General features: G+C 43.6%; 1 protein-coding gene across 2 annotated transcripts; it reads left to right on the plus strand.

The window, feature by feature from the left end:
* The first annotated feature begins 31336 nt into the window (after positions 1-31336).
* LOC123113961 (zinc finger BED domain-containing protein RICESLEEPER 2) lies at positions 31337-34784 on the plus strand. Of its 2 annotated transcripts, none has more exons than XM_044535304.1 (4): positions 31337-31458; positions 32282-34264; positions 34363-34435; positions 34524-34784. In XM_044535304.1, exons 1-4 carry the CDS (start codon positions 31414-31416, stop codon positions 34547-34549), a joined length of 2127 nt encoding a protein of 708 aa, XP_044391239.1. In that variant the 5' UTR covers positions 31337-31413; the 3' UTR covers positions 34550-34784. The 2 variants fall into 2 exon arrangements, with proteins under 2 accessions (XP_044391239.1, XP_044391247.1); XM_044535312.1 differs by lacking the exon at positions 31337-31458 and adding an exon at positions 31696-31883.
* The last annotated feature ends 21767 nt before the right edge of the window (positions 34785-56551 follow it).

Here is a 56551-nt window from a genome sequence, read left to right on the forward strand (position 1 = left end):
GAGGCAACGGCGGCGGCGGCGACGCAGCGCAGCGGCGGTTGGCGGCGATATCTAGGGTTTGGGCGGCGGGGTGGGCTGGGCTGGGGAGGCTCGGGGGCGCGCTATATAAAGGGGACGGCCGGGTGGAGTCCTGGCCGAGTACGGCCCGAAGTCGGTTTGACTTCTTTTTTTTAATAATTCCGCGCAGAAAAACAAATAAAATAAATACTAAATGGACTCCAAAAATCTTGAAATAAATTTTCCCTGTCCTCTAAAAATCTAAAGGACAAGGTGAACATTTATATATGCCTAAAATGCAATTTTGAAAAACACACTTTTTTCCTAATTCAAATAAAATAGCGATAAAACTCCAAAATAAAATCTTATTTGATTTTAATATTAAATCTCCAATATTTCTTTATTTTGGGAAAGTCATTTTGTTCCCTATCTTTTATTTTTATAAAAGAAATATACGAAGATAAAATAATAAAATCAAACGATCCTCTTTTCAAAATTTGAGAAAACTCAAATATGAAAATAACGAAATCCCCAACTATCTCCGTGGGTCCTTGAGTTGCGTAGAATTTCTAGGATCAAGCCAAAATGCAATAAATATAATATGTAATGATGATCTAATGTATAACATTCCAAATTGAAATTTTGGGATGTTACAAAAAGTCATCTTGTGGGGAACTAAGAACTAGAAAATCAATAGAGTATTTTATTTTCCCACACAAGACTTCAACATCTCTAACAATCCCAAGTGGTGTGATGGTGTCTCTATTAGCAAGTTTAATTGTAACATCTAGGTCTTCTATTTCAGCGGGTGATATGTCATTTATAATTTCTTGATATAAGGTAAAAGGAATAGCACTCATGCTAGCACCTAAATCACATAAACCATGATAACAATGATCTCCTATTTTAACTGAGACAACATGCATGCCAACTACAGGTCTATGTTTATCTTTTTCATCGAGTTTATCAATTCTAGCAGCTTCATCACAGAAGTAAATAACATGCCCATCTATATTTTCTACCAGGAGATCTTTAACCATAGCAACACTAGGTTCTACTTTGATTTGTTCAGCAGGTTTGGATGCTTTAATATAACTCTTATTGACCACAACTTTAGCATGTTCCTTTATCCTAACAGGGAAATGCGGTTTTTCAATATAAGCAGTAGGAACAACTGGATCAACATTATAGATAATAGTTTCATCTTTAGCTATTACCGTTTCTTTAATTTCTTCTTTAATAGGTGGGTGATATTTAAACCACTTCTCCTTAGGGAGATCAACATGAGTAGCAAATGATTCACAAAAGGAGGCTACTATCTCAGAGTCAAGTCCATATTTAGTGCTAAACTTTTGAAAAGCATTAATATTCATAACAGATTTAACACAATCATACTTAAGCTTAATACCTAACTCTTTACCTTCATCGAGTTCCCAATATTCAGAGTTGCGTTTAATTCTTTCTAAAAGATCCCACCTAAATTCAATAGTCTTCTTCATAAAGGAACCAGTACAAGAAGTATCAAGCATGGATTGATCATCACAAGAAAGCCGAGCATAAAAATTCTGAATAATAATTTCTCTCGAGAGCTCGTGATTGGGGCATGAATATAACATTGACTTAAGCCTCCCCCAATATAGAGCGATACTTTCTCCTTCTCGAGGCCAAAAATTATATATATAATTTCGATCACGATGAACTAGATGCATAGGATAATTTTTTTGGTGAAATTTCAATTTCAATAGATTCCAATTCCAAGATCCAATATCATCGCATAGCCTATACCATGCCAATGCTTTTCCCTTCAAAGATAAAGGGAAAACCTTCTTCTTAGCTTCATCTCCGGGTAAACCTGCAAGCTTAAATAATCCACAAATTTCATCCACATATATGAAGTGCATATCAGGATGTTCAGTTCCATCTCCTGCATAAGGATTAGCTAGCAGTTGTTCTATCATACCCGAAGGAATTTCATAACCAATATTTTCAGTAGGTGCTGTCGTGGATTTGTCACGACAAATGTCCTAGTGTGAGGACTTAGTTGTGAGGCGAACGCATCTATGTGGTAGCTTGAGAGGGGTTGATCGGGATGAGAGACGCAAGGTGGATCAACACACAAGACAAGGATTTAGACAACTTCGGGCCCCGGGAAACATCATCCGGTAATAGCCCTACATACTGTTTGTGGCTAGGTCTCATTATGCTCATGAGGGAGTCGCCGCATAAACCGGCTCTCCTAATTGTGTCTAGCCTTAGAGATTACTTCCCCCTCTTTTGGGGTGTCTTGCCCCTCCTTATATAAGTTGGAGGGGCGGGTTACATGTGGAGTCCTAGTAGGACTAGGACTATTCTATAACAAGCAGAATCCTAGTCTTGCCCTCTTAAGGGAAAACTCCTTATGCCTTTCCTCGTAAACCGACCCACCATAACATGAGCCGGACGTCTGGGCCTTGGGCCTTGTTGTCCGTCTGACCCGCCCGCTGAGTCTCCAATGAGTCATATACCGCCAGGTCCGGGCGGGTCGCCAGTGAGTCATAATGTTCCAGCCGGGTCATACATCCGGCGGGTTACAGGGCGGGGTATATCCCCGACATTAGCCCCCAGTTTAATTTGGATTTATTCATGTTAAACTGATCCTGCACAATAAACACAAGAAAAAATTTGATAGGTTGTGCTCCGGTTTAAAAATTCTCCTGAGCCAGTACCTGATCATCCTTAAGTCCTTGTCATTTCCTCCTGGATGCGTGTCCATGATCCATAGCAAATCTCCTTTAACAGATATGTTCAAACTTTGCCAATGCAAAAAATCCGGGCACTTCTTCTGAAAAATCCGGGTCAATAGGCCAGCTTCATAATCAATTTGCTGACATTGGCTTCATGCAGAAAAATATAAAAGATGATCCATTTGATTCAGCTCCCAATGCTTCACAAAAATATTGGTCTTGAAATATTCAACTGATATTCAGCCGGCTTAAAGATGTAGATCTTGCCAATTTATGATTGGCAAAATTGCCGGGTTATAAACAAATGATGCCAGGTCATGAAAACTTTCCTGAGCTATCCAAGTCAAAACTGAAAACATGATACCTGGTTTGTTTCAAAGAACTGAGAACTTGAAGATGTTCTTCCATTATATTCATATCACCTGTAGCCCCCAAGTCTTAAGAAGGGAGCTTAGTAACATCTTAAGACTTGCTTCAAGATAAATGTTGCAACCTTGAAGAAATCCAAGTTGCTCATATCAGTCACTAGTCAGAACTGAAAGTTCCACATATGTAGCCCCCAAGTGCCGGTTGTCATGCTTGCAACAACCCGGGACTTATAATTGCCTTATGCTCATAAAAACATCAACCTGTGTAGCCCCCAAGGGCCAGGTCATTATGCAAAAATGAGCAGGGACTTTGTAGATATGATCATGTAGACTTGAACAGCAACATGTAGCCCCCAAGGGCCGGCTCAGCAAGACAATACTGAGTTGGGACTTTATATATACTTCACTGAAAATAACATCATATGATGTCACCCCCACCATGGGGCTCAAACCCACGTCCATAAGGTTAAGAGCCTTGTGCTCTACTAACTGAGCAATATATCCTTCAATATAATGGATTAATGCTTGTGTACTTTGAATATTTGACAGGAGCAATTGGTAGCCCCCAAGGGCCGGCTCATTATGATGTGATGAGTCGGGTCTTCAATAAGGCAAGCAAAAAATGACTTTGCATTAGCCCCCAAGTGTCATGGTGCATGCTAGCAGTGACATGGGACTTGCATATTTGATGTAATCTCAACTTGAATATGTAGCCCCCAAGTGCCGGGTCATAAGCCTGCAGCGACTCGGGACTATTTCTTCCATTGCAGAACAAATCATATCCATTGATAAAGAAATAATAGCTATTGCGCTGAAGCGACTTTGAAAACCTTAATCATAATACTTGTTATTAATGACCATAATTAAAATCCATCCATGTTGGCTATTCAGTATTTGAATAATATAATTAAGTATGAAAACCTCAATCATTCAATATCATAATGAGAATCCAGCCAAGTTTGGCTATTAAAAATTTGAATACTTTATCTGTTAACAAGTAAATCCGGAGTTTAAATACCCGGCGGCTCTTGGCCGATGGCGACTTAAAACACATCCATTGTAATCCGGGATTATTGTAACCCGGCGGCTTATAGCCTTTAACAATCAACAATTGATAACATCAATTTGAAACATCAATTTTGATGATGGGCTTGAACTTAATCATTTATATAAGCCATAGCTCTGCATGTTCTGCAGAAATATTAAATAACATATGCCCTGGTGACTTAACGTCAAAAGCCAGGGCGGGTAACAACCCAAACATAATATAATCTTATGCAATTATGGAAAAGATTAGCATTAAGGCCATTCAAGCCTAAACACACTGGCGACATAAAGTCAAAAGCCAGGGCAGGTTATCAAACCTCGCATATTCATATAACCAGGAAAACATACTTGTAGGATTGATTTAACTGCCGGCTTACATCGCCATATGCAATGAAGATAACAATCCAATGATTTATAAGCGCATGATTTCAATAGCGCAATCCAAAATATCTTGGCGACTTAACCTCCAAAGCCAGGGTGCAACCCAAAGATTTTACAAATGCGCATAATTCCAATTGCACAATCAAAGTATATCGACGACTTAACGTCCATAGCCAGGGCGGTTTACCAAACCCAAAATATCCATACCATTATTGAAAGACATACCTGTAGATTAATACCATGGTGATGCCTTGATAGTTATAATCTGGGGCCAGTATCAACCCGGAGTCATGAAATATCCTCATTTTGATTGCTCAAGGCAAAATATCCTGGCGACTTAAAATCTGCCGTCATGGCGGGTTATCAAACCCAAAGATGCTCAATAATGAGTCGTATAATCAAGGCTACATGGCATGTGAAATCAGTTCATACTATCGACTTATCATAAATTATGCAGTAAAGGCAATAGCCCATAAACAGAAGCACAACACCCTGTTCAATATATTCATACTACTAGCTTATAACGCCGCATGCAGCAAGGGGTAATATCCCAAAACTTGAGAGAAAAGCTCTAATCATATGATCATTGTATCCTGGCGACTTATAGTTCAAAGCCAGGCCGGGTTAATAACACTACGGATAAAGATATACATGCACCATCAGGCAACGTGGCCCTATTTGGTTTTTTAACCATGTATTGATATGTAACAAGAAGCAAAAACTTCAACAAAATGGTCAAACGAAAGAAAAACCAGAAAACAAGGCTTTCATAGGCCGCCAAGCCTAAAACCCAAGTGCTTTCATGGGCCGCACATCCGCTGAGTTAGACTTTAATTCAAAACCTTGTAAGCCGGGCCTCACATGACCAATCACCATTTTAACGTTGACAAGTTCAATGTCTTTATAAGAATAATTGTCAAGAGTACAGTGGGTCCTTCCAGGATTACCTAGGCGAAGTGGCAGACTTACAAAGGCAAGCTAACCCGGATTTTTCGATGAATACACCTAGGCTCAAGCCTAAAGGGTCATAGCTATGCTAGTGAGCCCCCAAGGTTTACTTCAGGTCAATAAACCAGAAGCCTCCAAGTGTCCTTCCATCATGGCGTATAAGCTGGATCAAGAGGGTAGTAATGATATGTTCTCTTTGGTGAATACACCTATGTTTGAACAGGAAGCCCCCAAATGACATATAGTGAGCCTTAAGGCAGGATACCTATGTTTGAACTGTGTAGTGCAGCAAGTTCTCTTTGGCAATCGTTTAATTTGGGCAGGAAGCCCCCAAGTGATTTGTAATAAGGTGTGTAAGCCAATAGGTAGGATACCCATGTTTGAACCGCGCATCATGGCAGCAAGTTCTCTTTGGCAACCTTTGATTTTTCCGAGAACTCAAACTTGCGAGAGACAAATTACTCTTGAGCTGGGATCTTAAACCGGATATTGAGAGCTTCAAAGCATTGCGAGAGATAATTTTCCCTTGAGCCAGATTTTAAACCGGATATTAAGAGCTTCAGCGCTTTGTGGGAGACAGATTTCCCTCGAACCGGATTTTGAATCGGAATCCTTCTTTTTAAGCCAAAAACTTTCTAACGGCCTTTAAATTTTCACCAATAGGACAGTAGCCTCCAGGGCCGGGTTATTTTCCCTCCAATGATCCAAAGTTCTTGAATTCACCGAAACCAGCCTATTCCACCGAGTTATATCATTGTAGCCCCCGAGTCTTAAGGCGACTCAAGAAGTTGTCTTGAGATTCCTTCATACTTGACTGTGATATAAGCCAGCATATAGTCGAACATCAGAACGCTGGAATTTATATAAACCAGAAGCTTGAAGCAAGTTGATGATCCTCGCAATACTTGTTGTATACTCCCAGTATGAGTCATTCAGAAAACTCCATGACACGATGGTCACCTTTGCAATAGATAGTTTGTCCACGGTGAAGCTGAAGTTAATTATGGGCGAGCCGGCTGCGGGAGCGAACAGATGAGTCAAATGCGGTGTTGTAAGCCGGTGCAGACGGGCGAGTCAATCGCAGGCCCGGTAAGCCGCATGGTCGGGCGAGTCGGTCGCGTTGTGTTGATGTAAATCAAGCTGCATGGATGGCGGCTTGCACACACCCATTCAACAACAAGCGGGCGCGGATGCCGGTGCATGAAGATGCTAACGCATACTCCATAGATATAGCATGGCACCACCTTTATAATGAATCATTGTCCTACACACAAAAATACAAACCAAAGTAATTGTTCTTTGACAAAAGCAACATATGCCAATAAGATATACTTAAAGGGATATCACCTGATTCATCCAGACGACAGATGATCCTTTGCGCAGACCAAAATTTTACTCATGGTGCCTGTGAAATTATTATTTCGTCTGATTTTTATCCACTTCTTTAAACCCCACTAGCAGTCAATACCCATGAAACGCATCCAGATAGAGCCAACACAGCAAGCCAGCAGTCAGGCGTAGGCAAAGCTAGCTGCAGCATGGTTGATGGATTGGGGGTGGATCAAGGCGGCCGCGAAGTAGAGCGTATCACAGTGCGGCAGAACCGGCTGGGCGGCTCGACTTGAGCAGAGGCGGCTCAAGGCAGATGAAACCGCGGGGCAGCACGACGGGCTCCATCAGAGGCAGTCACGACAGCTCGAGAGACGTCTATAGATAACCTAGCAATGCTCAGGTACTAAACAAATATCAACTTACCCGCTTAACATTGAAGCATGCACTGTGAGAAATCCACTGCTTCTTCCCATCAGCTCCACTTATCTGATGTCATGGAATTCAAGCATGTTCCTCAATATATGTAGAATTGATAGCTGCTTACGTTGTCTCCACTACAATATCAAATCAAAATGTCTTTTTCATCAGTATCATGTTATTGATACTTTCAGTTTTCTCTTCTTGCATTTTGGCATGTATCACTTAAACGATAGCAATAGTAGCTAGTATCTCCGTCTTGGCGGGTCAAATAAAATGACCAGCAAAAACTTCCAGTCCGTCTTCATACAATCTTTAAACTTAAACTCTCGGGTTGCAGAGGCGCGACCAAGTCAGGGGCGCTAACAGCACGAGGCAAAGCCCAAGTAGGCAGTAGAGTCAAATCTGAGCATGGTTGTGGCTACATCGACATTCGGTGACTTGGCGCGATGGCAGAGGTGAGCGGCAACAGGTAATGGCAGCTTGGCCATGACTGAGCCGGGCGGCTTGCTATGTCTCCAATGTATCTATAGTTTTTTATTGTTCCATGCTATTATATTACCCGTTTAGGATGTTTATGGGCTTTACTTTACACTTTTATATCATTTTTGGGACTAACCTACTAACCGGAGGCCTAGCCCGAATTGCTGTTTTTTTTGTCTATTTCAGTGTTTTGAAGAAAAGGAATATCAAACGGAGTCCAAACGGAACGAAACCTTCGGGAGCGATCTTTTTGGAACAAACGCAATCCAGGAGACTTGGAGTAGACGTCAAGAAGCAGCCGAGGCGGCCACGAGGGTGCAAGGTGCGCCCTAGGGGGTGGGCGCGCCCCCCACCCTTGTGGGTCCCTCGTGGCTCCCCCGACCGACTTCCTTCGCCTATATATATCTACGTACCCCGAAAACATCCAGGAGCACCACGAAACCCTATTTCCACCGCCGCAACCTTCTGCACCCGTGCAATCCCATCTTGGAGCCTTTTCCTGTGCTCCACCGGAGGGGGAATCGAACACAAAGGGCTTCTACATCAACACCATAGCCTCTCTGATGAGTTGTGAGTAGTTTACCACAAACCTTCGGGGCCATAGTTATTAGCTAGATGGCTTCTTCTCTCTCTTTGAATCTCAATACAATGTTCTCCTCGATCTTCTTGGAGATCTATTCGATGTAACTCTTTTTGCGGTGTGTTTGTCGAGATCCGATGAATTGTGGGTTTATGATCAAGTTTATCTATGAGAAATATTTGAATCTCCTCTGAATTCTTTTATGTATGATTGGTTATCTTTGCAAGTCTCTTCAAATTATTAGTTTGGTTTGGCCTACCAGATTGATCTTTCTTGCAATGGGAGAAGTGCTTAGCTTTGGGTTCAATCTTGCGGTGTCCTTTCCCAGTGATAGCAGGGGCGGCAAGGCACGTATTTTATTGTTGCCATCGAGGATAAAAAGATGGGGTTTATATCATATTGCTTGAGTTTATCCCTCTACATCATGTCATCTTGCTTAATGCGTTACTCTGTTCTTATGAACTTAATACTCTAGATGCATGCTGGATAGCGGTCGATGTGTGGAGTAATAGTAGTAGATGCAGAATCGTTTCGGTCTACTTGTCGCGGACGTGATGCCTATATACATGATCATACCTAGATATTCTCATAACTATGCACTTTTCTATCAATTGCTCGACATTAATTTGTTCACCCACCGTAATACTTATGCTATCTTGAGAGAAGCCATTAGTGAAACCTATGGCCCCCGGGTCTATTTCCCATCATATAAGTTTCCAATCTACTTTATTTTTCAATCTTTACTTTCCAATCTATATCATAAAAAATACCAAAAATATTCATCTTATCTTATTATCTCTATCAGATCTCACTTTCGCAAGTGGCCGTGAAGGGATTGACAACCCCTTTATCGTGTTGGTTGCGAGGTTCTTGTTTGTTTGTGTAGGTACGAGGGACTTGCGTGTAGCCTCCTACTGGATTGATACCATGGTTCTCAAAACTGGGGGAAATACTTATGCTACTTTGTTGCATCACCCTTTCCTCTTCAAGGGAAAACCAACGCAGTGCTCAAGAGGTAGCAAGAAGGATTTCTGGCGCTGTTGCCGGGGAGGTCTTCGCTCAAGTCAAGACATAGCAAGTACCCATCACAAACTCATCTCCCTCGCATTACATTATTTTCCATTTGCCTCTCGTTTTCCTCTCCCCCACTTCACCCTTGCCATTTTATTCGCCCTCTCTTTCTCGTTCGCCTCTCCTTTTTGCTTGCCTCTTGTGTGCCTGTGTGTTGGATTGCTTGTCACAATGGCTCAAGATAATACTAAATTGTGTGACTTTTCCAATACCAACAATAATGATTTCCTTAGCACTCTGATTGCTCCTCTTAATGATGCTGAATCTTGTGACATCAATGCTGCTTTGTTGAATCTTGTTATGAAAGATCAGTTCTCTGGCCTTCCTAGTGAAGATGCCGCTACTCATCTAAACAACTTTGTTGATTTGTGTGATATGCAAAAGAAGAAATACATGGATAATGATATTGTTAAATTGAAGTTATTTTCGTTTTCACTTAGAGATCGTGCTAAATTTTGGTTTTCGTCTTTGCCTAAAAATAGTATTGGAATAAGTGCAAAGATACTTTTATCTCTAGGTATTTTCCTTCCGCTAAGATCATCTCTCTTAGAAACGATATTATGAATTTTAAGCAACTAGATCATGAGCATGTTGCACAATCTTGGGAGAGAATGAAATTAATGATTTGCAATTGCCCTACACATGGTTTGAATTTATGGATGATCATACAAAAAATTTATGCTGGATTGAATTTTGCTTCTAGAAATCTTTTAGATTCGGCCGCGGGAGGCCCTTTTATGGAAATTAATTTAGGAGAAGCTACTAAACTCCTAGATAATATTATGGTTAATTATTCTCAATGGCACACCGAAAGATATACTAGTAAAAAAGTTCATGCGATAGAAGAGATTATTGTTTTGAGTGGAAGGATGGATGAACTTATGAAATTGTTTGCTACTAAGAGTGCTCCTATTGATCCTAATGATATGCCTTTGTCTACTTTGATAGAGAATAATAATGAATCTATGGATGTGAATTTTGTTGGTAGGAATAATTTTGGTAACAATGCTTATAGAGGAAACTTTAATCCTAGACCGTTTCCTAGTAATACCTCTAATAATTATGGTAATTCCTACAACAACTCTTATGGAAATTTAAAATATGATGCCCTCTGATTTTGAGAATAATGTTAAAGAATTTATGATCGCTCAAAAGAATTTCAATGCTTTGCTTGAAGAAAAATTGCTTAAAGTTGATGAATTGGCTAGGAACGTGGATAGAATTTCTCTTGATGTTGATTCTTTGAACTTAGATCTATTTCACCTAAGCATTATATCAATGAGTCTCTCAAAGCCATGAGAATTTCCATTAATGAGTGCAAAGAAAGAACCACTAGGATGCGTGCTAAGAAAGGTTGATTTGTAAAAGCGTGTTCTTCTAGTTTCCATGATAATAATAATGAAGATCTAAAAGTGATTGACGTGTCTCCTATTAAATCTTTGTTTTGCAATATGAATCTTGATAATGATGGGACTTGAGATGAGTCAACTTTAGTTAAAAGGCGTCCCAGTGATTCGATTTTTTTTTGATCTTGATGCTAAAATTGGTAAAAGTGGGATTGAAGAGGCCAAAACTTTACATAGCAATGAACCCACTATTTTGGATTTAAAGGAATTTAATTATGATAATTGTTCTTTAGTAGATTGTATTTCCTTGTTGCAATATGTGTTGAATTCTCCTCATGCTTATAATCAAAATAAAGCTTTTACCAAACATATTGTTGATGCTTTGATGCAATCTTATGAGCAAAAACTTGAATTGGAAGTTTCTATCCCTAGAAAACTTTATGATGAGTGGGAACCTACTATTAAAATTAAAATTAAAGATCATGAATGCTATGCTTTGTGTGATTTTGGTGCTAGTGTTTCCACAATTCCAAAAACTTTATGTGATGTGCTAGGTTTCCGTGAATTTGATGATTGCTCCTTAAACTTGCACCTTGCGGATTCCACTATTAAGAAACCTATGGGAAGGATTAATGATATTATTATTGTTGAAAATAGGAATTATGTGCCCATAGATTTTATTGTTCTTGATATAGATTGCAATTTTTCATGTCCTATTATTCTTGGTAGACCTTTCCTTAGAACGATTGGTGCAATTATTGATATGAAGGAAGGAAATATTAGATTCCAATTTCCATTGAGGAAAGGCATGGAACACTTTCCTAGAAAGAAAATAAAATTACCTTATGAATCTATTATGAGAGCCACTTATGAATTGAATACCAAAGATGGCAATACTTAGATCTATTCTCGCTTTTATGCCTAGCTAGGGGCGTTAAACGATAGCGTTTGTTGGCAAGCAACCCAATTTTATTCCTTGATTTTTGCTCCTGTTTAGTAATAAATAATTCATATAGCTTCGGTTTAGATGTGGTTTTATGTTTTAATTAGTGTTTGTGCCAAGTAGAACCTATAGGATCATCTTGGGTGATAGTTAATTTGATCTTGCTAAAAAACAGAAACTTCTGCACGCACGAGAATAATTTTAATAAATCACTCAAAGTGATTTTTAGTTGATTCTTTTCGCAGTAGATCAATATATAAATTTACTATGACTTCCTATTTTGGTAGGATTTTTAGAGTTCCATAAGTATTCGAAAGTTAAAGATTGCTACAGACTGTTCTGTCTCTGACAGATTCTATTTTTTGTGTGTTGTTTGCTTATTTTGATGAATCCATGGCGAGTATCGGGGGTATGAACCATAGAGAAGTTGGAATACAGTAGGTTTAACACCAATATAAATAAAGAATGAGTTCATTACAGTACCTTAAGTGGTGGTTTTTCTTTCTTGCACTAACGGAGCTCATGAGATTTCTTGCTGAGTTTTGTGTTGTGAAGTTTTCAAGTTTTGGGTAAAGATTTGATGGATTATGGAATAAGGAGTGGCAAGAGACTAAGCTTGGGGATGACCATGGCACCACAAGATAATTCAAGGACAACCAAAAGCCTAAGCTTGGGGATGCCCTGGAAGGCATCCCCTCTTTCGTCTTCGTCTATTGGTAACTTTACTTGGAGCTATATTTGTATTCGTCATATGATATGTGTTTTGCTTGTAGCATCTTGTATGATATGAGTCTTTGATTTTTAGTCTACCACAATCATCCTTGTTGTACACACCTTTTGGGAGAGACACACGTGATTCGGAATTTATTAGAATACTCTATGTGCTTCACTTATATCTTTTGAGCTAGACAGTTTTGCTCTAGTGCTTCACTTATATCTTTTTAGAGCACGGCGGTGACTTTATTTTGTAGAAATTATTGATCTCTCATGCTTCACTTATATTATTTTGAGAGTCTTTTAGAACAGCATGGTATTTTCTATGGTTATAAAATTGGTCCTAGAATGATGGACATCCAAGTTGGGTATAATAAAAACTATCATAGAAAGTGCATTGAGCACTATGATCAATTTGATGCTTGATAATTGTTTTGAGATATAAAGGTGGTAATATTGGAGTCATTCTAGTCGGGTAATTATGAAATTGAGAAATACTTGTGTTAAAGTTGGCAAGTCCCGTAGCATGCACGTATGGTAAAAGTTGTGTAACAAATTTGTTGCATGGGGTGCTCTTTTGATTGCCTTCCTTATGTGTGGAGGTCGGGATCGCGCGATGGTTAACTCCTACCAACCCTTCCCCTAGGAGCATGCGTAGTAATACTTTGCTTCAAGGGCTAATAAACTTATTCAATAAGTATATGAGTTCTTTATGACTAATGTGAGTCCATGGATTATACGCACTCTCACCCTTCCACCATTGCTAGCCTCTCTTATGCTGCGCAACTTCCGCCGGTATCATACACCCACCATTTACCTTCCTAAAAACAGCCACCATACCTACCTATTATGGCATTTCCATAGGCATTCTGAGATATATTGCCATGCAACTTTCCACCATTCCGTTTATTATGACACGCTCCATCATTGTCATATTGCTTTTGCATGATCATGTAGTTGACATCATATTTGTGGCAAGGCCACCTTCATAATTCTTTCATACATGTCACTCTTGATTCATTGCATATCCTAGTACACCGCCGGAGGCATTCACATAGAGTCATATTTTGTTCTAAGTATTGAGTTGTAATTCTTGAGTTGTAAATCAATAAAAGTGTGATGATCTTCATTATTGGAGCATTGTCCCAAGTGAGGAAAGGATGATGGAGACTATGATTCCCCCACAAGTCGGGATGAGACTTCAGACTTTATAAAAATAAAATAGGCCAAAGAAGCCCAAATAAAAAAAGAGGCCAAAGAAGCCCACCAAAAAAATGAGAGAAAAGAGAGAAGGGACAGTGTTACTATCCTTTTTCCACACTTGTGCTTCAAAGTAGCACCATGATCTTCATGATAGAGAGTCTCCTATGTTGTCACTTTCATATACTAGTGGGAATTTTTCATTATAGAACTTGGCTTCTATATTCCAATGATGGGCTTCCTCAAAATGCCCTAGGTCTTCGTGAGCAAGCAAGTTGGATGGACACCCACTTAGTTTCTTTTGTTGAGATTTCATACATTTATAGCTCTAGTGCGTCCGTTGCATGGCAATCCCTACTCACTCACATTGATATCTATTAATGGGCATCTCCATAGCCCGTTGATATGCCTAGTTGATGTGAGACTATCTTCTCCTTTTTTGTCTTCTTCACAACCACAATCCTATTCCACATATAGTGTTATATCCATGGCTTGCGCTCATGTATTGCGTGAGAGTTGAAAAAGCTGAAGCACGTTAAAAAGTATGAACCAATTGCTTGGCTGAAACCGGGGTTGTGCATGATGGGAGTATTTTGTGTGACGAAAATGAAGCATAGCCTAACTATATGATTTTGTAGGGATAAGCTTTCTTTGGCTATGCTGTTTTGATAAGACATGATTACTTGTTAGTATGCTTGAAGTATTACTATTTTTATGTTAATATGAACTTTTATCTTGAATCGTTTGGATCTGAACATTCATGCCACAATAAAGAAAATTACATTGAGAAATATGCTAGGTAGCATTCCACATCAAAAATTCTGTTTTTATCATTTACCTACTCGAGGACGAGCAGGAATTAAGCTTGGGGATGTTTGATACATCTCCAGCGTATCTATAATTTTTTATTGTTCCATGCTATTATATTACCTGTTTTGGATGTTTATGGGATTTACTTTACACTTTTATATCATTTTTGGGACTAACCTACTAACCGGAGGCCCAACCCGAATTGCTATTTTTTTGCCTATTTAAGTGTTTCAAAGAAAAGGAATATCAAACGGAGTCCAAACAGAATGAAACCTTCGGGAGCGATCTTTTTGGAACAAACGTAATCCAGGAGACTTGGAGTGGACGTCAAGAAGCAGCTGAGGCGGGCACGAGGGTGCAAGGCGTGCCCTAGGGGGGTGGGCGCTGTTGGGGAACGTTGCATAAAATAATTTTTTTCCTACGTTCACCAAGATCAATCTAGGAGTTCGTCCAGCAACGAGAGAGAGGAGTGCATCTACATACCCTTGTAGATCGCGAACGGAAGTGTTCAAGAGAACGGGGTTGAGGGAGTCGTACTCGTCGTGATCCAAATCACCGAAGATCCTAGCGCCGAACGGATGGCACCTCCGCGTTCAACACACGTACGGTCAACATGATGTCTCATCCTTCTTGATCCAGCAAGGGGGGGAGGAGAGGTTGATGAAGATCCAGCAGCACGACGGCGTGGTGGTGGATGCAGCAGGAATCCCGCAGGGCTTCGCCTAGCGTCTGCGGGAGGGAGAGGTGTAGCAAGGGGATAGGGAGGCGCCAGATGCAAGGGTGCAGCTGCCCTCCCTCCCCCCTATTTATATAGGGTCCCCAGGGGGGCGGCCCTAGGAGATGGGATCTCCTAGGGGGGCGGCGGCCAAGGGGGGAGCCTTGCCCCCCAAGGCAAGTGGAGGCGCCCCCTCCCCTAGGGTTCCCAACCCTAGGTGCAGGGGGGGCCAAGGGGGGGGGCGCACCAGCCCACCAGGGGCTGGTCCCCTCCCCACTTCAGCCCACGGGGCCCTCCGGATAGGTGGCCCCACCCGGTGGACCCCCGGGACCCTTCTGGTGGTCCCGGTACAATACCGGTGACCCCCGAAACTTTCCCGATGGCCGAAACAACACTTCCTATATATAATTCTTCACCTCCGGACCATTCCGGAACTCCTCGTGACGTCCAGGATCTCATCCGGAACTCCGAACAACTTTCGGGTTACTGCATATTCATATCTCTACAACCCTAGCGTCACCGAACCTTAAGTGTGTAGACCCTACGGGTTCGGGAGACATGCAGACATGACCGAGACGCCTCTCCTGTCAATAACCAATAGTAGGATCTGGATACCCATGTTGGTTCCCACATGTTCCTCGATGATCTCATCGGATGAACCATGATGTCGAGGATTCAATCAATCCCGTATACAATTCCCTTTGTCAATCGATACGTTACTTGCCCGAGACTCGATCGTCGGTATCCCAATACCTCGTTCAGTCTCGTTACTGGCAAGTAACTTTACTCGTACCGTAATGCATGATCCCATGACCATACACTTGGTCACATTGAGTTCATTATGATGATGCATTACCGAGTGGGCCCAGAGATACCTCTTCGTCATACGGAGTGACAAATCCCAGTCTCGATTCGTGCCAACCCAACAGACACTTTCGGAGATACCCGTAGTGCACCTTTATAGTCACCCAGTTACGTTGTGACGTTTGGCACACCCCAAAGCACTCCTACGGTATCCGGGAGTTGCACAATCTCATGGTCTAAGGAAATGATACTTGACACTTGGAAAAGCTCTAGCTAAACGAACTACATGATCTTTGAGCTATGCTTAGGATTGGGTCTTGTCCATCACATCATTCTCCTAATGATGTGATCCTGTTATCAACGACATCCAGTGCCCATAGTCAGGAAACCATGACTATCTGTTGATCAACAAGCTAGTCAACTAGAGGCTTACTAGGGACATGTTGTGGTCTATGTATTCACACGTGTATTATGATTTCCGGATAATACAGTTATAGCATGAATAATGGACAATTATCATGAACAAAGAAATATAATAATAACCATTTATTATTGCCTCTAGGGCATATTTCCAATAGTCTCCCACTTGCACTAGAGTCAATAATCTAGTTACATTGAGATGTATCGAACACCCATTGCGTCCTGGTGTTGATCATGTTTTGCTCTAGGGAGAGGTTTAGTCAACGGATCTGCTACATTCAAGTCCGTATGTACTTTACAAATATCTATGTCTCCATCTTGAACATTTTCACGGATGGAGTTGAAGCGATGCTTGATGTGCCCGGTCTTCTTGTGAAACCTGGGCTGATTGGCAAGTGCAATAGCTCCAGTGTTGTCACAGAAGAGTGTAATCAGCCCCGACGCATTGGGTATGACTCCTAGGTCGGTGATGAACTCCTTCACCCAGATTGCTTTATGCGCTGCCTCTGAGGCTGCCATGTACTCCGCTTCACATGTAGATCCCGCCACGACGCTCTGCTTGCAACTGCACCAGCTTACTGCCCCACCATTCAAAATATACATGTATCCGGTTTGTGACTTAGAGTCATCCAGATCTGTGTCGAAGCTAGCATCGACATAACCCTTTACGACAAGCTGTTCGTCACCTCCATATACGAGAAACATGTCCTTATTCCTTTTCAGGTACTTAAGGATGTTCTTGACCGCTGTCCAGTGTTCCTTGCCAGGATTACTTTGGTACCTTCCTACCAAACTTACGGCAAGGTTTATATCAGGTCTGGTACAGATCATGGCATACATGATAGATCCTATGGCTGAGGCATAGGGGATGGCACTCATCTCTTCTTTATCTTCTGCCGTGGTCGGGCATTGAGCCGAGCTCAATTTCACACCTTGCAACACAGGCAAGAACCCCTCTTGGACTAATCCATATTGAACTTGTTCAATATCTTATCAAGGTATGTGCTTTGTGAAAGACCTATGAGGCATCTTGATCTATCTCTATAGATTTTGATGCCTAATATGTAAGCAGCTTCTCCAAGGTCCTTCATTGAAAAACACTTATTCAAGTAGGCCTTTATGCTGTCCAAAAGTTCTATATCATTTCCCATCAAAAGTATGTCATCCACATATAATATGAGAAATGCTACAGAGCTCCCACTCACTTTCTTGTAAACGCAGGCTTCTCCATAAGTCTGCATAAACCCAAACGCTTTAATCATCTCATTAAAGCGAATGTTCCAACTCCGAGATGCTTGCACCAGCCCATAGATTGAGCACTGGAGCTTGCATACCTTGTTAGCATTCTTAGGGTCGACAAAACCTTCCAGCTGCATCATATACAGTTCTTCCTTAAGGTGACCATTAAGGAATGCTGTTTTGACGTCCATTTGCCAAATCTCATAATCATAGTATGCGGCAATTGCTAACATGATTCGGACGGACTTCAGCTTCGCTATGGGAGAGAATGTCTCATCGTAGTCAATCCCTTGAACTTGTGATAACCCTTAGCGACAAATCGAGCTTTATATATGGTAACATTACCATCAGCGTCCGTCTTCTTCTTAAAGATCCATTTGTTTTCTATTGCTCGAAGATCATCGGGCAAGTCTGTCAAAGTCCACACTTTGTTTTCATACATGGATCCTATCTCGGATTGCATGGCTTCAAGCCATTTGTTGGAATCTGGGCCCACCATTGCTTCTTCATAGTTCGAAGGTTCACCGTTGTCTAACAACATGATTTCTAAGACAGGGTTGTCGTACCACTCTGGTGCGGAACGTGTCCTTCTGGACCTTCGAAGTTCAGTAAGAGCTTGATCCAAAGTATCTTGATCATCATCATTAACCTCCTCTCTTGTCGCTGCAGGCACCACAGGAACATCTTCCTGAGCTGCACTACTCACCAGTTCAAGAGGCAGTACTTCATCAAGTTCCACTTTCCTCCCACTTAATTCTTTCGAGAGAAACTCTTTCTCCAGAAAGGACCCGTTCTTAGCAACAAATATATTGCCCTCGCATCTTAAGTAGAAAGTATACCCAATGGTTTCCTTAGGGTATCATATGAAGACGCATTTTTCCGACTTGGGTTCGAGCTTCTCAGGTTGAACTTTCTTGACATAAGCATCGCATCCCCAAACTTTTAGAAACGACAGCTTAGGTTTCTTCCCAAACCATAATTCATACGGTGTCGTCTCAACGGATTTAGACGGTGCTCTATTTAAAGTGAATGTAGCTCTCTCTAGAGCGTATCCCCAAAATGATAGCGGTAAATCGGTAAGTGACATCATAGATCGCACCATATCCAATAGAGTGCGATTGCGATGTTCGGACACACCATTTCGCTGAGGTGTTCCAAGCGGCATGAGTTGTGAAACGATTCCACATTTCCTTAAGTGCGTACCAAATTCGTGACTTAAATATTCACCCCCACGATCTGATCGTAAGAATTTTATCTTTCTGTCACGTTGATTCTCTACCTCATTCTGAAATTCCTTGAACTTTTCAAAGGTCTCAGACTTGTGCTTCATCAAGTAGACATACCCATATCTACTCAAGTCATTAGTGAGAGTGAGAACATAACGATATCCTCCGCGAGCCTCAATGCTCATTGGACCGCACACATCAGTATGTATGATTTCCAATAAGTTGGTTGCTCGCTCCATTGTTCCAGAGAACGGAGTCTTGGTCATCTTGCCCATGAGGCATGGCTCGCATGTGTCAAACGATTCATAATCTAGAGACTCCAAAAGTCCATCAGCATGGAGCTTCTTCATGCGCTTGACACCAATGTGACCAAGGCGGCAGTGCCACAAGTATGTGGGACTATCGTTATCAACTTTACATCTTTTAGTATTCACACTATGAATATGTGTAACATTACGCTCGAGATTCATTAAGAATAAACCATTCACCAGCGGGGCATGACCATAAAACATACCACTCGTATAAATAGAACAACCATTATTCTCGGATTTAAATGAGTAGCCATCTCGAATTAAACGAGATCCTGATATAATGTTCATGCTCAAAGCTGGTACTAAATAACAATTATTGAGGTTCAAAACTAATCCCGTAGGTAAATGTAGAGGTAGCGTGCCGACAGCGATCACATCGACCTTGGAACCATTCCCGATGCGCATTGTCACCTCGTCCTTCGCCAGTCTCCGCTTATTCCGCAGCTCCTGCATTGAGTTACAAATGTGAGCAACCGCACCGGTATCAAATACCCAGGAGCTACTACGAGCACTGGTAAGGTACACATCAATTACATGTATATCACATATACCTTTGGTTTTGCCGGCCTTCTTGTCCGCTAAGTACTTGGGGCAGTTCTGCTTCCAGTGTCCACTTCCCTTGCAATAAAAGCACTCAGTTTCAGGCTTGGGTCCATTACTTGACTTCTTCCCGGCAACTGGTTTACCGGGTGCGGCAACTCCCTTGCCGTCCTTCTTGAAGTTCTTCTTACCCTTGCCTTTCTTGAACTTAGTGGTTTTATTCACCATCAACACTTGATGTTCCTTTTTGATCTCCACCTCCGCTGATTTCAGCATTGAATATACCTCAGGAATGGTCTTTTCCATCCCCTGCATATTGAAGTTCATCACAAAGCTCTTGTAGCTTGGTGGGAGCGACTGGCGGATTCTGTCGACCACCGCGTCATCCGGGAGATTAACTCCCAGTTGAGATAAGCGGTTGTGCAACCCAGACATTTTGAGTATGTGCTCGCTGACAGAACCATTCTCCTCCATCTTACAACTGTAGAACTTGTCGGAGACTTCATATCTCTTGACCCGGGCGTGAGATTGGAAAACCATTCTCAGCTCTTGGAACATCTCATATGCTCCGTGCTGCTCAAAACGCTTTTGGAGCCACGGTTCTAAGCTGTAAAGCATGCCCCACTGAACCAGGGAGTAATCATCACTACGCGACTGCCAGGCGTTCATAACGTCTTGAGTTGCTGGGAAAATGGGTGCTTCACCTAGCGGTGCATCTAGGACATATGTTTTCTTGGCAGCTGTGAGGATGATCCTCAAGTTCCGGACCCAGTCCGTATAGTTGCTGCCATCGTCTTTCAGCTTGGTTTTCTCTAGGAACGCGTTGAAGTTGAGGGCAACATTACCGTGGGCCATTTGATCTACAAGACATATTGCAAAGATTTTAGTCTAAGTTCATGTTAATTAAGTTCATCTAATCAAATAATGAACTCCCACTCAGATAGACATCCCTCTAGTCATCTAAGTGATCCATGATCCGAGTCAACTAGCCCGTGTCCGATCATCACGTGAGACGGACTAGTCATCATCGGTGAACATCTTCATGTTGATCGTATCTTCTATACGACTCATGTTCGACCTTTTGGTCTTCCGTGTTCCGAGGCCATGTCTGTACATGCTAGGCTCGTCAAGTTAACCTAAGTGTATTGTGTGTGTAAATCTGGCTTACACCCGTTGTATTCGAACGTTAGGATCTATCACACCCGATCATCACGTGGTGCTTCAAAACAACGAACCTTCGCAACGGTGCACAGTTAGGGGGAACACTTTCCTTGAAATTATTATGAGGGATCATCTTATTTACTACCATCGTTCTAAGTAAACAAGATGAAAAACATAATAAACATCACATGCAATCAAATAGTGACATGATATGGCCAATATCATATTGCTCCTTTGATCTCCATCTTCGGGGCGCCATGATCATCTTCGTCACCGGCATGAAACCATGATCTCCATCATCATGATCTCCATCATCGTGTCTTCATGAAGTTGTCACGCCAACGACTACTTCTACTTCTATGGCTAACGCGTTTAGCAATAAAGTAAAGTAGTTTACATGGCGTTCTTTAATGACACGCAGGTCATACAAAAATAAAGACAACTCCTATGGCTCCTGCTGGTTGTCATACTCATCGACATGCAAGTCATGATTCCTATTACAAGAACATGATCATCTCATACATCACATATATCATTCATCACATCCTTTGGCCATATCACATCACAAAACACTTGCTGCAAAAACAAGTTAGACGTTCTCTAATTGTTGTTGCAAGTTTTTACGTGGCTTCTATAGGTGATCTAGCAAGAACGTTTTCTTACCTATGTTAAAGCCACAACATGATTTGCCAACTTCTATTTACCCTTCATAAGGACCCTTTTCATCGAATCCGCTCCAACTAAAGTGGGAGAGACAGACACCCGCTAGCCACCTTATGCAACTAGTGCATGTGAGTCGGTGGAACCTGTCTCACGTAAGCGTACGTGTAAGGTCGGTCCGGGCCGCTTCATCCCACAATACCGCTAAAGCAAAATAAGACTAGTAGTGGCAAGAAAGTTGTCAACATCTACGCCCACAACAAATTGTGTTCTACTCGTGCAAAGAGAACTACGCAAAGACCTAGCTCATGATGCCACTGTTGGGGAACGTTGCATAAAATAAAAAAAATCCTACGTTCACCAAGATCAATCTAGGAGTTCGTCCAGCAACGAGAGAGAGGAGTGCATCTACATACCCTTGTAGATCGCGAACGGAAGTGTTCAAGAGAATGGGGTTGAGGGAGTCGTACTCGTCGTGATCCAAATCACCGAAGATCCTAGCGCCGAACGGATGGCACCTCCGCGTTCAACACACGTATGGTCAGCATGACGTCTCCTCCTTCTTGATCCAGCAAGGGGGAAGGAGAGGTTGATGAAGATCCAGCAGCACGACGGCGTGGTGGTGGATGCAGCAGGAATCCCGCAGGGCTTCGCCAAGCGTCTGCGTGAGGGAGAGGTGTAGCAAGGGGATAGGGAGGCACCAGATGCAAGGGTGCGGCTGCCCTCCCTCCCCCCTATTTATATAGGGTCCCCGGGGGGGGGCCCTAGGAGATGGGATCTCCTAGGGGGGCGGCGGCCAAGGGGGGAGCCTTGCCCCCCAAGGCAAGTGGAGGCGCCCCCTCCCCTAGGGTTCCCAACCCTAGGTGCAGGGGGGGCCAAGGGGGGGGGCGCACCAGCCCACCAGGGGCTGGTCCCCTCCCCACTTCAGCCCACGGGGCCCACCGGGATAGGAGGCCCCACCCGGTGGACCCCCGGGACCCTTCCGGTGGTCCCGGTATAATACTGGTGACCCCCGAAACTTTCCCGATGGCCGAAACAACACTTCCTATATATAATTCTTCACCTCCGGACCATTCCGGAACTCCTCGTGACGTCCAGGATCTCATCCGGGACTCCGAACAACTTTCGGGTTACTGCATATTCATATCTCTACAACCCTAGCATCACCGAACCTTAAGTGTGTAGACCCTATGGGTTCGGGAGACATGCAGACATGACCGAGACGCCTCTCCGGTCAATAACCAACAGCGGGATCTGGATACCCATGTTGGTTCCCACATGTTCCTCGATGATCTCATCGGATGAACCATGATGTCGAGGATTCAATCAATCCCGTATACAATTCCCTTTGTCAATCGGTACGTTACTTGCCCGAGACTCGATCGTCGGTATCCCAATACCTCGTTCAGTCTTGTTACCGGCAAGTCACTTTACTCGTACCATAATGCATGATCCCATGACCAGACACTTGGTCACATTGAGCTCATTATGATGATGCATTACCGAGTGGGCCCAGAGATACCTCTCCGTCATACGGAGTGACAAATCCCAGTCTCGATTCGTGCCAACCCAACAGACACTTTCGAAGATACCCGTAGTGCACCTTTATAGTCACCCAGTTACGTTGTGACGTTTGGCACACCCAAAGTACTCCTATGGTATCTGGGAGTTGCACAATCTCATGGTCTAAGGAAATTGTCGTGGATTTGTCACGGCAGATGTCCTAGTGTAAGGACTTAGTCGCGAGGCCAACGCATCTATGTGGTAGCTTGAGAGGGGTTGAGCGGAATTGAGAGACGCAACACAAGACAGGGATTTAGACAGCTTCGGGCCCCGGGAAACATCATCCGGTAACAACCCTACATGCTGTTTGAGGCTAGGTCTCATTATCATCACGAGGGAGTCGCCGTAAACCGGCTCTCCTCTTTGTGTCTAGCCCTAAGATTGTTTCTTCTTGCTTGTAGCCTGTCCCCCTTTGGGGAGCCCTGCCCCTCCTTATATATGCTGAAGGGGCGGGTTACATGTGGAGTCCTATTAGGATTAGGACTAGTCTATCTCTAATACAAACCGGATACAAGGCCTGGTCTCAACTCCTTGTAAGGTAAATATTCCTCCTGCCTTTCCTCTTAAACCGGCCCACCATAGTATGAACCGGCCTTCTGGGCCATGGGCCTCGTCATCCATCTGACCCGCCCGCCGGGTTACTGATGAACCGCCAAGACCGGGCGGGTAGCCGGTGAATCATCCAGTCCTGGCCGGTTTATACTCCCGGTCGGTTTACGCCACGGGGTATATCCCCGACATTAGCCCCCAGTTTAATTTGGATTTATCCATGTTAAACTGATCCTGTAAAACAAATACAAGAACAAATTTGATAGACTATGCTCCGGGTTCAGAATTCTTGTAAACTGGCATCTGACCATTCTGAAGTCCTTGTCATTTCCTTCTTCTAGAAAATCCGGATCAATAACCAGCTTCATACTCAAATTGTTGGTGTTGGCTTCTTATAAAAAATATTGTGAAGAATAATCCACTTGAGTCGGCTTCCAGAGCGCCGATTTAAGAAATTTTGGTCTTGAAATACTCATCTGATATTCGGCCGGTTTGAAGGTGTAGAACTTGCTGGTTTATGATTACCACCATTGTCTGGTTATAAAAACTGATAATTCCGGGTCATGATTGTTCCCAACGCCGGTTCATGATTGTTGCTAATGCCGGTTCATGATTATTGATGACGCCGGGTTACAGACATAGGGTCATAATGATTGATGACGCCGGGTTAATCCAGTTTGCTCAAAACAGAGAATTTGAAAATAGTTCTTCGATAATAATATAATACCTGTAGCCCCCAAGTCTTGAGCAGAACAAAGTGATGGCTTAAGACTTGCTTCAATATAAATACTGCCACTTAAGAAGAAATCCATGTTGTTCATCCCAGTGACTAGTAAAAACTGAATACTCCATACTATGTAGCCCCCAAGTGCCGCGTTATCATGCTTGCAGCAACCTGGGACTTGCAATTGTCTTATACTCATAAAAACTTCAACCAGTGTAGACCCCAAGAGCCGGGTCATTATGCAATAATGAGCAGGGACTTTAATATATACTTCAATGAAAATAACATCATATGATGTAACGCTCATCATGGGACTTGAATCCACGTCCACAAGGTTAAGAGCTTTGTGCTTTACCAACTGAGCAGTGGACTCTTCAATATAATGAATAAAAAGCTTTGTACCTTCAACTGTTGACAGGAGCAATTGGTAGCCCCCAAGGGCCGACTCATTATAATGTGATGAGTCGGGTCTTCAATAATATGAGCAGAAAATTACTTTGCATTAGCCCCCAAGTATCATGGTGCATGCTTGCAGCGACATGAGACTTGCATGTAATCTCAATTTGAATAATGTATCCCCCAAGTGCCGGGTCGTGAGCCTGCAGCGACTCGGGACTATTCCTTCCATTGTAGAATAAATCATATCCTTTGATAAAATAATAACTGTTGCGCTAAAGCGACTTTGAAAACTCAATAATACCGGTTACTAATAACCATAAAAATCCAGCCATGTTGGCTATTCAAGATAATATAATCCGGTATGAAAAATTCATCCAATATCATAATGAAAATTCAGCCAAATTTGGCTATTTGAATAATATAACCCAATCATTTATAAGCGCATGATTCCAATGGCGCAATCCAAATATATACTGGCGACATATAGTCCAAAGCCAGGCCGGTTTAATAAACTCCGGATAATTTCCCATCATATACTGGCGACTTATCGTCTTAAAGCCAGGCCGGTTTAATAAACACCGGATAATTTATCATCATGCTTTATTCAACCTGTCTCTGCATACAACAAGTTTAAAGTGTCCTGGCGGCTTACCGCCGGACGGGTCATAATGCCCAACATATAACCCAGGTTTATAACCAAGGCTGCACTTAAGAATAATCAATGAAATATATCATACATGTGATATTGAATCACATCATTGGTTTACCAATTTTTTGTAGTAAGATTGATAACCCCAATCTTGAGTAATGATAACTCCTTTCATACTGTGCCGGTTGATGATAAACCGTACCAGGTTGTGATAAACACTGGTTTAACCATATATAATACTGGCGACTCGTAGTCAAACCAGACCGGGCTAATAGTCTCCGGATTATAACTTGATCCTGTATTGACAACTTGTAATTGAAAGTCAAGCCGGGTTGATAAACACCGGTTTACTCCATAATAGGATGGTAACAAAAAATCAAAAAATCAAACCGGGCAAATAGTCTCCGGATTAAAGATTGACCGTGTTCCGTCAATTGACAGTCGAATCGGTCTGCGAATTTTGTCGGTTTAAGAACGCAACAAAGAAGGAAAAATGTATTAAAGAAAATTTCAAGCAAAGGCAATGAAAAAACCATTTGCAAAAGACATGCTATACTGAGCTGATCAGATGGTATTACCGTGGTCGGACAGGACCAAGCCCCCAATAGGTGTGACAATGGTTCAAGTCAGCCAGGTCCCAAATGATTCGTGGCATATATGCCAGATCAAGAGGCGTGGCAATGGTTCGGTTTCGACCATGCCCCCAAGTGATTTTGTGGCCTTAGGCCGACCAAGAGGCGTGACTGGTTCAGACTTGACCATGTCCCCAAATGATCTGGTGGCTGTCGCCTATCAAAGGGTGTCGCGTTAGTTCGGACACGACCAAGGCCCCCAGTGATATATAAAAAGCAAATGTCAAGGGGTAAACCGGAGGCCGCTTTAAGACAGAACCTCCGTGTAACCACGCATGATGTAAAAAGGAACAGAGACCCCGCTTTATGAAGTAGAAGCCCCCATGTGATCAATAATATGTCAGGCCAATAAAGGCATGATACCCATGTTTGAACCGCGCGTCATGGCAACAGGTCCTCTTTGGCACCCTTTAACTTTTTGCAAGAGATAACTCCTTCTTGAACCGGATGTTAAACCGGATATTGAGAGCTTCAAAGCTTTGTGGGAGAACAGACGTCCCTTAAACGGGATTGCAAACCGGAATCTTCATTTTCAGCCGGAAATTTTCTGACGGCCCTTAAATTTGCCCCCATATGGCGGTTTAAGGTCCTGCATTTAGATAACCTTGCAAGCCAGAGTGATTGCTCTTTTTAAAGAAAGCAATATATAATATAAAAATATAATGGATGGATTTCACCTGATATGTTAGGCCAGTTAATATCCACCGCGGGGTTATAAGCCAGCACAAACAAGAGTCGGCCGCGGCATTGTTGATGTAGTCTGGACTGCAGGGGCGGTGGTTTGTGTTCCGGTTCATCAGTGTGATGCACAGATGCCGGTGTAAAATAGCTAGCACGCGCCGTCCGCAGTAGGGCATCACTTTTATAGTGAGCACTTGTCCTGTATAAAAAGATATAGGCCAGAGTAATTGTTCTTAAACAAAGTACATGCGGATAAGAGGGATAGCACCTGATTTGCCCGGACAACCGATAAATCGACCGTGGCATTGTAAGCCGGTGCGGACGGGCGAATCAATCGCAGGCGCACGACACCGCACGGACGGGCGAGTCAGCCTTGTCGTGTTGGTGTAGAGTGGCCCGCGGGAGCGGCGGCTTCCGCATGCCCGTTCAACAGTAAGCGGGCGCAGACGCCGGTGCGTGATGACGCTAATGCACATTCCATGGGCACGGCATGACTCCACCTTTATAATAAATCATTATCCTGATGTCTTTGAATGACTAATGATCTGTACATAGAATTCTTTCACAGAGTACTGGTAGTGCTCCACAATGCTTTTTGCATCATCTTATGACAGCCAACACAGATTGCTGGGACTCGTGCTCTGGTTGAATTGGCAGAGTGGCCTTCATGCATGCACTTCCTTTCCACGGGAATGCTCTAATGGAAAAAGACCTGTATTTGACCAGTATTGTTTTTTGCTTGGTTCTCCAAACAGCAATGAAGCCAGAATAACAATGATAATACTGATCTCTTTTGTTGTTGCTGGCGAGGATAGAAGCACAGATTTAATGCCACAATACTCCAGGATATAGGTTCTGCTCTTGTGTTCTACCAACCGCAGCTTCTTTCTGGGATTCCAAAAAAACACCTGCGACCACAGCAAAGGCAGGGGCAGCTCGTGGCTGCAACAGGCTGGGTCAATGGCAGCACTAGGGCGGCTCCGACGGCTGCGCGTGCAGCAGAAGAAAAGGCAGCGTCAAACCACGGCCGTGGGCGGCTTGCGGTCGAATCAGTGGGGCCCGACGACCTGAGGCGAACGCGGCGACTCGGAGCAGATGCTCAACGGCGCGACGGTGAAGGTAAGGCCAGCAAAGGCGGCTTGAGGTGACGGAGGCCGGTTCAAGGGTGCGGGGCGAATGACAATCAACAACCCGCCGTGTAGCCTGGCGCGTCAACAGAGCTGCGATTCGCTCGTTTGGCGGTTTGACCACTGCGGCCATTGACTTCTTGATCGGTGACCCTGCCACAGTAAACCGGAGCAAGGTATGGATGATCCGGTGAGTCGTTTGAAGTGCGTCCACCACAACGGCAGTCTGGAGAGGCACGGCCGGACTAGGCGCGGTGGTGAGCATTCGTGACTCCATCCAAGAGGAGGGGCAGGGCCAAACCGGCGTCAAGTTGGAGATACGCGGACGAACCGGCCACGGCGGTTTGGAGGTGCTGGTTCGGAGTAGTGGCAGGTAACAGGGCGGCGATTTAATCGCCCGGCAGTGCGGCGGCTCCCTGATGAGGGCGAGACAGAGGAGACGTCCGAAGCGAGACCTGGGCGACGGTTTACAGGCTGTAGGTGGCGCGGGGAGACCGGGCAGCCGCTCAACCAGAACGGCCCAAGGCAGTCAGTGAAGCGACTTTAGCGACGGCGTGAGGCCGCGATGGGTCGTGGTGCTGCAGAATTTAGGCGGCGATTCGGCCGTGGAGTTGGTCAGCGGCACGAGGCCGGCTTAGCAGGGTGTGGAAGTCAGCTCGCAAATGGTGGATTACAACAAAGGGAAGGTCGGCCTGGCGCGTGACCATGGCGGTGAGGTCGGCTGGACTGCAGCTCACGTAGCGAGGCCGTGGAGGAATCCAAACCACCCCCGGGTCCTCCTCGAGGTCGCTGTTGGTTTTGACTTCCTCGTTTTCCATCCCAAGCGTGGCTGTAGTAATCCAAAAGGGAAATATCCAAATATGTACTGGCCTTGGTTTACACTCAGCGTGCTGCTGGTTTTTATCCTTTCGTCTGTTAATGTCTTTTCTGTTTGATCCCGTCTCTTTTGGTTTTGGTCTTTGTTCCTGGATGCAGGCCGGCAGCGCTGGGCAACTTTCTATGGCGGCGGCTCAACACGGAGACCAGCGGAGAAGTCAGTCAGCAAACACCAAACGGCGGAGCGGGGCCGGAGAATAAGCCAATACGGAGGCATTCAGGAAGAGGCCCGGCGGTTCTCAGCTGAAAATAAGGCCGATCTGATGCCGCGGGGGCGAGTAGATGCTGGCGACTCTGGTCAAACCTGCTGCCGGCGAATCCAGGTTGTTAATCATAGGTATCTCCGTTCCGTGTCATGGCCTTATTTTTTTTTAATCTAAGACGAAAACTGATCGAAGTTGACTGCGGAGATCCGGTGGTTGGCCCAGTTATACACGGGTAAATTTGGACTATCGTTGATCACCTCATCACGTCTAACTTTCTCGGGCCTTGGCAGATCTGGCCGTAACTTTGGAACAATCTGAATGCATACACGCGGCGGATCAACTCCTTGTCGACCTCGGACTGGGTATAGAAACGGTTTTGACGGATTGCTTCGTCACATCTGGCGACGCGGACGACGGAACCCTAACTCCTTGATCTCAAATTTCGCGCTGTAAACTTCAAAGTTTAGCCATGGTTCTCATCATCAAACAATCTTTCCTCATCTGACCAATCATGAACTTCTCAATCCCTGAAGAGATCCCTCCAAAAACTCATCACCACCGTGCGCAGGCCCCACGGTGGGCGCCAACTGTCCTGGATTTGTCACGGCAGATGTCCTAGTGTAAGGACTTAGTCGTGAGGCCAACGCATCTATGTGGTAGCTTGAGAGGGGTTGAGCGGAATCGAGAGACGCAACACAAGACAGGGATTTAGACAGCTTCGGGCCCCGGGAAACATCATCCGGTAACAACCCTACATGCTGTTTGAGGCTAGGTCTCATTATCATCACGAGGGAGTCGCCGTAAACCGGCTCTCCTCTTTGTGTCTAGCCCTAAGATTGTTTCTTCTTGCTTGTAGCCTGTCCCCCTTTGGGGAGCCCTGCCCCTCCTTATATATGCTGAAGGGGCGGGTTACATGTGGAGTCCTATTAGGATTAGGACTAGTCTATCTCTAATACAAACCGGATACAAGTCCTGGTCTCAACTCCTTGTAAGGTAAATATTCCTCCTGCCTTTCCTCTTAAACCGGCCCACCATAGTATGAACCGGCCTTCTGGGCCATGGGCCTCGTCATCCATCTGACCCGCCCGCCGGGTTACTGATGAACCGCCAAGACCGGGCGGGTAGCCGGTGAATCATCCAGTCCTGGTCGGTTTATACTCCCGGCCGGTTTACGCCACGGGGTATATCCCCGACAGAAATGATACTTGACACTTGGAAAAGCTCTAGCTAAACGAACTACACGATCTTTGAGCTATGCTTAGGATTGGGTCTTGTCCATCACATCATTCTCCTAATGATGTGATCCCGTTATCAACGACATCCAATGCCCATAGTCAGGAAACCATGACTATCTGTTGATCAACGAGCTAGTCAACTAGAGGCTTACTAGGGACATGTTGTGGTCTATGTATTCACACGTGTATTACGATTTCCGGATAATACAGTTATAACATGAATAATGGACAATTATCATGAACAAAGAAATAGAATAATAACCATTTATTATTGCCTCTAGGGCATATTTCCAACAGGCGCCCCCCCCTCGTGGGCCCCTCGTGGCTCCCCTGACCGACTTCCCTCGCCTCTATATATCTACGTACCCAAAAACATCCAGGAGCACCACGAAACCCTATTTCCACCACCGCAACCTTCTGTACCCGTGAGATCCCATCTTGGAGCCATTTCCGGCGCTCCGCTAGAGGGGGAATCGATCACGGAGGGCTTCTACATTAACACCATAGCCTCTCTGATGAGTTGTGAGTAGTTTACCACAGACCTTCGGGTCCATAGTTATTAGCTAGATGGCTTCTTCTCTCTCTTTGAATCTCAATACAATGTTTTCCTCGATCTTCTTGGAGATCTATTCCATGTAACTCTTTTTGCGGTGTGTTTGTCGAGATCCGATGAATTGTGGGTTTATGATCAAGTTTATCTATGAGAAATATTTGAATCTCCTCTACATCAGGGGCGGCAATGCACGTATTGTATTGTATTGTTGCCATCGAGGATAAAAAGATGGGGTTTATATCATATTGCTTGAGTTTATCCCTCTACATCATGTCATCTTGCTTAATGCGTTACTCTGTTCTTATGAACTTAATACTCTAGATGCATGCTGGATAGGGCTGCAAGAAAAGCTCGAGGCTCGTGAGCCGCTCGAGATCGACTCGTCTTTTGGCTCGACTCGAGATCGACTCGAAAAGAAACGAGCTGAGTATGAACATTTTATGCAGCTCGATCAAGAAACGAGCCGATCTTGAGCCAGTACTCGCTCGCTCGATTTTAGCTCGATAGCTCGGCATAAAATCATTATATTAAATGATCATATCATATGTTAAATGGAAATAGGATAATTTATTACCATATATGATGTCCAAGATTTTTTTCCATTTTATTTACTAGCAAACATGGAAGTTTAATTAAGTGTAGAGAAAATTCAGGCCTTATTATGGTATGTGATCGGCTGACCCTGTAATTTTTGGCAAAAAAATCCCCAACATATGACCTTCGTTTTACTGTCTTTCTTCCACGAAGAGCACGGTATGCTGCTGGTTTGTTCAACAGATCAACATGAGTTCTCCCGGGAACAACGAGATGGCTGTACCATCGATCGAAGTAAGCCTTTTTTTCACATTCACATCATCTGGTTGGTAATACTATTTATAAATAAATGAATGACATCAACAACATCTGTTGTTCCTTCTCAAGATCTGATTTATGGTTAGATTGTTCACGTGTAAAATACTGTTGGATATAGTGCATGTGATTCAGAGTACTGTAGGCCGAAGTGAACATTTCTTTTACTCGGTGTAGTCACCGCTCTAGCCTCGGCAGATCGCCAGATTCAGAACACAGCCGTGTCCGTCAGTCAACGTGTCCGCCTCCGGCCCTTCACCCTCGTTCCCCACCATGACCATGCATCCCCGTCGACCGGCGGCGCGAACTGATCACACCCAGGCGGCACTCCCACGCTGCCACGCCGGCAGCCCGGCACGCCGCGCCCTGGTCCCTAGACGGCTGGAGTCCCTGCTTTTGATTAGGTGTGTGTATGCACTGTTAGCTGCTGGTTGAATCTCTCCATTATGCCTGGATTTTTGAGCAGGTCTACTGGTTGCGATATGACTGTTCTTCTTCTACTGTTTGACGTACTGCAGATTTCCTTGTATGTCTAGTAATTTAGATGTTCTCATTTTCTGGTAAGTTAGATGTTCTTGTTTTTGAGGGCTATTTAGATGTTCTTCTCATCTTCTCGTATTTTAGATGTCCACCCAATCGCTTAATTGGTACATTACGTACTAGAAAATGCATCTTAATGTTCGTTCACATATGCTTAATTGGTACAGTACATACTAGAAAATGCATCTTCATGAACAACCTTATCACTGATACTTTGCACCTTAATGTTCGTTCGCATATGCTTAATACCTCTGAATCTTAGGTCCTTTGTGAGAATGAAGCCAAGGATGCCAAGGAAGTTGTGATGGTTGAGAATGATGAATCGCCAAAATCATCCAGGAAGAGGAAACACTCTAATGTATGGGATCACTTTGAGGAGGTTGAGGTGCTTTCAAAGAAGAAAAAAGGAGAAACAGAGAGAAAAGTTAAGTGCAAGGCTTGGAGCAAACTGTACATGTACCCGAAGACTGGAACTACAACTACAATGAAGAGGCATCTGGATGGCTGCTTTGCACATCATGGTGAGGAGAACATCAAAAAAGGTCAAGGCACTCTGAATTTTGATGCGGCTGATGCATGTGGTATTGATCTTCCAGTAGTCAGTTTCTCTGGTGGCTATGATCATGCAAAAATTCGTGAGCTTATTGCTACAATGATAATTGTCCATGAGTACCCTTTCCGCATGGTCGAGCATTTCTGGTTCAATGTGCGGATGAAGACTTTGAATCCTTCTTATCAGAAGACATCAAGAACCACCATCAAAAATGAATGTTTGCAGATTTTTAAGTCCCGAAAGGAAACACTGAAGAAGGAACTTAAGCATGTTGGCAAAATTAGCCTCACATGTGATCTCTGGACCTCTAACCAAACTCTCTGTTATATGAGCTTGGTGGCACACTATATTGATTCAGAATGGAATATGCAGTACCGTGTGATTAGTTTTCTTGAACTGGAGCCACCACACACAGGTATTGTGATATCTCAGGCTATATTTGAGTGCCTTTCTGATTGGAAGATTGAAGACAAAATTGCAACTATAACTCTTGATAATGCTTCTTCCAATGACGTGGCTGCTCGTCAACTGATGTCCAAGTTTAAGGCCAGAGGAAGTGTGTTTTTCCATGGTAAATTTTTTCATGTCAGATGCTCTGCTCATATACTCAACCTTTTAGTATCAGATGGCCTAAAGGCTATAGAACCACTCATTGAGAACATCAGGCAAACTGTTAAGTATTTGAAGAAGTCGCCATCTCGCCTCTACAAATTTACTGAGATTTTCAAGTCACTTAACATGTCAACCAAGAGGGGGTTGTGTCTTGATGTTCCAACTAGATGGGGATCCACATACAAGATGCTTGAGCATGCCTTTTCTTTCAAAAATGCATTTTTACATTATGCAGATTTGGATGCCAATTATAAGTGGGAGCCATCTAGTGAAGAGTGGAGGTTGTATGCTAAAATAAGGGATATTTTAGCAGTGTTGAACATGACGACCACTATGTTTTCTGGATCAACCTATCCTACAGCTAATGAGTTCTTTCTTCTAATTGTGAATGTTAAGAAGGTCCTCGATGATGCATCTGCCTCTACAGATAAATTCTTGCAGGATATGGGAAATGCTATGCTTCAGAAATTTGAGAAGTATTGGAAAGAGTGCAGTACTTTGCTGTCAATAGCGTCAATTCTGGATCCAAGGTACAAGATGGATCTAATTAATTTCTGTTTTCCCAAGATATATGTTGCTAGTGACATTGAACACAACATTGACTCAGTAAGTTCAACACTGAAGGAGTTGTATGAACATTATGAGAGTGACCACACAGCCAACTTGGTTGCAGCAGAAAAGAAAGTGGATAATCAGGCCGTCGCTTCAGAAAATGGGACATCAAGCAATAGTCTCATGGCAATTTCAACTCAGTTTCGTACCTTCATGAAGACTACTGCTAAAAAGGTTTCCAAGTCAGATCTATTTGCATACTTAGATGAGGCTGCACTTAATCATTCAGAAGACTTTGATGTGCTACTTTGGTGGAAGCAAAATTCATCAAGGTATCCAATACTATCCAAGGTTGCGAAAGATATTCTTACTGTGCCAGTCAGTACTGTTTCTTCGGAATCATCATTTAGTACTGGAGGCAGAGTGCTTGATAATTATAGAAGCTCTTTACTCCCAAATACTGTTGAGGCTTTGGTGTGTTCAGCTAGTTGGATTAGAGGCTCCCAAAAGAAAAAGAAAGCTAACAAGGTGAGTTCCTGAATACTCTGTTTATGCCATATATTTCAAATCATCTAACATGTATATACGTACATCTTACGATTTTGTTGTGCACAAATATTCTCAAGATAAAGAAGACCAGGATGACCTACTTGAAGTTCCTTTTCTGGATAAAGATCCTTCGATCATTTCTACAGATTAGTAAGAAACAAATAGACTATGGTGAACATTCACCTGAATTGTTGCATTGTTTGTATTATCTTGCAAACTAATAAATTCTAATATGCAGGCCAGTTGCACTTCTTGGTACGGTGATGGGGAGAATTACTTCAAGTCCTATTACAGCTCCAAGACCATCTCCGGCCTACCCTCTGCAGCAACTTTTTATGATCTTCGGCGAATAATTTGTTTTCCCAATTATATATCAGACGTGAATTGTTAGCTTATGTTGATGCCAGACTTTTGGTTATGAGAGAATAAGTCAAACTACTTTGATTAAACTACATTATTATCGTCTTGATTGGAATAATATATTTTTAGTGGTTTCTTATGCCGTGTTGTGCCTTATCTAGTTGGAATAATCCCCAGATATTTTATAGTTTTTACTATTCCGTTTAGCTCGAAACTAACTCGAGATCTACTCGAGATCGTTACGAGCTGAGCATGAGTCATGTTTTACAGCTCGACCTCGAGCTTCACTCAGTTTGAGCTCGCACGAATTTTAATATGAGTTGAGCTGAGCCAACTACAACTCGCTCGAACTCGACTCGTTTGCAGCCCTAATGCTGGATAGCGGTTGATGTGTGGAGTAATAGTAGTAGATGCAGAATCATTTCAGTCTACTTGTCGCAAACGTGATGCCTATATACATGATCATGCCTAGATATTCTCATAACTATGCACTTTTCTATCAATTGCTCGACAGTAATTTGTTCACCCACCGTAATACTTATGATATCTTGAGAGAAGCCATTAGTGAAACCTATGGCCCCCGGGTCTATTTTCCATCATATAAGTTTCCAATCTACTTTATTTTGCAATCTTTACTTTCCAATCTATATCATAAAAAATACCAAAAATATTTATCTTATCTTATTATCTCTATCAGATCTCACTTTCGCAAGTGGCCGTGAAGGGATTGACAACCCCTTTATCGCGTTGATTGTGAGGTTCTTGTTTGTTTGTGTAGGTACGAGGGACTTGCGTGTAGCCTCCTACTGGATTGATACCATGGTTCTCAAAAACTGAGGGAAATACTTACGCTACTTTGCTGCATCACCCTTTTCTCTTCAAGGGAAAACCAACGCAGTGCTCAAGAGGTAGCACGGCTCAACAAAGCTGACTGACGATTTGAAACGGCAGCAGCGACTCAAGGAAGTGCACGAAGTAGAGCGTGGCCGCTCGAAACCCAGCAGTAACGGGGCCATGGCGACAGTGAAGACAACAGGGAGAAGCACGACTACGCGCGAACAGAAGGGCAGGCGTCCGTGGCTCAGGCGCGACGGCTCAAAGGCGGCTGGTAGAGGCCAGCAAGGGCGACGGTTGCGGAGAGCGGCTTACAAACGTCGGCCGGCGGCTTGGAGGTAGGGGAGCTCGCGGTCGGCCATAGCGGAGGCGGTTTGGCGCGTCGGCGCGGCTCGCATGCAGAGGCAGGCAGCTCAATCATCAGCGACATGAGGCGGCTGGGTGGTTTAGAGGCGACAAAGGGGCGCCGGCGCATGGATGGACTTGGCGATTTAGAGCGAGCCCATGGCGACTCGTTTGCAGTGGAGACCGACCCATGGGTGGGGGCTCACGCTGTGAAATTGGCAACCCAGAGGTGGCATTTTGAGGCAGAGACTGCGCGATGAGACTTGGGCAATGACGACTTGACACACAAGCGGCGGAGGCAGAAATCGCAACCGCGACTCGGCCAAAGCACAGACCCGTCGACGGCCCGGTGACTGGCAGGAGCGGAGACAACGACTTACGGCACCAGCGGTTCAGAAGAAGGAGCGCGACTCGGAGTAGACGGCCACTCGACGCAGAGGTGGCTCGAGGCCAGCTCAACGGAGACCGGCGGAGGAAGCAACTCAAGGCTAGACCGCGCAAGCGGCAGAAAAAGAGTCCGAGTTGGGCTGCTTTGAAAATGGACACGACTGCAGCTCCGATGGCGGGTCATACGACCGGCGGCTCAGGGACTACAGCCGGAGGAGGCGACGCGCGACCCGTGGTTGCGGTGGCGAATCAATGTAGCACTCGAACAAGGTCGAGGACAGCAGCTCGGGGACGCAGGCGCGGCATGGCTCATCCGCGGAGGCTCGCGCGGTTGCCAGGCGTAACAAAAACGGGACCAGGCAGATGATAGCGACAGCAGCATAGAGTCCGTGGCCGAAGCAGAGTCTTTGGGCCACTCGGAGTGGGTACAACGACTCACGTACCAAAGCGGATTCGAGGGTGAAGGCGAGGTTAGCCATGGAGGCATCACTCGAGTCCTTGGCCGAGGTGGCAAAAAACGTGGTGCGGGATCCATGGAGTCGATCCGGCGAGGTGGAGGCAGGCCTGCTTGAGGCGCGGCAGCTTAAAATCAAACGCGAGGAGTGACCCCGCGGGAAAGTTATCAGCGGCGGCGGGCCCTCTCCTGGAGACCCGACGAGGTGCCGGCGGTTCACGGTCAACCGACCGGATAAACTCCATTAATAAACAATTTCTGATCTTGACCAAAGCTGATGTAGATCCTTTCAAAACTAACTTTCCTTCATCTGGAAATTTGCAAAACTTCTCGAAACCCTAATTAATATCCCTCCAAGAACTCAACACTGCCGTGCGTGAGCCCCACGGTGGGCGCCAACTGCCGTGGATTTGTCACAGCAGATGTCCTAGTGTGAGGACTTAGTCGTGAGGCCAACGCACCTATGTGGTAGCTTGAGAGGGGTTGATCGAGATGAGAGATGCGAGGTGGATCAACACACAAGACAAGGATTTAGATTGCTTCAGGCCCCGGGAAACATCATCTGGTAATAGCCCTACATGCTGTTTGTGGCTAAGTCTCATTATGCTCATGAGGGAGTCGCCGCATAAACCAGCTCTCCTAATTGTGTCTAGCCTTAGAGATTACTTCCCCCCTCTTTTGGGGTGCCTTGCCCCTCCTTATATAAGTTGGAGGGGCGGGTTACATGTGGAGTCCTAGTAGGACTAGGACTATTCTATAACAAGCGGAATCCTAGTCTTGCCCCCTTAAGGGAAAACTCCTTATGCCTTTCCTCATAAACTGGCCCACCATAACATGAACCGGCCGTCTGGGCCTTGGGCCTTGTTGTCCATCTGACCCGCCTGCTGGGTCTCCAATGAGTCATAAACCGCCAGGTCCAGGCGGGTCGCCAGTGAGTCATAATGTTCCAGCCGGGTCATACATCCGTCGGGTTACACCGCGGGGTATATCCCCGGACAAGTACAGTAGGTTAAGTGGTAACTAATTGTGGTTCCGGTCGAGGTGAAGATACCCCGAATAAACCCCTCAAAGGATTGTTCTCCATAGTAACAAGTGACAATAAATTTCAACACGTAGAAATAGTTTTTCCTTACCGATTTCCACTTACCAAGAGCGCTTCACTCCCCGGCAACGGCTCCATAAAAGAGCCTTGATAACCCACAATTATAGGGGATCAATAGTAGTCCTTTCTATAAGTAAGAGTGTCAAACCCACGAGGAGCAGAAGGAAATGACAAGTAGTTTTCAGCAAGGTATTCTCTGCAAACACTGAAATTATAAGTAACGAGTAGTTTGATAGCAAGATAATTTGTAACGAGCAAGTAACGGTAATGGTAAAAAAGTGCATCAAGGTAGCCCAATCCTTTTGAGTCAAAGGAGAGGCCAAAACGGTCTCTTATGATAAGCAAAGCGCTCTTGAGGACACATGGGAATTTCATCTAGTCACTTTCATCATGTTGGTTTGATTTGTGTTCGCTACTTTGATAATTTGATATGTGGGTGGACCGGTGCTTAGGTGTTGTTCTTACTTGAACAAACCACCTACTTATGATTAACCCCCCTCGCAAGCATCCGCAACTATGAGAAAATTATTAAGAATAAATCTAACCATAACATTAAACTTTTGAATCCAAATCATTCCCTTACGAAGTAGTGCATAAAATAGGGTTTAAGCTTTTGTCACTCTTGCAACCCATCATCCAATAACTAGTCCATAATGCATTCCCTTAGGCCCAAATATGGTGAGGTGTGATGTAGTCGACCTTCACATGACACCACTAAGGGAATCACAACATACATACCATCAAAATATCGAACACATATCAAGTTCACATGATTACTTGCAACAAGATTTCTCCCGTGACCTCAAGAACAAAAGTAACTACTCAAAAATGATAATCATGCTCAAGATCATAGGAGTATTAAATAGCATAATGGATCTGAACATATAATCTTCCACTGAATAAACCATATAGTAAACAACTACAAGATGTAATCAACACTACTAGTCACCCACAAACACCAATCTAAGGTTCCGGTACAAAGATTGAACACAAGAGATGGACTAGGGTTTGAGAGGAGATGGTGATGTTGAAGATGATGATGGATATTGCCCTCCCCAAGACGAGAGAGTTGTTGGTGATGATGATGACAATGAAGATTGCCCTCCCCAAGACGGGAGAGTTGTTGGTGATGATGATGACAATGATTTCCCCCTCCGGGAGGGAAGTTCCCCCGGCGGGATCGCTCCACCGGAGGGCAAAAGTGCTCCTGCCCAAGTTCCGCCTCGAGACGGCGACGCTTCATCCCAAAAGTCCTCCCCTCATTTTTTCAAGGTCAAAATGACTTATATACAAGAAGAGGGGCACCGAAGGTGGGCCGAGGAGGGCTTGTTACGTCTCCAACATATCTAATTTTCCAAACACTTTTGCCCTTGTTTTGGACTCTAACTTGCATGATTTGAATGAAACTAACCCGGACTGACGTTGTTTTCAGCAGAACTGCCATGGTGTTGTTTATTGTGCAGAAAACAGAAGTTCTCGGAATGACCTGAAAATCCACGGAGATAACTTTTGGAAAATATAAAAATACTGGCGAAAGAATCAAGGCTAGGGGGCCCACACCCTGTCCACGAGGGTGGGGGTGCGCCCTCCCCCCTGGGCGCGCCCCCTGTCTCGTGGGCCCCCTGATGCTCCACCGACCTCAACTCCAACTCCATATATTCCGTTTCATGGAGAAAAAAAATCAGAGAGAAAGTTTCATCACGTTTTACGATACGGAGCCGCCGCCAAGCCCTAATCTCTCTCGGGAGGGCTGATCTGGAGTCCGTTCTGGGCTCCGGAGAGGGGGATTCGTCGTTGTCGTCATCATCAACCATCCTCCATCACCAATTTCATGATGCTCACCGCCGTGCGTGAGTAATTCCATCGTAGGCTTGCTGGACGGTGATGGGGTGGATGAGATTTACCATGTAATCAAGTTTGTTTTGTTAGGGTTTGATCCCTAGTATCCACTATGTTCTGAGATTGATGTTCCTATGACTTTGCTATGCTTAATGCTTGTCACTATGGCCCGAGTGCCATGATTTTAGATCTGAACCTATTATGTTTTCATGAATATATGTGAGTTCTTGATCCTATCTTGCAAGTCTATAGTCACCTATTATGTGTTATGATCCGACAACCCCGAAGTGACAATAATCGGGATACTTATCGGTTATGACCGTAGTTTGAGGAGTTCATGTATTCACAATGTGCTAATGCTTTGTTCTGGTTCTCTATTAAAAGGAGGCCTTAATATCCCTTAGTTTCCACTAGGACCCTACTGCCATGGGAGGGTAGGACAAAAGATGTCATGCATGTTCTTTTCCATAAGCACGTATGACTATATTCGGAATACATGCCTACATTACATTGATGAACTGGAGCTAGTTCTGTGTCACCCTATGTTATAGCTATTACATGAGGAATCGCATCCAACATAATTATCCATCACTGATCCAATGCCTACGAGCTTTTCACATATTGTGCTTCGCTTATTTACTTTTCCGTTGCTACTGTTACAATTACTACAAAACTGCTACCTTTACTTTTTGCCACTGTTACCATTACTATCATACTACTTTGCTACTAAACACTTTGCTGCAGATACTAAGTTATCCAGGTGTGGTTGAATTGACAACTCAACTGCTAATACTTGAGAATATTCTTTGGCTCCCCTTGTGTCAAATCAATAAATTTGGGTTGAATACTCTACCCTCGAAAGCTGTTGCGACCCCCTACACTTGTGGGTTATCAAGACTAATTTCTGGCACCGTTGCCAGGGAACATAGCTCTATTCTTTGAGTCACTTGGGATTTATATTTGTTGATCACTATGAGGAACTTGAAAGACGAAAGAACTAAGATTTTTCCCTCGACTACGAGGGGAGGTAAGGAATTGCCATCTAGCTCTGCACTAGATTCTCCTTCTATTTTGAGTAAGCTTGCGACACCTAAACCTGCTACTGCTTTGAATTCTGATATGTCGCATGTTATTGATGATGCCACTTCTGCTATGCATGATACTTATGATGAAACTACTTTTGTGCGTGATACTACTGTGCCATTAGGTGAATTTCTTGATGAACAACTTGCTAGGGTTATAGAGAATGAAATTATTAATGATGAAATTGTTGATGATAGTGATGATGAAAGTTCTCCCCCTGATTATGAATTGCCCGCTGTTCCCGAGGGTTATGTTATGGATGAAGAAGCTGCTAGAGCTATTTTTGCTTGCAAAGATAGATATGATCTTAAGAAGTTATTAGCTAAATGGAAGCAGCAACCCCTTGATGCTAGAATGAAACCTGACCCTGCTTTTGCTACTTCACCTATCTGTGTTACTGATAAGGATTATGAATTCTCTGTTGATCCTGAAATAATTACTTTGGTTGAATCTGATCCTTTTTATGGCTATGAATCTGAAACTGTTGTGGCACATCTTACCAAGTTAAATGATATAGCCACCCTGTTTACTAATGATGAGAAGTCTCGCTATTATTATATCCTTAAGATATTTCCGTTCTCATTAAAGGGTGATGCTAAGACTTGGTTTAATTCTCTTGATCCTGGTTGTGTGCGTAGTCCCCAGGATATGATTTATTACTTCTCTGCTAAATATTTTCCTACTCATAAGAAACAAGCTGCCTTGCGAGAAATATATAATTTTGTGCAAATCAAAGAAGAGAGTCTCCCACAAGCTTGGGGGAGGCTTCTCCGATTACTTAATGCCTTTCCTGATCATCCTCTTAAGAAAAATGAAATACTTGATATCTTTTATAATGGACTAAACGATGCCTCCAAGGACTACTTGGATAGTTGTGCTGGTTGTGTTTTCAGGGAAAGAACAGTCGACCAAGCTGAATTACTATTGAATAATATGTTGACTAATGAAAATAATTGAACTCTTCCTGAGCCAATTCCTGAGGCAATTCCTGAGCCAATTGAGCCAACTCCTGAGCCTATTCCTAAACCAACTCCGAAAAAGAGGGGTGTTCTATGTATCAGTCCTGAAGATATGCAAGAGGCAAAGAAATCAATGAAAGAAAAGGGTATTAAAGCTGAAGATGTTAAGAATTTACCTCCTATTGAAGAAATACATGGTCTTAATCTACCTATTGAAGAAACACATTGTCTTGATAACCCGACCCAGGTAGTAAAGGTAAATTCTCTCTATAGATATGATAAAGTTGAAACCCCGTCTACTAAATTTCATAGCCCATGCTTAGATGAATTTGATGACTTTATGGCTAGACAAGAAAGTTTTAATGCTTATGTTGGTAGAGAATTAAAGAATAATGCTTTCGAGATAGGACGCTTGAGTTATTATATGGCTAGAGTTAAAGGTGAACTAAAACTCATTAGCAAATATGCTTCTATGGTTACCACTCAAGCGGAGCAAGTACTTAAAGCTCAAAGTGATTTGCTTGATGAATTAAATAATAAACATGACTTTGCTGTTAGAGTGGCTACTAGAACTGGTAGAATGACTCAGGAACCTTTGTATCCTAAAGGTCACCCTAAGAGAATCGAGCAAGATTCTCAGAGAAATAATTTAGAGGAACCTAGTTCTTCAAAGAAGAAAAAGAAAAAAGATAGGACTTTGCATGCTTCTAGTGAACTTGTTGTAGCCACACCTAAGAATCCCAATGATATTTCTATTTCTGATGCTGAAACACAATCAGGTGATGAACATGAACCTAGTGATAATGTTAAAGATGATGTTCATGTTGATGCTCAACCTAGCAATAATAATGAAGTAGAGGTTGAACCTGCTGTTGATCTTGATAACCCACAATCAAAGAATCAACGTTATGATAAGAGAGACTTTGTTGTTAGGAAGCACGGTAAAGAAAGAGAACCATGGGTTCAGAAACCCATGCCCTTTCCTCCTAAACCATCCAAGACAAAGTATGATGAGGATTTTGAGCACTTTGCTAAAATTATTAGACCTATCTTCTTATGTATGCGCTTAACTAATATGCTTAAAGTAAATCCTTATGCTAAGTACATGAACGATATCATTACAAATAAAAGAAAGATACCGGAAGCTGAAATTTCCACCATGCTTGCTAATTATACTTTTAAGGGTGGAATACCAAAGAAACTTGGAGACCCAGGGGTACCAACTATACCATGCTCCATTAAAAGAAATTATGTTAAAACTGCTTTATGTGACCTTGGAGCCGGTGTTAGTGTTATGACTCTCTCTTTATATCGTAGACTTGAATTGAATAAGTTGACACCTACTGAAATATCTTTGCAAATGGCTGATAAATCAACTGCTATACCTGTCGGTATTTGTGAGGATGTGCCTGTTGTGGTTGCAAATGTCACTATCTTAACGGACTTTGTTATTCTTGATATTCCCGAGGACGATAGTATGTCAATTATCCTTGGTAGACCCTTTTTGAATACTACAGGGGTTGTTATTGATTGTAACAAAGGCAATGTCACTTTTCATGTTAATGGTAATGAGCATATGGTACACTTTCCGAGGAAACAATCTCAAGTTCATAGCATCAATTCTATTGGAAAAATTCCAACTATCGTTATTGGAGGTTTTGAATTTCCTCTTTCTACTGCGAAGAAAAAGTATGATATTCTTATTGTTGGGGATGTTCATATCCCCGTTGAGGTAACTTAGTGTTATTCGAAATTTCTTCAGTTTCGTGTTATTCGGAATGAGTTTGTTAACAAGACATGATCAACCTTGTTAGTGGATTCATTTTGATGATCATGAGATGGATGAAACTAGAAGGCACAACCTTCTGTACCCTCTTTTTTTACTTTCTCTTATTTAGAATAAATAAAGCAAAAATAGTATTATCTGTCTGTTTTCTGAATTATCCGTGCAATAAAAAATATCCCGAAAATAAAAGTGCTCCAAATGCCCTGCAAATTTAGTATGATTTTTTATGGAATATTTGAGGATTTTAGGCACTGAAAACACTGCAGGGGGGCAAGCACCTGGCCACGAGGGTGGATGGCGTGCCCACACCCCTGGGCGCGCCCCCCTGTCTCGTGGGCCCATGGTGGGCCCCCTCCACTTATTCCTGCACCCACACACTCCATCTTCTTCCCCAAAAAATCCCCATCCAGCTCAAGCACAAGTTCTAGCTCATTTTGCTGTGATTTTTGATCTCCTTGCTCAAAGCTCCTTTCACAAAACTGCTTTGGGAGATTGTTGCTTGGTATGTGACTCCTCCATTGATCCAATTAGTTTATGTTCTAGTGCTTTATTCATTGCAAATTTTTGCTGCATAGGTGACCCTGTTCTTCAGCTTGAATGTCAAATTTATGAGGTCCCAAGTAATTCTAATGCATGATATAGGCTCTAGGCACTTTTAGGAGTAGTTGCTACCAATCTAGTTTAGTTTTATTCACTTTTATTTTGAAGTTACTAAAAATTTCAGAAATTTTCAGAAAATGATAAGGAGATTTTTGAGCGGCTCTTCTAGCCAGAGCTCCCGGGGTAAACAAGCTAAAGAGAAGGAAAAGGCCAAGTATAATCTTCCTCGCGTAGCGGAAGTACGGCCGTGTGAATGGCCCTATGATAATTTCTTGAGAGAAGCCGGGATTTACGAAGACTTTTATTCTTTGATTGAAAATGAAGGCCTCACCGACTTCCTCCACGACCGGATCGATTAGTATCTCTTACTCACCAATACTTTCGTGCAAAACTTTTATTATTATCCTAAGAATTCACCTCTATCAGTATCATTTCATTTATATGATGAATTCAAGGAAATGTCTTTACGTAACTTTTGCGCGGTATGTAGAATACCCTTTGAGGGCAGATTAGATGAACCACATCGTAAAGATGTGGATGGCTTTGTTAACACCATTACAGTAGGGGATCCAAAGAAGGGTTCCGATGCGAGAATCACTAGCATACACTTTCCTGTTTTACGCTACTTTGCCTTATTTGCTAGTCGATGCTTAATTGATCGTGGAAATAGTGGAAACTTCAGTGTTCCCAATATTATTATTCTATTCCATGCCTTGTTTGGTGATAATAGTTTTAGTATGGGTGCCGTTATTGCTAAATGGCTAAGCGTGAACCGTACAAAAGGCCCCATCTTTGGAGGTATCTATGTTGCACGTCTTGCTAAACATTTTGAGATACCTATTAGGCACCTTGAGAAAGAGGAGACAATATTGCCTCCTTACCTTTTAGATTACAGGAGCATGGTAGCACATGAGTTTATTGTTCACAATGATGATAAGATGCTCCTGTATAACTTGAGATTTAATAAGAAACACAATGAGATTATTATCCTGCCTGCGGCTCTATTGTTTGACTTGACTGCAGTTAGTTATCTTGTCTCGCCAGAAGCGGTGTATGCTCATCGAGGATAGGCATCTGCTCCAGGGCCTGAACCGGAACCTCCACTGGACCCTTATCGTCCATCATCTTATCAGTGGGATCCGGAGGAGATCGCTAGTCAGTGGTATCCTGATTACACTCCTCAGTACACCGGGGAGAGTAGCCATGGTCCTTGGAATAGACCAACTTAGGCCAAAAGCCTAAGCATGGGGGGGTACGTATTTCTCACCGACTTTACATTCATGTTCACACACTATTCTAGTTGTCGGTGCTCATACTCTTTCATTGTATTATCCATGCTAGTTTAATTTTCTTTTTCTAGCTTTCTTCTTGTGTGTTTGATAAATCTTAAGAAAAATCAAAAAAAAAAATAGTTAGTTTACTTTCCATGCTTGTAGTAGTAATTAAAAAGAAAACCCAAAAAGATTTCTCGTTCTTCTTTTACTTGTTGGGAGCTTTCCCGTGTAAATAGTTTTATTTCTTTTCTTTTCTTTGCGGGTCGAGAGTAGAAGACCATATTGAAAATATTTAGTGGCTCTCATATGCATGATTGTTTATTTAACTTAGAGCCCATATTACTTTGTCTTCTCTCTTGAGTTGAATGCTTGCAGATTCCAGCTTAGTCCAATGCATGTGCACTATTATTATTATACACACCGTTCGGTCGTGTAAGTGAAAGGCAATAATGATGATATATGATGGACTGATTGAGATGAGAGAAGCTGGTATGAACTCGACCTCTCTTGTTTTTGTAAATATGATGAGTTCATCGTTCCAGATTCAGCTTATTATGAAGTAAACATATTTGCAATGACATTTAGAGATTATAGTTGCTTGTGCCATGCTTAATTAGCTATGAGTTACAATGGTTTACCTTGCGTGCCAATGTGCTATTAAAATGATTATGATGTGGTATGATGGGATGGTATCCTCCTTTGAATGAATTGAGTGACTCGACTTGGCACATGTTCACGCATGTAGTTGAAACAAATCAACATAGCCTTCACGATATTTATGTTCATGGTGGATTATATCCTACTCATGCTTGTACTCGGTGTAAATTAATTTTAGTGCATGTTCATGACTGTTGTCGCTCTCTTAGTTGGTCGCTTCCCAGTCTTTTGCTAGCCTTCACCTGTACTAAGCGGGAATACTGCTTGTGCATCCAAACTCCATAAACCCCAAAGGTTTTCCATATGAGTCCACCATACCTTCCTATATGCGGTATCTACCTGCCGTTCCAAGTAAATTTGTATGTGCCAAACTCCAAATCTTCAAATGAAATTCTGTTTTGTATGCTCGAGCTGCTCATGTTTCAACTAGGGATCTCTATACCTTCCATGCTAGGTGGGTTATTCTCAAGAGGAGTGGACTCCGCTCCTCATTCACGAGAAAATGGCTGGTAACTGGGATGCCCAGTCCCATGATCAAAAAGATCAAAGCAAATCAGAATAATTAAACAACACTCCCCCAGGGCTGTTGTTAGTTGGAGGCACTCGTTGTTTCGAGCAAGCCATGGATTGATGCTTGTTCGTGGTGGGGGAGTATAAACTTTTACCATTCTGTTTGGGAACCGCCTATAATGTATGTAGTATGGAAGATATCGCCATCCCATATATGTTACGTTGACAGTGAAAGTATGCCGCTCAAAATGTTATTCAGCTCTATTTTAAAATCGAGCTCTGGCACCTCTACAAATCCCTGCTTCCCTCTGCGAAGGGCCTATCTATTTACTTTTATGTTGAATCATCACCTTCTTATTAAAAAGCACCCGCTGGAGAGCACATTGTTATTTGCATTCATTACTATTAGTTTATATTGGGTATGACTTGACTGGATCTCTTTTACCATGAATTACAATGTCTAGTCAGTCCTTGATCTTTAAAGGCGCTCTGCATTTATGTTTTGCGGTCTCAGAAAGGGCTAGCGAGATACCATTTTGTTATATCATATTATGATTGTTTTGAGAAAGTGTTGTCATCCGAGTTTTATTATTATTGCTCGCTAGTTGATTATGCCATTGATATGAGTAAATGTGAGACCTAAGTGTTATTTTGAATATGGTTAGTTCATAATCTTTGCTGAAAACTTGCATGCTGGCTTTACATATTTACAACAACAAGAGCAAATAGAGTTTGTAAAAGTTTTTCTTCATCACTTTCAGTTTATCAACTGAATTGCTTGAGGACAAGCAAAGGTTTAAGCTTGGGGAAGTTGATACGTCTCCAACGTATCTACTTTTCCAAACACTTTTGCCCTTGTTTTGGACTCTAACTTGCATGATTTGAATGAAACTAACCCGGACCGACGCTGTTTTCAGTAGAACTGCCATGGTGTTGTTTATTGTGCAGAAAACAAAAGTTCTCGGAATGACCTAAAAATCCACGGAGATAACTTTTGGAAAATATCAAAAATACTGGCGAAAGAATCAAGACCAGGGGGCCCACACCCTGTCCACGAGGGTGGGGGCGCGCCCTCCCCCCTGGGCGCGCCCCCTGTCTCGTGGGCCCCCTGATGCTCCACCGACCTCAACTCCAACTCCATATATTCCGTTTCATGGAGAAAAAAAATCAGAGAGAAAGTTTCATCACGTTTTACGATACGGAGCCGCCGCCAAGCCCTAATCTCTCTCGGGAGGGCTGATCTGGAGTCCGTTCTGGGCTCCGGAGAGGGGGATTCGTCGTTGTCGTCATCATCAACCATCCTCCATCACCAATTTCATGATGCTCACCGCCGTGCGTGAGTAATTCCATCGTAGGCTTGCTGGACGGTGATGGGGTGGATGAGATTTACCATGTAATCAAGTTTGTTTTGTTAGGGTTTGATCCCTAGTATCCACTATGTTCTGAGATTGATGTTCCTATGACTTTGCTATGCTTAATGCTTGTCACTAGGGCCCGAGTGCCATGATTTTAGATCTGAACCTATTATGTTTTCATGAATATATGTGAGTTCTTGATCCTATCTTGCAAGTCTATAGTCACCTATTATGTGTTATGATCCGACAACCCCGAAGTGACAATAATCGGGATACTTCTCGGTTATGACCGTAGTTTGAGGAGTTCATGTATTCACAATGTGCTAATGCTTTGTTCTGGTTCTCTATTAAAAGGAGGCCTTAATATCCCTTAGTTTCCACTAGGACCCTACTGCCATGGGAGGGTAGGACAAAAGATGTCATGCATGTTCTTTTCCATAAGCACGTATGACTATATTCGGAATACATGCCTACATTACATTGATGAACTGGAGCTAGTTCTGTGTCACCCTATGTTATAGCTATTACATGAGGAATCGCATCCAACATAATTATCCATCACTGATCCAATGCCTACGAGCTTTTCACATATTGTGCTTCGCTTATTTACTTTTCCGTTGCTACTGTTACAATTACTACAAAACTGCTACCTTTACTTTTTGCCACTGTTACCATTACTATCATACTACTTTGCTACTAAACACTTTGCTGCAGATACTAAGTTATCCAGGTGTGGTTGAATTGACAACTCAACTGCTAATACTTGAGAATATTCTTTGGCTCCCCTTGTGTCGAATCAATAAATTTGGGTTGAATACTCTACCCTCGAAAGCTGTTGCGATCCCCTACACTTGTGGGTTATCAGGGCTCAACCCACCAGGGCACGCTTGGGCTCCCTGGCGCGCCCAGGTGGGTTGTGCTCACCTGGTGGGCCCCTCTGGTAGTTATTTGCTCCAATAATGCTTATATATTCCATAAAAATTCCCTGTGAAGTTTCAGCTCATTTGGAGATGTGCAAAATAGGTGGCCTGACGTAGCTTTTTCAGGTCCAGAATTCCAGCTGCCGGCATTCTCCCTCTTTGTGTGTACCTTGCATATTATGAGATAAAAGGCATTACGATTACTCCAAAAAGCATTATCATACATAAAAAAAATATAAATAACAGTAGGAAAACATGATGAAAAATAAACGTATCAGTAGCTCCCCCTTTATAGGTTGTTGACAAGCCAGGGGTTCCTCTTTCCATGCCATTGGCTCCTCCACTTCCCGATACGCCCGCAATGTTATGTGGAGGGAGGGGTATCAACCATTGATCATATCCCCTGAAAGCCGGGACACGATCTCCACCTTGAGGAGACGTGCCAAACATGGCGTCAGCCTTGAGCCGCGCTTTGAAAAATAGTAACTGCTCGGCATTATAGCCGAGCGTGACTCTTCGAAAGAGAAAAAGTTGTCAGGCGAAGACATTGTTTACACTTGAAAGGTTTTTTGTTTTTGCCTTCATAGCTAAGAAAAGCTGCCATTTCAGTCTCCGGACATCCCTTGGCTCCAAACATGAATGAAGCAAATCAGAGAACTTGCCATGCAAGCCGAACACTGTTAGGTGAGCAGATGCCGGACTCAAGCCTTGGCGTTGGAGGCAAGTTCAGGGGCTACTGAGGGAGTTATGGACTATGGGGTTCTCGGGATGCTGGCCCATCGAGTATGGGCCGGACTGGTGAAGCCGTATAGTGACGGAAGATCCACGAAGCCGTGGTGTGTCCTCCAAGACAAGGATAGGCATGATCTCTTTATTCCTTATTATAATCTATCTCCGGTAACCCTAACCCTACCGGTGTCTATATAAACCGAGGGTTGTAGTCTTTAGCATGAGAGCTATATTCATCACCTCATCGCCTTAGGGTTTAGCTCATGTTGATCTCGATGTAGATCTACTATGTAAACCAAATTATACATCCAATATAATCAAACATGACATAGGGTATTACCTCTTCGAGAGGGCCTGAACCTGGGTAAACAATGTGTTCGTCGTCCCTTGTTCCCCATCGATCCTAGATCCACAGCTCGGGACCCCTACCCCGAGGTCTGCCAGTTTTGACACCGACACCATCACCGTCCAGCGAGCCTACGAAGGAATTACTCACTCCCAGCGGTGAGCATCATGAAACTGGTGATGGAGGATAGTTGATGATGACGAAGACGAAAGACCCTGCCCTCTACGGACCCCGAACAGACTCCAGATCTGGCCTCCCGATGACGAACAGAAGGTGGCGGCGGCTTTGTATTGTAAACACGATGAAACTTCCTCCTTGATTTTTTTCTCGGCAAATATGAATTCATAGGATCAAGATTAGGGTCAGCGAATTCAAAAGTTCAAAGGCACGGGTGTAGATCAATTGAGATATTCTCAAGTGGTTGGTTCATTGATGTACCTAGCTTGCGCTACTCGCCGTGACATCTCATTTGTTGTATGCCAACTGAGTTGGTTTGTCTCCAATATGGAAGATGTGCATTGGCATGTGATACGTCCATTTTTGCATCATGCTTTTATATCAATATTTATTGCATTATGGGTTGTTATTACACATTATATCTCAATACTTATGGCTATTCTCTCTTATTTTACAAGGTTTACCATGAAGAGGGGGAATGCCGGCAGCTGGAATTCTGGCTGGAAAAGGAGCAAACATTGGAAACCTATTCTGCACTGCTCCAAAAGTCCTGAAACTCCACGAAACAACTTTTTGGATTTAATAAGATTTTTTGAGCGAAAGAAATACACCAGGGGCCCCACACCCTGTCCAGGAGACAGGAGGGCGCCCCCCCTATAGGGCGCGCCCCTATCTCCTGGGCCCCCTAGTGGGCCTCCGGTGTCCATCTTCTGCTATATCATCGCTTTTACCCTGGAAAAAATCATGGGCAAGCTTACAGGATGAAACTCCGCCGCCATGAGGCGGGACCTTGGCGGAATCAATCTAGGGCTCCGGCGGAGCTGTTCTGCCCGGGACACTTCCCTCCAGGAGGGGGAAATCATCACCAACGTCATCACCAACGATCCTCTTATCGGGAGAGGGTCAATCTCCATCAACATCTTCACCAACACCATCTCCTCTCAAAACCCTAGTTCATCTCTTGTATCCAATCTTGTATCAAAACCACAAATTGGTACCTGTGGGTTGCTAGTAGTGTTGATTACTCCTTGTAGTTGATGCTAATTGGTTTACTTGGTGGAAGATCATATGTTCAAATCCTTTATGCATATTATTACTCCTCTGATTATGAACATGAATATGCTTTGTGAGTAGTTACGTTTGTTCCTGAGGACATGGGTGAAGTCTTGCTATTAGTAGTCATGTGAATTTGGTATTCGTTTGATATTTTGATGAGATGTATGTTGTCTTTCCTCTAGTGGTGTTATGTGAACGTCGACTACATGACACTTCACCATTATTTGGGCCTAGAGGAAGGCATGGGTAAGTAATAAGTAGATGATGGGTTGCTAGAGTGACAGAAGCTTAAACCCTAGTTTATGCGTTGCTTCGTTAGGGGCTGATATGGATCCATATGTTTAATGTTGTGGTTAGGTTTACCTTAATATTTCTTTTGTAGTTGCGGATGCTTGCAATAGGGGTTAATCATAAGTGGTGTGCTTGTCCAAGTAAGGGCAGTACCCAAGTACCGGTCCACCCACATATCAAATTATCAAAGTACCGAACGCGAATCATATGGACGTGATGAAAACTAGCTTGACGATAATTCCCATGTGTCCTCGGGAGCTCTTTTCTCATTATTAGAAATTGTCCAGGCTTATCCTTTGCTACATAAAGGATTGGGCCACCTTGCTGCACTTTATTTACTTTATTTACTTGTTACTCATTACCATTTATCTTATCACAAAACTATCTATCACCTACAATTTCAGTGCTTGCAGAGAAAACCTTACTGAAAACCGCTTATCATTTCCTTCTACTCCTCGTTGGGTTCGACACTCTTACTTATCGAAAGGACAATGATTGATCCCCTACACTTGTGGGTCATTAGCATGCCATTGAGTGAGTGATGAATTTTTTGCAAGGTACTATGAACTATGGAATTCACTATTCTGGGTACCCGACGGTACATGAGGCCTATAGTGATTCTAATCAGATATCTGATGCTGATGAGATGAAAGCCACAAGTGGATATGTCTTCACTTAGTGGTGGTGTTGTTTCCTGGAAGTCTTGCAAGCAGATGATCTTAACAAGATCGCCTATGGAAGCAGAACTCACATCATTAGACACATCATGCGTCGAAGCAGAATGGCTTCGAGAGCTTTTGATGGATTTGCCAGTGATTCTGGAGTGATAGCGCATAAGGAGAAGATTAAAATCTGTCAGTAAATCAAGAAATTCTGGAGTGATAGCGTTGGATTACATCCAGACGGCTAGGAATCTGGCAGACCCTTTTACGAAAGGGCTATCACGAATTGTGATAGACAATGCACCAAGGGAGATGGGTATGAGACCCATGTAAGTTGCCATGGGGGTAATCCAACCAATGTGATTGGAGATCCCGTGAATTAGGACCTGGGAAAACAATCCAGCAGTCAACTGAGGAGAGTATCCTTAATTAACCCACTCCGTTGGAGATGCAATAATACTCTCATATTCTGTAAGGCACACTTACTTTTGTCTTAATGTATTCCAAAGCTTGTGTAAGCAAGATGCTAACCTACATAGCATTCTTTCGAGGAACACACCTATGTGAGCCCGACTGCTGGTCACAGTCTATGAGATTGGGTAATGTCTAGGAAGCTTATGAGAACGTAAGGAGTATGGCTAATAAGCTCCACACGTGGGGTTTAGCCTTCAACAACCATGTTTCAGCTGACAATAGGCGAAACTTCTGCACACCAAACTGACAATTCAAGGCATAGTCCATTGTTCAGTTGTGAAGAAGTCTAATCCTGTTGCTCTAGGTGGAAGTTCAACTTAACAGTTCCACTGAAATTTCTGATACATCAAACATTGTTTGGAATAGTTGACAAACTTATGTGCCTCGAGATCTAGTGGGGGATTTTTGAATCATAGATGGGCTTTAGGCCCATATGCACAATGATTCCTGGTTAATCTTGAGGACCATGTAGGATATGGAAGGTGGTGGGAAGTTTAGTACCACCTTACTAGTTGAGCAGAGTTGAGACCCCTTTATAAGGGTTGCTCTACCACTTGCCATTGGAAGCTTGGGAAGAGGAGTGGTACACGCGCGCTCCTCCTCCTCCGTCGCTCGCCTCGTCACACGCGCGCGTGCCGCGGGTTGCGGGTATGAGCCGAGCCGAAACTTATTTTTGCTGGTCAGGAACGAATTAATTAATGAGTCCGCGCCACTGTCCAAGACGTTGGACCATCGGCTGGTTGCGTTCCTGGGATAAGTCAATGATAACTCCCTTCCCGAGAGTGCCGCGACTCGGTCGTGGGCCTCTGCCCAGGCCCATGACTTCTTACCCGACGACCTGTATAAGAAGGCTTTGGCCAGTGGAGTGGCCTAGTTTAGTTCACTCACCCCCTCTCGCATAACCTAGCCGTCATCTACTGTTCATCACTCTAAGCTGCCTCCGGCGGTTCCATCCCGACGACTGCGTGCACGGTTGGTCGGGAGAGCAGGTGCCTCCGGAACCATGCTGCTCGAGATCCTGCTTGGGAGAACGACAATAAGGTTTTTGGGGAGCGTCTCGACGCGACTGCTCCTGATCCGTCCCCGTATTCGTCTTCCTCTGCTTCCACTATTCCCCTGCATCGGCACCATGGTCGAAGATGCCGCTGCAAATAAGAAGGCCACGAACGACGCCGAGGCTGCTGCTGCCGCCGCGTTGGCCTGGCCAATCGGAGGGTATGATATGTTCATCCCTCGTATACTCGTACATGTGCTAGTTGTATATGTTCTGGTCATAGATGGTTCTTTCTATGTACTATATGTGCTGGGATGCTTAGGTATCTGTATGAGATGCATACCGTATTTGCCATGTTTACTATTTACTCATGGATTAGTCTAATCAAAAAAGTGCTAATATTTCCAACACTACTTATGTATGTTTGATTCATGAATTCTTTTGCCAATATCATCTATTTGTAATATGGTGTTCAGCTACTTATGTAAGTTTGGTTCATGAGTGCTAGGACCAAGGAGGAGCAGATGATATGCTTTATAAATAAGATGGGAGTTAACAATGATTACCTATGCTTAAATTTTGTAAAGATGTGAAGGTAAGTGTTGGTATTATTTGCAGGAAGAAAGGATGATGTAGAGGTGGATGTGATTTTGCTGGTGCCTTGGTGGTGGCTACTACAACATCCCTTATAGGGTGCATTCGTACACATCAATGCCTATGTACTGAAACTGCAATTTGGTTTTAGTTACCGAACCTTCTGGAGACTCATGAGATGCTCAAGTTTGGACTATCACTCATCCTTATGTTTGAACTTTTTTGATTAATGTATAGTGTTGCTGGTGCGGAATTTCCAGTTTAGGTGTAATCAAGGGATGTTGAGCTACAATCAATGGGCAAGGAATATTATCCAAATATGACACTTCAACTCGTGTGCCAAAGGAGATCTTCGAGCAATCCACTATCGAGCTCAATGTTGATGACACATATATATCAAACTCACTTAACTTGGATCAGAGGAATACCTTCGATGGAATTATGTTTGTTGTTGATAGTGACGAGGGTGGCGTCTTATTTGTGTTGGGCCTAAAGGCACCAGGAATACTTTACTGTATAGGGTATTGCTCGCAGCTCTACACGGGCAGAGCAAGATTGTTGTAGCAACAGCTACATCAGAGTTGGAGCTTCCATGATGTTCATAGTAAGAACAGCACATTCACGATTCAAGATACCGGGTAGCATTGATGTTGGTAGGTTCTGTGGCTTCACTAAATGGCATTATTGCTTTACAAGCACTACAATCTCCATGTAGCTATTTACTTCACTTGAAACTTTTTATATGATTTTTATCTTGTTTTTTAGTTTTGTATTCTCAAATAAGCTCTTCATTTTTGTATGAATGGTCAAAATTCAAATAATAAAGTTGTTGTCCAAGGAATATTTTCTGAAATGATGTACTCCCTCCGTCCCATAATATAAAAGCGTTTTTGACACTAGTGTAGTGTCAAAAACGCTCTTATATTATGAGACGAGGGAGTATTTGTTATCCCAGATAAATATTCATCATGCAATTGCATTTCCCATTTTGTATTTGAGAATAGCAGAAACTACATTTCCTTTTTGCTTGAAAACAACATATTGCATTTCCTGATAGTTCCAGTTCAGGGTTGTTATTGCTTCCAAAGAAAATGATATACTTTAACCTGATTATATATATATATATATATATATATATATATATGGTGGGTCTATTATGATAACACCTTTAAGACTCTTATTCTGCTAACACCCACCTTATTCTGCTAACACCCCGACTTATTTCGTAACTACAAACTAACGAACCAAATGAACTGCGCAGGCAAAAGAAAAAATCCCACCACACCTTATCCTATCCTCACCCACCCCACTCCTCCTTCTCTCCCCATGCTCCACCACCGTCCCAACCGCGCCACCGAGCCAACTCCGCCGCACTGCCGCACCACCTTCCACCAACCCCGCCGGCCATGGCGCCACCTTCCCTAGGCCAGGGGGCCATGCAACCGCGCCACCCCACCACCTCGCGCGACACCGCAGCACCTACCTCCTACCCACTTTCTCCGCGACGACACCCCCATCTGCCCGCGCCTCCCCACACCTCGTGCTCTGCCACGGCCCACATCCATGGTGCCGCCCTTTCCTTTGCCTTCCCCGGTGACCTGCCTCCGTCCGCGCCGCCCTCTGCATCGTATCCGGTGAGATCCGGTGCTTCATGCCCCCATCGCCACCGCCTAATGTCGCTCCGGCGCCGGATCTGGCGCGACCAGCCTCCATGGCGCCTATTCCATCTTGTCCCGCCTCCACCTTCTCTACCTCTCTCTTTCTCCTGACCTGAGCCCCCCTACTCCCGGCGAACATCCACTTCCCGTTGGCATCACTAGCAGATATGGGGAGGTCTCATGGCCGACGCCCCATCCCTGACGTGCACTACTTTGCGAGGCAGGCAGGCAGCAGTCCACCGGTGAAGTGGCGCGCGGTCCACTTTGTGCCGGACCTCCTCGGGCAGGCAAATGGACTGCATGGTGCATGGCCAGTGTGACGCCCGGATAATCATGCTACAGTAATCCCACGCTAATCATTCCACATCACCTCGGTTACTGTTGCTAACCTCGCAATGATTCGAAACCGTTTAAATATTTAAATTCTAAATATGTCAAACAACAAACGTTTTCAAAGTTGAAACAAAAATGTTCGGTGGTTGCCGAATATTACAAGGGTAATTATAATAAAGAAAGCATATTTTTTGAAAGTGCCTGAATATTTTAAAATGAATTAAAACAGAAAAGAGAAATAATAAAAGAAAATGCAAAACAGAAAACAAAATATAAAAAAAAGGAAGAACTTCCCCCCCACTGGGCCACGACCCAGCTAACCGGCCCAATTTCCCCCTGGCCTATAACCACCCCACCCCCGTAACCTAACCCTAACCGGTCCATTCCCCCCCCCGATCCACCTCTCCTCTTCCCCCCCCGATCTGGATCAGGATTGGCCTCGATCCCGCCACCCCGTCGCCCGAACCCCCACCGACGCCGTGCCGCC

Source organism: Triticum aestivum, chromosome 1B, assembly GCF_018294505.1.
Source record: "Triticum aestivum cultivar Chinese Spring chromosome 1B, IWGSC CS RefSeq v2.1, whole genome shotgun sequence".
Lineage (NCBI taxonomy): Eukaryota > Viridiplantae > Streptophyta > Magnoliopsida > Poales > Poaceae > Triticum > Triticum aestivum.

Bases quoted from the DNA above. Each gene is read 5' to 3' on its own strand.
- LOC123113961 (XM_044535304.1), top strand. From the start codon at position 31,414: ATGAGTTCTCCCGGGAACAACGAGATGGCTGTACCATCGATCGAA. The intron at 34,265-34,362 runs GTGAGTTCCTGA...AATATTCTCAAG, and splicing joins AGAAAAAGAAAGCTAACAAG to ATAAAGAAGACCAGGATGAC. The intron at 34,436-34,523 runs GTAAGAAACAAA...TCTAATATGCAG, and splicing joins TCGATCATTTCTACAGATTA to GCCAGTTGCACTTCTTGGTA.